The sequence below is a fragment of the Thalia democratica genome, chromosome 7, assembly GCF_965202585.1.
Source record: "Thalia democratica chromosome 7, ktThaDemo2.hap1.1, whole genome shotgun sequence".
NCBI classification, from domain to species: Eukaryota; Metazoa; Chordata; class Thaliacea; order Salpida; family Salpidae; genus Thalia; species Thalia democratica.
Window position 1 is genome coordinate 53,900,859 of NC_139171.1, and position 72,089 is coordinate 53,972,947.

The 72,089-nt window shown below is 26.4% G+C and overlaps 2 protein-coding genes across 2 annotated transcripts; both read right to left on the minus strand.

Annotated features, from left to right (window-relative positions):
• Nucleotides 1-1,970: 1,970 nt before the first annotated feature.
• On the minus strand, nt 1,971-35,762 carry LOC145841753 (collagen alpha-1(XII) chain-like). The gene is made up of 34 exons (XM_082949107.1): nt 35,472-35,762; nt 34,668-34,727; nt 33,516-33,646; nt 33,321-33,408; nt 31,445-31,683; nt 30,653-30,767; nt 30,322-30,498; nt 29,466-29,628; nt 29,149-29,337; nt 27,591-27,735; nt 26,413-26,602; nt 23,983-24,142; nt 21,408-21,514; nt 17,403-17,549; nt 16,632-16,754; nt 14,753-15,021; nt 14,230-14,420; nt 13,931-14,084; nt 13,362-13,522; nt 13,074-13,241; nt 12,909-13,013; nt 12,474-12,643; nt 11,998-12,126; nt 9,431-9,572; nt 7,748-7,935; nt 6,811-6,972; nt 6,097-6,270; nt 5,763-5,836; nt 5,653-5,706; nt 5,502-5,597; nt 4,442-4,489; nt 4,239-4,301; nt 3,859-3,955; nt 1,971-2,967 (listed from the first exon to the last, which is right to left on the minus strand). Exons 1-34 carry the CDS (start codon nt 35,680-35,682, stop codon nt 2,861-2,863), a joined length of 4,797 nt encoding a protein of 1,598 aa, XP_082805233.1. The 5' UTR covers nt 35,683-35,762; the 3' UTR covers nt 1,971-2,860.
• Nucleotides 35,763-54,842: 19,080 nt separating this feature from the next.
• On the minus strand, nt 54,843-58,811 carry LOC145841059 (uncharacterized). The gene is made up of 4 exons (XM_082948423.1): nt 58,525-58,811; nt 55,955-56,085; nt 55,761-55,857; nt 54,843-54,882 (listed from the first exon to the last, which is right to left on the minus strand). Exons 1-3 carry the CDS (start codon nt 58,697-58,699, stop codon nt 55,849-55,851), a joined length of 315 nt encoding a protein of 104 aa, XP_082804549.1. The 5' UTR covers nt 58,700-58,811; the 3' UTR covers nt 54,843-54,882; nt 55,761-55,848.
• Between the last annotated feature and the right edge of the window lie 13,278 nt (nt 58,812-72,089).

Consider the following 72,089-nt stretch of genomic DNA (forward strand, 5'->3'; position numbering starts at 1 on the left):
AAATATAGCGCTTTATGATATACTAGTATCATATAATAATATAACTATGAAATATTTTTTACTTACGTTTTAACAAAACATAACTTGCGTAGACTGTATTATTTTCAACCTGTTTCTATCTGAAACAAGTAAACACTGTAAAATTAGACCTTATAGCACTAAAAAAATATTGTTTAGAAAAATAACAATTAAATAGATAAAAAACTAAAACACTAGTCTATTACTAAGAAAAAGCTTTTAACGACACATACATTAAACTCACTTAATAAGCTACATGTTACATAAATCTAAATCCTTTAAACTAATTTAAAGTAAACAAAAACTCATCGAAGGGAGATTAAAACTAATTGAAAAAAACTTATATTAAGACTAAACTGAATAAAAAAACATTTAACAAAGTTCAAGCAGATTTAAACTAGTTAAAACAATTAAAAAATATATATGTAGTGTACTACTTAAATAAACTTCAACCACTCAAAACTAAAAAAGATTATAATTTTTGATTTATCAAATTTGACGCTGAGTTCCTTCTAGCTTGTCAGTAATTATCACCAATAACAGCATCTAAATATCCAGCAGCCTCTAAACTTATCAGTATCGGGTGCGCGATACTGCTAAAGAAATTGAAACAGGCACAAATAAAAAAGTAATTTTTTATTTTTGCAAAACGTTAAATATTTTTTGACATATGGCTTAAATAAAGTAAAAAACATAGTTATTTTTAGTAATTTTATAATACCTTGAAAAGTATTTTAGATTTTGAAAAAAGAAAAAAGTGGCTTGTAGATGTTAATAATACCTTCATACATATTTTTTTTTCAAATTTTTATTTGTTTTTGAGATATAGTCTTTTAAATATTCTTTTAAGAATTTGAATTGGCAGAATTTGAGTTGTCCGAATTTGAATTGTCATGTAACCATCATTATCGGCATGTAACTCTTCAGCAAAAAGTGTAACAAAACCATACAACTGTGAATTAATATTAGAAGCTTGACTTTATAATTGTTTGAACCTTTTTAATACACAAATACAGCATACAACAGAAAAAACAGTTTACTGTAAACGTCATATTATTTAGTATTTTATAATTTTTAAATGACATAAAGTCTGGGTCAAATAATTAGTCCTCACAAATATCACTACTATTTTATATTTTACCTAAAATAATTTTCTATTAAAAATATATTATTAGTTTTTTATACGTTAATCTTTAGCAAATATATTTATTGCTTAAGTTTGAAAGCTTAAAAATTGTTTCTTCGGTAAGAAATTGAATATGGCCTATTAATGTACGAATTTGCTTATCATAATAATTTTATTAGATTTTCAACTTTTGTGTAAACTAAACAAATAATCAGACTAAACTTAAAGTTAAAACTCTTTTGAAAAACTATCTTTTAAAGCTTACACAATATAATACTTCATTTTTTTCCCGAAAACCTAAAATAGGACACTACGAGTTTAAAAGTTAAAAAGCATGTAAAAATACAATAGATTTAATAAAACTTATTTTAGAACATCGTTATTTAATTTTTATACAAAAATAAAAATGATTGATTTAAGCAAACACTAACAAAATTTAAGGCAAACATAAAAAAGTCAATTGTAGCTTATACATAATTATGAGGCAAAAGCTGTAAAAACAAACAAAAATGTAGTATTGCTTAATTCTATGAGGCAAAATCGTTATTAGTTGAAAATCCATAACCAAGTTTCAAATCTTTAAAAGAATGATTGTTAACCATTTACTACATTCTTAAGTAAAACGACGAAAAAATAACTTTGTATTAAAAAAATCCATTAAATTCTTAACAGAACTTTAATTTTTTTTGTTTAGCAATTTTATAAATAAACAGTAATAAAAACAAAAATAAGTATATTCGCTCATTTTAAGGTTTTACATAATCAAAGATAGTTTTTTTTATAAGTTGTAAAAAAAGTGTTTTGATGCTTAAATATAGTAGTTTTTCTGAAAATTAAATAAAAAATAGTAACAAGTTTTATAGATTGTAAATGGTGTTTTACTCTGTTTTTATTGATGGACAAATGAAAATTTTAAGTTGTTCAAATATGTTTTATAACATATTAGTTAAAATAAAAACAAACAAATCAGAAGAAGTATTTTTTGATTTTTTTACACCCGAATAATAGTATTTTCTGAAGAATTCAATAGTCAAATTCAACTACCTTTGACATTTAAAAAAAGTGTTATTGATAAAATATTAAATGCACATTTAAGTTTGTATGGATTATCAAAAAGTTGTTGGATATAAATAAAAATTAACTCTGTTTGAAAATTTGTATTTTAAAAAAGTAGAATATTCGGATAAACATCTAATACCTCTTAAACAGGTTTTTTTACAGTTATAATTTTTTTGAGTTATGTAGAAAAATTAGTAAAAATATAATAAAACAACAGTTAATCGAAACATTAGTCTTAAGTTAAACTAGGAAGTTATTTTACTTAGGTTAATAGTTTTAACTTTTTTGGTATTGCTTTTTAACGAAACACAAGTTAAAATGTTGTCCATAAAAGTTAATGAACCGAACTTAACTGTTTGATTATTCAGTTTTGTTAGGTTTAATTTCAAGTGATAAAAATAACTTTAACATTTTAAGCATAAAATTTGTTGAACACATTAGTAATTGAATTGTATGCTAAAGAACATACTTTACTATAATTTTACATTTATGCACCATTTATTTATACATGCAGAAAGTTGCATATTAAATTGTGTTGACTTGTTCAACAATGTTTTTACTTGCAGTTTCAAATAGTATTGTTATTATTTTTCTTCTACCTTTCCACAATATCAATTATCTTTCCACAGCTTACCAACATGATAGTATTTTTTCTTTCTAATTATCAACTACTTGTGAGTTTGATTCGATGTCAAGCGATTCACCTTTTAAGTTGTGTTTTTTGACAACTTTGTTTCTTTCATATTTCAATAGCTTGCTGTATTCTAGAAAAATATTTTTATTTACTTCATATGAACTTAGTTTTTATAATCTTTGTAGGTATTGTAAAAGCCAGATAGAGATAATACTGATACTAAGTAAAATAGTTTTTTTGAAAACATTTGAGATTATTTTTAGCTTATAAAAAGTGCTTAAATTTTAAAAATGTTATATAATAGTCCAACATTTTTTGCTTTTACAATTTCTTTTGATTTTATATAATTTGAAAATCGTTGTGTAATAATTTTAGGAATTCAATTTAACACATCTTAAAACTATGATCGTAAAACTGTTTTTATATCAATCTTAACGTTATTCATAAGTAAACAACGCGTTTTCTCACATTCGTATTTCGAAACTAATACTCAATAAATTTCTGGCTTAAGATATCTATTTTATTTTATACTATAAAAATGTTTAAACTTAGTTACTAAAAGTAATTTAAACTACACGTTGTATTATAATAAGAAATGTTTCTTTAGCATACTGTAATACCAACACAAAGCTATGCACGAATTAAAAAAAAAGTATTTATACATGTTTTCAATTCAATAACATTATATTTGATTCACATAGAAACACAACGTTTATTTTAGAAACATCATTTTTTTTTTGATTTAACAATGCTTCTGTTACATAAAACTTAATAACAATTACATAAAATCATTACCTAAACTTTAATAAAAATTTGAACTGAAAAACGCAAAACTCGATAATGGCTTCTATAAATATTTTAATGATTTTGTTGTTTTTGACTATCAAGCAACGCATTATCCAAACTACATTGTATAATTTGACATTAAACTTAATCCCTTAAGATTATGTAAATACCAAGAAAAAGGTTTTAATGAAAGCAGTGTGTTGAACTTAATCGGCGCAGTAATAAAAAAGATTACCTTTAATCACTTTGTGGCAGACTTGTGTGGCAATTTGTACGACTTCGCTTCTGCTAATACCACTCTCACCTTTTGGACCCGGCATACCTTTGTCTCCCTGTAAAAACAATTCAGTTCTTTTGTTCAAACTATTTACTTTGAGACTTTTAAAAAGTTAGTTATTAAAAGAAGAGTACAAACTTTTTGATGGGGATTTAAACTGTGTTAGTTCAGCATTTGTACAGATTATTCACGTTTGTTTATATAAAATGTAGTTAACTAATATATAAAAGTAAATGACGTCAACAAAAAAAAAACATAAAATGCAAGATAAATTATGCTTGTATATTATTATCTAAAGGTAATATTTGAAAAATATAAAGTAATACTAGTAAACATACTTTTGGGCCCATTGGTCCTGTATAACCCCTTTTTCCACGTCTCGGTTTATGAATATTTGGTTTCTGTTTAAAAATTATACGTTCATTGAAGTTTTTCAGTTTTCGGCAAAATACATCGATAAAACTATTTAAAAAAAACTCTTTTGAAGACATTTTATTTTTACTTTCATGAAAAGAAAAATTAAAGAAGATAAAACTCTTACTATAGGTATTGGTATCTGGTTTGTTGGATGGTAAAAAACATCCAAGTCCTGTAAAACATGAATTATATTAAGTTGTAGATAAATGATTTATTATTGAAAATTACTTGAACAGACCACAACATCATTCAACGTTTTACGGGATTAAGTTATTTATAGCTTTCTAATACGCATTATTACAAATTTTAAAGAATGTTAAACCTTAATTCATTTAAAACCAACAGGGGCTTGTAAATTGCTTTTTAGATTTTATAAATCGAAATACACAACGAAAAATTAAAGTTAAAGTAATTGAAACAAATATTTGAATTTTTAGGAATATAACGAAAATTGAGTTTAAAACTTAAAAGTTTTGTGAGAGACTAAATGAATTTTCAAAGTTTAAAAATAACTAAAACTTAATTTGCTTGCTAAACCATGCTTAATGTATGTCTAGAATAGTTTATAATCAGTACAGCTGTAGCAATACGTGCGTTGCAAAACGCATTATCAAACTATCTTTAATCAATTTATACGTTTTTTGTTGCTTGACAATTTTTACTCGTAGATAAAATCAACAAAAGTAGAGAACAATACATAAACATTTTGAATTTAATTTTTGCGGTTAAGCAGCTGAAAAAAATTTCCCATAAAATAGAAAAATTTACATAAAAAAAATTGACACAGAAATAAATACTGTCGTTGCAATTTCAGTACACAGACTTTTGGTACCGCATTTATATATTTTAGAGTCAATTATTAGATCCATTTAGTTGTTTTTTGTTTTATCCAGTGTTGAGGCACAATTATACTTTTCATTTTAAATTACATCCTAACAATTAAAAATAAAAATATTTATTTTGTATTTTTTTGAGTATTTAGTTTATTGAACAAAAAACTATATAGAGGTTAGTTGGTATACTAAGCTTTAATTAATTGTCTATTTTGAATAAAAAAGTAAACTTAATTACAGTTGTATAACTAAATAAATGTATTTGTTTAAAATCTAAACTAAGAAAAAGTTTTTTTTTAAGTTCAAACTCATTACGATAAATAAAAAGTAATTTAAAATAACTGAACTAACTCTTTTCGATACAGTTCGGTCACATTGCATTGAGCACACCCCTGGTGGTCCTACAGGGCCTCTTTCTCCCTTGTCCCCTTGCAAGCCAACCGGCCCCTAAAATAGTTAAACGTTAAGTAATAATAAAAAAATTATAAATAACATAACTAACCAAGGCGCCCTTTTCGCCTTTTAGTTCAGTTTCGGTGAAAAGCTTCTGCAAAGTCTGTCAAATTTTGATCAATAAATAAACTAAATTTTTGAGTAAAAAGCAACACTTACTTTGGAATCTATTTTGCTGCTGCACACGTTACATTGTTCTGGTAACTCATGTTCTTTTTCAAACAGTGCTAACCCTTTTAAAACACAAGTAACTTTAAAACAGATATGTTTTTATTTCTATAAAAAGATTGATATTAAAATAAAAAATGCTTAATTCTTATAAACTGAAACATCATATCAAGTACCTTTTTCAAATTTCTGAATACAAAAAACTTCAAAAACAGTCTTTAGAACTTAAGGTTGTAATTGTACAAATAACAATTTGAATTAAATAAAAGTCTTCCAAATAATAGATTAAAACTAGTATTAAAAACTATTTCACATATGTTTCAACCTTTTTTGCTACGCTGGGAGGACCGGCATATATTCCTCCTTATTTTTGCTCTGAGGAGATTCAAACTCCTCATATCTTCAATATCGTAATGATACAGTTCGTTTGGTTGCGACGAAATTTCCCCGATGAAATCTTGCGCGCTGTTCTTCAGACCAATTGCGATCGTTTGAACTCCTGAAAGTAAAAAGTTAGTTATAAGTTATTAAAGTTTAAATTTTTATTTACAAATGAGTAATTGTGCAGAGGATAAACGTTTTAAGTAAAATTGTATAAAAAATATTAAAAGTTAAATCACGTAAGAAGGATTTTATATAAGCGTTTTTGGTTATAACTACTTAGATGTTTTTAGATTTATAAATAAAAAGATTAAGTTGTCTAACTCTTTTTAAAACCAGCAGTAAAAATCAAAACTTAAATTTAAAAGCTATTTCGAACTTTTTCAAAGTAAATTTAATTATTTTAAAAGTTTAATAAGTTTTATGCTTTTCTTTACACGACCATAGTTCAACACTTAATTAAACTTAGAAACAACTTCAAAATTAAAAAATACATACAGGTTTATAAAATTAGTTCTTTTTAAGTCTTGAAAAAATGCAATTCATAAAGTCATAAATAAGCTTTTATCTTTTTAAATAAACTTTATTTGTATCAGGTTTAAAAAACTTATGAACTAAATGTAATACATTTAAACAGAAATATATTTCAAATGTCAACCTTTTTCTTTTAAGAGCTTCAATGGTACAAGAATGTCATCTATGGAGGGACCAGTAGTAACAAACACAACAATGTCCCTGGTTGGTAACTTATCCGGTCCGTCAGAAACCAAAATATTGTTGTGGACGTACGAAATCGCACTACCAAGATATGACGCGTTATCTATAATATATTACTCTAATATGTGTATATAGATTTTTAGTATTTAAATAAGACTTTTTACTGTTTTGTTTATGTTTGGTTAAAAGTGATCTATATTTTATAAACAAAGTAGAGTCATAACTATTAATCATAAATCAAACAACGATCACTACAAGTTTTTATCAGTTTTTTTACACTTAATAGATAGCTAGCTTTTAAACAAAATATTATTATAATAATGTACCACAAAAAAAGTAAAATTTTAAAATCTGTAGTTCATAATCAAACTTGGTTATTACGTCACTTACTCAACATTTTTGTGTTCATAAATAAAGCATCAAATCCGAAACACATGTAAAATCAGTATTTGAAAGTTAGTTTCAAACAATATATAAACAGCAACTAATAATTTTAAAATCAGAATTGATACTGTCACATATAACAGCAATAATTATTTTAATAACTTATCATAAAACGAGTGTTAAGAAAAAAGTGTTTAATGCGATGTTCTAAATTGCTACTTTAAATATATTTTTGAGTTCTGCACAGAACATTTAGTAAGCAATATGAAAAATAGAAAAGGAAATATTTATAATGTTTGATGAATTCTTAAACATTTAATACAGTTTATTCTAACAAAGATAGCTTAATCGTAAAAGTCACATACCAACATATATTTTGTTATCTGAATACCAACTTTAAGATAAACAATCTAAAGATAAAATACTTTTTATTTTGCTTATTTTCTTTTTTCAAACTAAAAAAAAGTGGCACCAAACAGAACTTTCAAACGAACCGTATTGGTTCATGTTAGTCACGTGACGGTTTATCTGCTTTCTTGTCAGCCGATTGGTCAGGGGTAAAACCACATGGGGTCGCTGCGCGTACTGGATAATCGACAATCCGACCCCGTACACTGCTATGGAGGGAAGGCGGTCAGTTACCTTGCGCCTGACAGCTTGCCTGTACTTGTTAGCTGCCGCCCTGAAAAAAACGTCACTATATACCATATACATATATATACAAAATCATTAGCAGTTCTTAATTAAAAAAGAAAACTAATTTGCAAAGTTTTTGTAGCAGTTTAATTTATTATGCAATGCAATTAATTCGGAAATGAATACTATAACCAATACAAATTTTTTTACTGGCATTAAGTTTATTTAAAAGATTTTAAAAATGATTTTTATGACAACTAAAAGGTATTTGAAATATGCATAAGATGAAATAATATTATTATATTTAAGACTAATATGAATTTAATTTATTACTTTGACTTGGTAGTACTATCCTTAAAGTAGTATTTACATTTTACTTAGTGATGTTTTTACTATTAACACCAAAATAAAAATGGTTTGACATTTTAAACAATAAAATCTAAATTTAATTGTTGTTGTGACCAAAAACTACATAGGTAATAATTACTGACAAGCAAATTAGTCATAGTAATTAATTGTTGATTAAATTTATATTCTACCAGTCTGAGCATTATTAACTACCAGAACTATCTTTAAAAGCATTTTAAACATGCTTGCTTTCATTGTGAATTAACTAATTTCTTATCTGTTGAAATTTTTCTTTGATATCATATAAAATCACATTTCAAGTTCTATTTTAAATCTAGCATGTTAACAACGTACTTGTATGTATTTGAATTCAGCTTCGTGTATTCATGTTAAACACAATATAAGTACATTGCTACAAATGCGGTAGCATTAAAATACATGTGCGTTTTTGTATTCTATGCGTAATGCAAACAAGCCCAAGTAATTCCAAGAGCGAAAACTGTTGTGTGTATAAATTCTTCAGATACAGCGAACTTATGAGTGCCGTACAATGGTGTGCAGCTCAAATGTATCAGATAATCGCAAACCACAATGGATTAAGATATAACTGGCTGGGTGCACCTTTAAGCTTTCTTTCTAGACTTAGATTACAATTTCGACTACATACTTTTCATTTATTGAGAAATAATGAGAAAAACAACATTTCAAGTTTCAAACCGCAAACTCAAAACTCCAAACTACAACTTTGAAGTCGAAGTTGTTTTGTATTTCAACACTTAATAGTATGCATTTGCCTTTCATGTGGTTTCACACCTAAATTCTCACTGAATAAACAATATTTCTATATGAAAGTTTTTCATTTATTGCTTGAATTGCTTGAAGTTTCATTAAGCATCTTTTTGATCAGCTGTGATGTTGAAATTAAAAAAAAAAAAGTTTTTTAACGCAGTTAGAAATTGTTTTTTTATAACTTATGTAATTACTGAAATATACTTAAATAAAAAGTTTTATAATATATAATTAATTATTAAATTATTGCCTTACTGTTCTAAAAACATATGTTTTTGGTTACAGTTAACAATCTTTATAGTGTTATATGAAACAATAGTTATTTATTTGGAAATACACTATTTTCACTTTTGACAGCAAAAAATACTTAGATATTATCTTTAGATATAAATAACAAAGCTTACTTGTGAATAGCTTCGATTTTGAAGGAATTGATGAGCTTTTTCAGCCACGTTTTTATCAGATTAAACTCGTGAGGAGTTGTGTTGTTGGATGAATCCACCACAAAAACAATGTTGCAACCCGACATCAGGCACGATTTCGCTTCTAGAATATATTATTGTTTATTAGGAAATAATTTGTTTAGCTTTGTAATGTTGTTAAGTTCAAAATGTACCAGTATTGTTTTTTGTGTTTTACGCTCATATAAAAGTTTGTAAGTTTCATTGAGAGTAACTAACGACTGTGCCGCTTGCTAGAAAGAGCCCTTCTAGAGTTGTGAAAAGGAGAATAAAATTTATAAGTGGTCACTACAGAGCCAGTCCTGAACTTGGTAAAAGTCTGATCTGTGGCAGCGTTGCCGCCTTTGGTCAAACCAACATTTTCCTCGGCAAATTCCTCATCGGGCAGGTCGTCAAAAACGTCCTCGATAACCTCAGTAAGCACGTGGTCGTCAAACGAAAACGGGAAATTTTGGTCGTTTTTTGTTTGGGCTTTTACCGTGCCAGAGACGGCTATGATTAATAATAGAACTACGGTGATCATTTTTAATTACTATGTCTGACAAATAAAAGTTTGAGTAGGTCGTGGCTTGAAAATTTTGGTCGACCACAAAAGAACAAATTTTAAAGTTTTGGGTTTAAATTCCAGAAATAATATAACAACTTAATTTATTTTGTTTCTTCGTAAAGTTTCGATTATTGGACGCTGGCGAAGCGTGTCTAATTAATTATAATATCGGAACCTTCGATAGTAGCAGTATTGTGCCAGTTTAGTAAACAAAGTTATCATTGTGCAACAAGAAGTAACGGTAAGTGCAATTATGCAATAGGAAATTGTACTAATTTAATTTGGGTTCAATTCAATTGAAGCAGATAATATGCAGACATAAAGTTGTAGCTTAATTTTTTCTTTTTCTATTATTAGCGAATGCCGATGCGCGAAAACTTAAGCTAATTATGTGTATTTAAGATTTGTTAAGTACTTTAAAAGTGTTTTTAAATTGCTCAAAATTGTATTAGTTTTGTGCTAATACTTTTGTTTATAGCTAGCTTTCTTGCTTAATACATATAAAATATGGTATAAAAATACATAAAACTTAGTTTTATATGTTTTAGAAAAATAAGCATTTAAACGATTTTAAAATAAAATCAGTTTATGTCTGGATGATGAACTAAAATTTTAAAAGATAGAAAACATAAGTACATTAGTCTATACTATAACAACTATCCAAATATTAAAACTTTTCACAGTTGATTTTATTGATAAAAAAGTAAAATAGCTCAAACATGATAAGTAACTTAACTATTTTGCTGGTTTTGTACTTATGCCTTTCATAACTTTAAGTAACTGCCTTTATTAAATCCAAGACAAATTTAAATTGTAGTTTAGATATTTAACAAGTTTTTAGATTACATTTTCAAATCCCTACATACTTGTTTTTGATATTAGATGTCAAATCTTAAAATACATGCATATGTGTTAAAAAAAAACAAATATTTATATAAAGCAAAGCATTTTAAAATAGAAACCGACATAATTAAGAGAAATCTAAAAAAATTAACAAGTTTGACTTGATATTTGATTAATTAAGATTTTTTAGTATATAACCGCAAAACTGTTGACAAAAAAATAAAAATGACACGTTTTATATCAAAAAATTATGAATCGAAAAATTAGTATTTACTTTTTATAAACCGTTAATTTAGTCAAAATAGTTTAATGTTTTTCCTAACCTTAACAACTTTTTTATTTTTTATTTTGTAGTAAAGTATAAAATTTAAAGTTATTTTAAAAAAGTCATTTTTAAAGCTAATAATGAGTTATTTTACATCAATAAATAATTACAAACTTTGAAAATTCTGATTACTTTGACAACTATTTTAGTTTTTATACCATAAATGTTTAACTTATATCTTGAGTGCATAAATATGTAGTTGTAAATAACAAGTAAAAGTCTATCGTTTTATAATTTATACCTAATAGTACTAAACAAACTGAAACATACATGAAAAAACTATATATAAGTTAGCAACAAAGTTCTTTAAAAAAATATTCTTAATAAATAATAAACCTAATTTGTTAACGATATAACCTTCAATCAACAAACAACTTTTACACCACTTGAGCTATATAAATAAGTTGATTATCTTAACCTACCAGCTAAGTAAGCTGATTATTTTACACATTTCTACTGACTAAAGCAATTAGTACACGCATTTTGTAGTTTTTGAATATATTTTTTGTAAAAACTTTTTCTTTTGTTAGCAATAACTCTCTTTCTGAAAATGAAGCCGTCTTGCGGATTAAATTTGTTTTGATATTCAATAAGAAATAAACGCTTCTATACTAATTTTGATTTAGTTTGACAACTTCAAACTATTCATAAACTTTGGACTAACTTTTTTTTAAACACTGCTTTGATATTAGAAAATAAAGAAAGATTAGTAGTTAAACTAACATCAGTGAGCAAAAATTCAACTAAACACGTAATATTGATAACACAGACAGTATAGTAAAATTGTCAACTGACTTTCAGTGACTTCCTTAAGATGCTTGTTGTCTTGAACTCCATCTTTTCTTTCACCTCTTCTTTTGTTCCTTGAGTAGTTGTTCAGTTCTGTTTCTATCGGCAACAACAAGTTTGAATTTATCAGGTTTTCTGCATGTTAAAATACTTTTGTTATAATTCAGTTACTCAGTAGTATGTAGTTATAAGACAAGTTTTAGTATGTAAAAACGCTTTGTTTAAGGCAATTTTGACTGCTTTTTATGTTTAGACAACTGTTATCTATTATAAATAATGTTTAGTTGGGCATTACACGTTGTTAGCATGTTTTTAATCCTTTGACAAACTAGTGATTAAAACAAATAAAACTAATAATTTGTTATAACTTTGAACATTTTTATGCAAAAATATTTTCTGCGTAGAGTGCAACAACAAAATTTTAGTCAGCAACAAATAAATGAAATAAACCATCGTTAGTGTTTTGAACTTCTAATACAAACCTTCATAGCTAGCAGAATTGTTGAGCATAAGTATATTGCGATGGTCAGTTCTGAATGATTTCGCTTGTTGAGCCATCACATGTCCATTTGAATGAGCTTCCAATACAATTTTGTAATTTCCGTTAGGTGTCAGCCCCGAGGTGAACGGATATGCGTACTGCAAACGTCGGCTGAAATTATATTATATATAAAACTTATAACACTGTTACATAGGAAAATATTTTTATAACTTGGACAAGCGTTATAAAACATGTGTTATGTACTTAAAATTTTTTCAGCCAAAATATTATCAAGAAGTAATCAGTTAAACTATGATGACTGTTTTGAAAATTAAACTATTTTCAAAACAAAACAAAGTAAAGCAGATTTTTTAAGAACTTTGTAGTTATTTTATTCAAAGAATAACGATTGCTTTATTTTTACTTATCGACCAACGGGAATGTAACATTTTCTCTCCAAATTTCACCGTCTTCTCCTTCAAGTCTTATGACGTAATAAAGAGGCCATTCGTTGGGCGCCCACCATTCAAGCACTCCACCACTAAAAGCATCATTAGTTATCAACAAATTTAGGAAATTTAATATATTTAGCTGCTTTTACCCTGAAAGTTTTTTGGACAAGGCGAAGTTTCGTGGAATGAGGTCACGCTCGTGCAGAATTTGCTTCAAAGGAAACATCTCAGCCCTGACCGCGTCAGTGATGACGTAGTGAAGTACGTAATAAAGCTGGTTGAAGCTTCCTAGAATGTACCGGTGAACTTCCGGATGGCTTTAAAAAATGAATAAGTTTTATTTAGGTAAGCCTAATGTTTTTGAAAAGCACTTAAACTCAAGCATTAAATAAAGTTAATATATAAAAATGTGTAAAACTTTTTCTTTTTCAACTAACTTTGGTAGAACGGCGCTCTGGGCCATCTGCAATACAATAGGCACGTAACCTGCATTGGTGATGTTTTCAGTGGAACCTGGTAGAAAGGTGGCGTAGTTTGTGTTGGTCATGACGAATAGCAGTATTCTAGTGGTGCCACTTCGACATTCTGCCGCTGTTTCCTTCAAAAAATTTGTTTACTTTCTATTCGCTAAAAAAACAAAGCTTATTTTTAAACAAAACAAACTTAAAGGAAAATACAATAAGTGTTTTGGTATCTGTAATACTTATAAAACAAAAGAATACTATTTTCTGGTCTGCAGTTACAACTTTGTTATAACTTTTAAAACTGTTTAGTTGTAGACTATAATTTTAAACACTTTATAACGGTTGAAAATATATTTTTATAAAACGAAGATACATCAATTATGTTTTTAAGTTTAAAAACTAGTAAATTATTCTGTAGTAAGTTTTGTTTATTAAGTACAACCTAGTTGTTATTTATTAGAAACAATATATTATATAATTAATGATTGTTTGACAAACTGTAAATTTAAAACAAGAATTATAACTACACAAATAAGCAAAACCTTTATCATTTCTTGAAATTTTTCGGGAGTTATCAAAGATGCTCCGGGTAAAGGAGTTAAAGTTTCCAAGTTTTTTGAAACAATATTTTCAATGCTCGAATCTTTCAATGAGAATCTTTTTATTGGTCTATCGGACAGTTGTAGCAATGAAATCCTACAAAGTAATGTCGTTTAGATTTTTTTTTTTAAATTTAAAAAGTGACTAGTAGTAAAGATTTCAAAGAAGTTACTGTAAACATTTGTAATATAAAACTAGAGTTTGGACATAAATCTGTTATAAAATAATAAACAGCTCTGACCGTACTTTTTCGGGTTTTTCAAAATCGAATGAGTTGACAAAACTTTTGAGGAACTTTTTAGTTGAAGTAATGTCTTCTTGAGGTAGTGTAGGTGACAACTCAAGTACCACTGTTATGTCGATTGGTAGCCCAATTCGCTTCGTTTGAAAAGTTATCTCAGTTTTTTCACTGGATTTTCCTTGCATATATGCCTGTTTTTAATAAAAATCAAAAATGTGCTTATTATAATTATAAGGATAAAGCTTAGTTTAAAATTGTAAAAAATTTTAAAAACAAGTATATACTGTAGTTAAAACAGTTATCTGCAAAACTAATTAACCAAATTAAAAGAACTATTAGAAAAAAAAAGTATATACCATTTTTAATATGGTACTATCAAAAACAAAACATTCAGTATTAAATTAATTAGAAAACAAAACTACGTCTCTGAAATTATTCGCACCAAATATTGAAAACTGTTCAAGTGACATCAGTAAATTTTAACTGTTTACATCTTTCTATGCATTTCAAAACAAACAGCAACCTGCACTGAAGCGTTGTAGTGCCTTCCAGGTGTCAGGTTGTTGATCCACGTGTACAGGTAGCTGTCCAGGTTGTCCTCAGAGTAGGGGCTGCTGCTGTTGTGGTACAACAAATCGTTGGCAGCCAGGTTGCCCTGGTCATCGTACACGGTGACCTGGTAGGTGAGGAAGTGGTCGCTGTCGTGGCCCTCGAACTCAACCCGTTTCCATATCAACTGAACCCGGCTCTCGAATTTTTGCAAAACTCTCAAGTCTGAAGGTGCCGGCAGGTCTGAAGGATAAATAATCAGAAAACTTGTCTAACCGGTTTATTACATGTTTAGTATATTTTGTGTCATATATGTTGTATAATTATAAAACTTATATATGTTTTATTCTTACTTAGTGTTTAAACATAAAAAGTTTTTTTTATTAATACAGTTGCTACTTTTTTGTAAGAAAGTCAGTTAGAGAAATTGTTTACTTATATTTTAAAATGCTTAGTAGATTTTTTGTTAGTTATGATGTATACTATTAAAGTGTAACTTTATAAATGCTACTTTGATAAGTTAAGTAAAAAGACTTAATTATAAAGCAAACAACTTTTTAAATAATCTTTTTTATTAGGAATACAGTATCCACTTTATTTTTTAATTCGTTAAAAGTAGTTTACAAGTCAAAGTAAAATCTTAAAACAAATATAATTTTGTGCACAAGCTTTTGTACTTTTTTATTGATTTTCAATTATATTCAGTAAAAACTGATGATTATATTTTTTTCCTTTTTAATATTTATCTAGCCGTAATTATTTAAACTTTCTAGATGTTATAACTATATAGTCTTAATTTTAAAGTTGATCTTTTTTTCTTCAATCAACACAGCACTTTAATTAAAACTGATGCAAACGCGAAAATTAAAAAAACCTATTAAAACTTCACTACCGATTTAAAATTGCTAAAACACCATGTATGAGAAAATTTGAGAGTAATTAGTTAATTTTAATAGTGAAACAATTTGAGTGATGAAAGAAGCGTATTAGCGCGAAATTCTAAGTGGGAGGTATAATACCCGTCAGTTTGTTATCACCCTCGATTTCAATACATTCTTAATTGATATTTTTCCCACGTGTTTAAACTTATTTTCTGTTACAATGACAGTTAAATCTAAACAGCAAAAAACAATTAAAAATAATCTTTATTAAAAGCCTGTCAACAAACTTAGTATGACGATTGGTTTTTTAGTAACAAAGTTTAAAATGATTTACATTTTTAAACTGTAATTGTTTATTGAAACACAAACATATATATGATTTTTTGTACTTAAGAATTGTAATTTAACATTCTAAAGTGTTAAAAATGTCAATGACTTTTATTGTTCTTTCATATTTTTTTAACGCTATTGCTTTCATTGATGTAAAGTATTTGTTAATAACACCAATTGTTTGTAGTGAAATATAGGTATTTAATTAGAAAGAAAATTATTTGTGCATTTTTTACTATACTATAAAATATTTAACAGACTAAATTCAGTTTAAATAAAAACTTTCTTTTTTTATTACATAAGTTTATACAGCGAACAAAACTATTTTTTTAATAAAACAATTGTCATAAAAGACACAGATAAGCTTTCAATTTTCATGAACAAACAATGTATAACAGCATTAAAGAAAAAGTTACAATAGTTTATAGCATACTTAACATAAATTGAATTTTATTAATTTTGACATAAAGAAAAACTTAAGACCTTTGTATCTATTATTGACGAATTGAATGAAGAAAATGTAAAACTCAGTTTTGTTAAATGTAAAGAAAAATCATTTATAGTTGCTGTTGTTCAAAAATAAATTTAATTTGACCCTAAAACTTGTACAAAAAAGATAACTATGGTTCATAGTATTCATACCTGTAATGAAATAAGTGGAAGTTGGTGAACTTTCAACATTTCCCGCGTAAACAGATCTCACTTGTATCTCATACTCACTTCCAATCATTATTAATGAAGAATTAAATACATGACTTGTCTCTTCTGTTATTGTTTTTATGTTTTATTTGTAAAATTTTGCTGATGCATGTTTTTACTACCTGAAAACCCTTAGATGTATACTCCTAAGAGACTATACAAAATTTTTGTAAACTCATAGGAAAATAAGCAAAAACAAATATTTTTAAGTACTTTTTTTGAAAAGAAAAATAAACACAAACTTTTAGTATTGATTAAAGTATATGAACAATAAATCAAACTAAAAACAAATCCATAAATGTTAATAATACAAGTCTTTTTTCAGTAGTATAAACTTATTACAGTGAATATGGTAATAATATAATTATCAAATTTACTACAACTTACATTTAAAATCCCTGTTCATTTAAAAGTTAAAACTCTTTTTTTTATACTGTTTATTGTGCAATGTTACGACAGTTAAAAAAAGGTTCAAAAAAATTGAAAGTCTAGTTGTAAATTATAACATACACTAAAAATATATAAATTTTATTATAGTTTCTTCAAATTAGTAGACTGAAAGTTTTCATAAAGTTTCTATTAAAATTTAGCAACTAAAAGGGAAATATTGAAAACAATACATCAGTTTTTAAATGGTTTCAAAAGTTTTGCTGTTTAATTAAAAGATGGTGCAAAAATAAAACTACAGTAAAACTTGTTAACAAATAAACTAACGTGTGTAGGCAGTGCTTATTATTTGACGATTTTTTCTGAACAGCATTGTGACTTTGTAGTTGACAACTTTTACTGAAGTCTTCCAATCAACTTTCACTGCATTCATGTCCAACTGCTCAACAACGACATCCAGTGGTTTTGCCACAGCTGTAATAATATTTCCTTTAACTCACGTAAAGTGTTACTTAGTTTTATAAAAAGTTTTTATTATAATTGAAAGCTCCAATATTTAAACCATACAAGTTAAATCCTCATTCTTTAAATAAAAGACTAAACTAAGAAATAAACAGGTAAATCCTTTCAGAAAAAGTATGGGAAGTTTTTCAATATTTACTCAACAACAATGTATGGAGACAGTTTTGTCTTGCCAACTGTTTAGCACAATGCTACAAACTGTATAAAATATTAAATCAAGTTTAACTTATAATGGATAAAACAAACATTCATATCCGTTGTATGTGCAATTTATCTGTAATAAGTAAGGAAATCTTATTAAGCTCCTGTTGCAACCGGTGTTTAAACACAATTTTAGATGGAATACTGGTTTCTTTCATTCGTAAAATAATTATTAAATTTAAAGCAACTCAAATTTTACGTTTGTTGAATAACTCGTTGATAGAATTTTTAGTTTTTTTTTTAACTTGGCCGAAAAACAACACATACAACGCAAGTTTAAAGTTGAAGTTTAAAAATACTTAATAAAAAGTTAGTTTAGTTACGCTCTAATTCTGTATATTTATTAATTGTTTGTTGTTTTGTTTAAAGTTGGTTTATAGTGGCATATATTTTGTAGATAAGTAGAGCAATTTATATTGATGTATATATACAAAAAGTAACATATAACATATGTTTGTGGCTTAAAGCTTTATACTTTAAGTCTTCATCAAACTTTTACGATAATAATTTAGAGTCGACACTTATTTAGATAAACTAACTTGATTAAATGACATAACAATTTAGTTATATATTAGCCAAATTTAAAAATTACTTAAGAATTGGAAATTTAGTCGTTGTTTTGAGATAATGTTAAAAATGAATTAATTTAAAAAATGTTTGTTTAGATAAGACTATTAATGGTGAATTATAAAAAAAGGTTTATAATATCTTCTCAAAAAAGCAACAAAGTTTTGAACTTTGCAGTTTCTTTAAGTACGGCTATTAAATTAATTAACGAACATAAGTAACCTGTTTTTATTAATAACATAAATAAATGAGTTAAGTGCGCAAAAAAAAAAATGTTTTCTTCCTTATTCAGCTGTTGTAGCGGGTTATATGCTTTCAATAAAAAGCAAACTACATACATGAGTAAAAGCTACATAAAAGAAAATGCCAATAAGTTTATAGAGATGCAATAAACTATTTAGTACAATTGTTTTAAAATAAAATAGCTGCATGTGTAACTTACTAAGCTTAAATTCCTAAATACTATCGTATACATTTCTAAAAAAATAATACACCCACATGGTGGTACAAATAAGAATATGTTTTTACATAAACTCATTAGTTTACGAATATAATAATTTTTTATAAAAAAAAAGTTCATTGATTTAAAATCAGTCTTTTTTTTTGTTTTGTTATAACATACAGAACAAAATAATTGTTTAAAAACATCGCTTATAAAAAAGCTAAAACTTCAAAAACCACATTAGATAATGTTTGAACTTTTAAATCAAAAACAATCTAACTGTAGTTTAGAAAATTTAGTTGAACACAAGTAAGTAGTAATAATTTCTTTGACAAAAGGACACAAAATGTTTTATAACAGCTATAAAAGAAAACTTAAAACTAAATTGAGTTAATACAGTAAAATATTAGAACAGTTACTTTAAAAAATATTTTAACTAATCACCAAGTTTTCAAATATAGCATATGTAGAGCAAAAAATTATTACTATTTATATAAAAACTTGTAAAACCTAAGCTTTGTTCAACTTATACTCGTATAAAAGACAGTAGAAAAAAAAAAAAAAATTTTTGAACTTATTTCAAACTTGGTTAATTTACTATAAAAAGCTCATGTGATATTTTACCTTTGTCAAATTTACTATATAATTATATTAGCGGTTAAAACTCATATAAAACTTCAGCTAAAAATAATCAGAAAGGAAGTAATCTAATGAAACATTTAAGAAAATTGAGAACGTATGTCACGTTTAAAAGAATTAGAAATGAAAATTATTTGAAGTTTTTGTTCTAATAATTGATGCATTGAGAGAAAATATAGTTAAAGTGCTTTTTTATACTTTTAAATTACTACTATTAAATCAACATTGGTAGCTATAAATTAAAGGAAAGAGCTATTGTATTTCAAATAAGATAGTTTACTACCTCGATTACGGTTTCGATCTTATCTCATGAGAGTTGCCTGGTATTTTCTGTATTCAATTAATAAAACAATACTCAAATATCATGCCTCATTATATTAGATTAAATGGATTATATTAGGCTTAAATGATCAGAAAATAATATATTACAGAATATGCTTTTGTCTACGTTCAACTAACAGCTAAAAGTGATAAACAAATGCTAATCTTGTAAAGGAATAGCTTTAGTGAGCTTTTGTAGACTAACAATAAAAACATTCATAAAACTATAAAGTACAAGCTAATTTAATTATTTACATTTCATTTAAAATCAAAATAAAAGTTATTTACTGTTAATTTATATGCTGGTGTGTTTAAACTTTGAAGTTAACAATATTAAAAGTTATTAATTAAAACCATCTACTTTAAATGAAAAAAAGAAACAAAACGTTATAAAATATTTTTATTTCTTACTTTTTTATGCTATTTAATACTAGAAGCTACTAAAGATTTTATTGTATAATAAGTTTTTGTTTGTGCAAACAAAAAGTAACGACTTTTACGTAGTACATTATCTGATTATCAGATTTTTTTTGTGTTTTGAGTTTCTTATAAGTAAAAGTAGATAAAAAATAAAGTTATATATTAAGTATTCATTTAAAAAAAAATAGCAATTTTTTATCAATAACTAAATTAAACTTTTGATAAAAATTATATAGTTTATCAAACTTAACGAAACTAAAAGTTAAAACTGAAGCTAAACAAAACTTAAACTTAACAATATAGTAGAAAATTGTTCGGAATGTAATATAAGGAAACAGTTCAAAAGTATCTCCAGCATAACTTTTATTTTCTAATTTACTTCTTGCAAGAGTTTTGTGGCTAAGTAAAATAAGTACAAGCTTAGAAGTAATTCCACAAAAAAATTTAACATGATAAGACTAATCTATCATACCTAAAACACTAAAAATAATTTTTGCTGCCAATGTTGAAGCAATGTTGTTTAAGTTATTTAATACTTCCGAAAATTACAAAACAATGTTTCGGATATTTGCGCAAGTATCAACAAACCGTATTTTGACCCGGATTCAGGCCTCAAATGCTAATTGCGTTTTATACAAATTATCTAGTTTTGTAAGCCAAATAGTAATGCCTTAGTGTTTTAATTTTTTCAGTTAAGGGCTACCGTTGTCGAAATCTAATTAAATTTTTTTAATATTTTTTAGCACGGTACAACTTTTGTGGTTTGAAATACTTAACTAACTCTTAATTTAAAAAGAACAAAATAAAGTTGTACTTTATTAGGAATAGTATAAATTGCTTTTGTTTAAAGCTTAAACTAATTACTTATTTGAAATAAACTATATAAATTAGTTTAAAAGTTAACCAAAAAACGAAAAATAATAATTTATTGTATAATTAAACATTTTCCTTATTTCCAAACTGTAATATTTTTGAAAATTAAACCTTTGAGATCCGGTTAAGAAATATAACTCTCTACAAAATTAAAACTAATAATGATCAAACATTTAAATAAGAAAAAAAAATCAAAACTATTGAAGCAAGTTTACTGAAGCAAGTTTACATCATAGTGTATTACAAGAACTTTTTAATACTAAAATTTCTTTTTACTTTAAAATACTAAACTTTGTTTAGTTTATTGTCTTAAATTACAATAAAACGAACACTCAATAAAAATTAACCTGTTTTAGTGCAAATGTACACAGGTTTACTTGGCATTCTGTAACCTTTAACTTGTATTGATATGTTGTAGTATCTTCCAGGTAACGTTGTTGCTATTTCAAAATTCCTGTAAATATTTCTTAAATATTACACTTTCGTAAAACTTTTCAAATATTAGATTTCTTATCACTAAGATTAGTTTTGAAAATCAGCTTTTTTTTCAGTTTATCAATAAATGCGGTTCAGGGTTCGGGTCAAAACATCAAAAAGTTCCCACATTAAAAATTTCTTACACACAAATGCACGGTGTAATTTGTACGAATAAGTACACAGAAATCATCTCACAGCCACAAATAAATTTCCCCTATTTGAAACAATAATGAGGCGTTGCGAACAAGTAGCTAACAGCAAGTAAAATATTACACGCATGTCAAGTTGTCGCAGATTAGCAAGCAGCTAAGTGGCCAGCAAACATCAAAGAATTTTTCAGCAGCATGTTTACATTTTTATGGAAAGTCGTGCCTTCAGCTTTGATTGAAATTGTTGTGTATTTTATTTTACTTAGCGCTACAATTTCGTAGCTTGTTTTGTATACAAACTCTAGGATTGTTAACAAAATTCAGTTTATCAACAAGTGATAAAGTACGAATGTTTTAAAAAGAATTTTTTACCAGTTTTAAATGTAAACTATGTATAGAAATAAACAGCCCGATTATAATCATAACTTTGATAATTTTTCTAACCTTATTCATCTACCTTTGCAAAACGTTTTAAAGGTGAACTTAATTGAATTTAAGTAAAATGTGAAAACTAAGCTCTTTAAGTGATTAATCTAACTTAGCAGAATAATAGTATTTTTTAATAATGCCGTGAATTTTCTGCTCAGCAAATTTGAGTGATTTGTGTTAAACAAAAGAACAATTTATTATCAATTTATCACATTATGTACCGATGAAATGTTTTAATTTTTGCATCATATGTCAAATAGAAAATGGACAATTTAAACATATTTTCTAATTTACAGTAAGTGTCAAAAAACTAACTATTAATTGATTGAGGTTAAAATAAGATTGATTACAATATAAAGCAATAAAATGGCAAAGAAAAATTTAAAACTTTTTAATTAGAGATTTAACCAGATAGCTTTGAGAGAACTTTTGGTATCTACTTTAAAAAAGGGAGTAATTACTGAAAGTATTAAATCGCTAAGTATTACACATCTTGGCACTGACTGTACCTAACAAAATTTTTATCTGAAAAAACATTTTGATATGTATGAGCTATTTTAACGACTTTAAAAAATGTTGATAAAGAACAGCTTTTAAAAAGATTTCATATCTATGGAGAGAATAAAAATTCATATAAGTGTTTTTGCTACATTAAAAACAAAGTATAATAATTTCAAATTGAAATAACATGCTTAAGAAGATTTGTTTGTGATAAGAAACAAATAGATTTTAAATTACATGTGTCTGAGTCTGTACTACCTTTTCATGCAAGCTAATTGTTTTGTAGCTTGGCTGAGAACTTTAATGTTGTATATGTAATTTCGTAATAATGATTTTAGTTTAAAGTTTTGATATATTACATAATCATTAAAAATACATAATAGTGCCTAATAGTTTCAAAAACCTAAAATTGTCAAGGTAAATGTATATTGTAACAGCTAATAACGTGTTCAAGTCGAATTTTTATCTATAAGCAAATTTCTCAGTACTTATATAATTAAGATAAAATTGTTACGCTACATTTGATGAAATAATAAACTTTAAATTATTCACCTGTAGCTAAACGTAAGGTAGTATATATATTTTATTACTAAAAAAATAACTCAAAAGTTTTATAAAAACAAGAGTAAACAAAACAAGAAGTTTCACAAACTAAGGCGTAATTATTTATAGCTCTTAGTAAGCTCTCTTGAGCTCTTAGTAAGCTCAAGAATGTAAATTAAAAAAAACAAACACTATTAGAAATCACCCTTTGGTGATTAACAAAATAAGAACAAGTAGTATTTAGTAATTTTCGTACAAATATCTTTTGTTTACACATTAAAACTACAATTATTCAAAATATTCGTGATAGCGTAAATGTTTAGAAGCTTTAAATAAATTAACAATGCTTTCTTAATAAATTACAAAAACAGAAGAGTTCACGCATACTAATGAGGTGTTATGTAAACAAACAATAAAACTTTTTTGGCAATAATACTTGAAATAGATAAAAGTAACTAATTTTTTTTAACAAAAATAATTTAGTTTTTGTACAGTTTACACACAAAGAAGCTTTTTTGATAATATCTCGCTTGATTATAACGTTTAATTATGTTTTAAATACAATATCTGAAAATTTAAAAACAGAGTTCATTTACGAAGTACATAAAGACAGTTAATGTATTAGTGTTTTAAGTAAGATGATATAAACATGCATCATAACTAATTTGTCAGGCACAACTTCTAAGTTAAGCTTTACTAGTGTGTTTGATGTTTTGAAATTATTGTTAAAAATTGTTTTAACTTATGCTGCTACTTATAATTTAAAGTTAAAATAAATTTAAACTTTTATTTAGTAAAACAAATCTGATATCAAATTTAGAACCTCCTTCTTTTTCCGACCAGGTATTTTTGGTTGGTGACGTTGTTGGTGATTTGAAAGCTTGTCACTAGGTGGGAGTCGTCTGCAACCCAACTAACTTTAAGGGTGTTGTTCGCAGAACTGTCTATTTTGAAGTTTCTGGCCGGGGGTAGGGGAGGACTGACTGTGAAAAATTGTAACAAAAGTTTACAACAATATCTAATTATTATTATTATTATTATTATTTAGTTACAAAAGAAGACTTCGGCCATACTTGTCAAGAATAAAACTATATAAACTTTTAAATATTCGATTGAACTAATTCTTTTTGTAAAGATCTCCGCAGCAACTAAATCATTTGATATTGTTTGAAAAACTATTTGGGCCGGAATATTTAAAAAAGTAATTTTTCAGATAGAAAAATTATAAAAGATTACATGAAAAAAACACACTTATCATTATTTTTATAATGTTATTGTTATTTTAATTATTATTCAGTAATAAAACAAGGGTTTAGTTATACTTGACAAGAATAAAATTGCACTAATTGTAGATATTCAATCAAGCTTTTTATTTTTTATGTGTATTTGTATAACTTAAAACCTAAAGCTCAGGTTTACAGAAATGCATCAAAAACAGTTCTTTCAGCAGCAAGTAAAGTATCCGAATTTATACAGATAAATTAAAAGATGACATAATAAATAGGAATTTGTAAATATATACTTTTTAAAAATTCAAAGTGGCCCCTTTCATAAACATTGAATAGAATAAATATGTATGTAACAAAAAAATAAACTAAAAAAGTAATGAATAAAAAACTAGTAAGAACAACCTGTAACTAGTACTTTTATTGTTAATAAGGAAAACATATTTGTCCTTTTATAATAATTACAAAAGTTTTAAATTGCTCTTGATTTATTATAGTAATAACATCTTTTATTGAAACATGATTTTTTAAAGTTTTTACTCATCATTAAGAAATTACTTTAAATAGTTTTTAGATTACGTATAATATAAAATAATTTTTAAGTTTAAGCTTTGATCTCTTGTGAAATGATTTAAAAAAACTTTAATATCGCTTTTATGAACATCTGCATTAAATCGCAAACTTATACAAAACTTACATCATAAGTATTCAATAGACGTCAGAATACTTAAGAAACCAGATAGTGTCATTTACTTACGAATCAACCTGACCAAAATTGGTTTATATTCTCGCTAATTATTAATTATCCTTATTTTAATTGTTGTTAAAAGCCAAAAATCAAGGGTGTTACTCGTAATGTGACCTTTATTTAGTGCCTTTTATTGATCCGCACTGTCCAAAGTAACTGACTTTGAAGCCCGCCAAAACCGATTAAAAACCGTAGTTTTCGGCAGTGTGACGTCATAATTGTGTCGAAAACGCACAACGCCACTTTTGTTCGGTTTTCAGACGCTAAGGTTGTTTGAAGTGCATTAGAAGTACTCACACAAGCTGATAAAATCCTTATTCAATTACAAGACATGTCACTTAACATATTTACGCACAAAAATAAATGATCAAAAAAAAAAAATACAGACAGAACGTCAGTAATTTTGTAATAATTCATCTTCAAAATATTTAAGACATATTTATTTCTAAAATTATACTTGATAAAATGCTTACAGATTTTTTAAATTTACAATTGAGAGAATGCTTTCATAAACCACTTGAGATTAGGTTCATATTGTAACTTGACGGGAGTTCTATAACCAGAAGGCCACCGCAGCAAAGTTCAAATTTAAGTGAAAATGGAATTAACGGTAATTTTTTATTTGAAATTTTATTTAGACTAGATTTTAGTTTAAAATAAAGCTTTAATTAAACTATTCTATTTGGTTTTTGTCGATAGCTTGTTTTATTAATAATTTTACAAAATACAATTCCTTAAGACTAACTAAATTTCATTACAGAATACAAAACGTGTTTTTTAGATGTTTAGTTTAGATTGTTGTTCACTTTGTAAAAAAAATCTACTAAAACTACTTCTTTTTACTGAAATTTCTAAACGTTGTAGCTTAGCTTCAATAGAATAGGCTTTTTACATTTCTACCAACAATCAACTTCAGTTTCTATAGATAACTTATAAAAATTAACTTGATAAACTTATGGTTTCATTAACTTGTGTTTCAGAAAGTTTGAATTAAACTTAATCAAGATAATTTCAATCTAACAACTAAGAAGAAAAAAAGTTTAGTAAATAATTTTTTTTTAAAAAGTCGATATTAAAAATTCTTTATTTCAACCTCATTACTTGTTTATTGTGATTATTTTATCAATATGACTGTTTGAAAAAAGTAATTATATATAACTATACGTAATATTATTTTGAAACTTTTTAACAATAAATTTTTAATCACGTTAACTCTTTCAAAAATTTTTAAATCTCTGCATAGAGTGAACCAGACTAAGTAAGTTAGTTGTGTAGTGACCTATTTCGTAATGGTTGAATGCTTGTGAGCACAGAGTCTCTGCCACGTTCATCTGCACGTGTTCCAGTTCGTTGTACGAGCTCACCGGAAAGTACAGGTCGTCAACTGATGCGTATATCTGCCGCTCCATTTCGCTCGTGTCCATATCAACTCCCACGTGCACCACTACCACTCCCTCCTTCTTCAGTTTCTGTGAGGGGGATTTTTTATTGAAGTGGTCAAAACTAGAGTTGATTGTTTATTTTGTAGTAGTGTTTATGCTTTGAATGTTTTAGGCTTAAAGTAGACTCTTGCTAGTTTGTGAGTTTAATGAACAAATTTTTCGATGTATTTTTAAAGCATGTTGAAAGAGTAATTAGTTTGAGTTAACTTACTTTCTGTAAACTTATATTCAAATACTTTTCACAGGTAAATTCATGTATTTGATTGAAATACGTACACTGTTTATCTCAAGTCGCTCGCGTTGACAGATTGATTGAAAGCTTTTACCAAGCTTTCAACTTAAGCGATTTATTTTTTAAAACATCTAAAAAATTGTATTTTAATTTGGGATTATTTCACAATTTTAAATAACTATTTCACTCATTAAAAACATACTGTTTTAAGTTAAACATTATTTATATTAAACAAAATTTATTTAGTTATACATTAACCAATTACGACCTGCATATTGTAATAGATTATAATTATTACGAAAATTAGCTGTAATATAGATTGCTAAAATTTCGCTAAACTAGAAATCGTTTAAACGGCGTGGGTTAAACATTTATTGAGAAAATATTAATTACAAGCATACTAACAATAAATTTATTGTTTTATACTTGTATATAACTTTAAAATATTTTTGATTAAGTATTCTGTATTAAACATAACAAATTAAAATGTTATCAATCCAAATCAATTGACTTTTGAATTTTTAAAACTGCTGTAATCGTCTTGAAATCGTTTTTTTTTAGGCTTAATAGTCAAGCGGTTGATATGAAACTTTTCAAGCTCCAAGTAAACACTGCAATTGAGTGCACATTAGGCACGCATTAAATATATTAAAATATCTTTATGAGTAATAAATCACGTTTGAGAAATTTTTCTGCTGATTGCTGATCAACAAGCGCCCTTGTGTCAACAAACACAAGCAGCTGATAAGTTCAACAAAAAAGTTAAAGTTTTCATGAAATCACCTCAATGTGCTTTTGGTATTGGTCGTCGGACTTCCCCGAAGTCACAACCACTATCATCTTGAGGACTTTTCTCCTCCCCAGCTCGAACGCCCTCGAGTGGGCGAACCGCAGAGCCTCCCCAGTGTTCCTTTTACCCGTGTCATGGCTGTGAAAATAATTATTGTTTATAGGAAAGACTTATGACATATTACAAAATATTTTTTTTACCTACCGCATATCTAGAAACTATAAGCTAGTCTTTAATAAATGTCAATTTTTTTAAGAATTATCAGTAAAAGATATATACAATAGAATATTGTTTTACTACTTAACTATATAGAATTTTGCTTTATAGGTTAAAGTTTTTGTATGATGATAATGTTTTTTAATTGTTTTTGTAGTCTTATACATTAATTAAAACAAAAAATCTTGAAAAAAATGTATTTGGAATTTAACAAAATTTTAAAAGATTTTTTTAGGTCTTATTATAGTCTTTAGCCCACAACTGTGTAGCTAACTCTATAATGAATGGTTCTGTTGTAAAAACAATTTCAATTGTAGGCTTCCTGGAACTTACCGTGTAATCAAATTTTCAACGCATGTTTATTTGAAACGCGTCAAAGTTGTCTGAAAGTACTTTTTGAACAAGCTTTTCTTATGTTTTTATTACAGCTATAAGTGTAAAATGGCAAAACATTCTTTATTAGTATCCATTAATTGTAGTTTTATGAATAAAAGAATAATTTTAATTTTGGTGAGTCATAAATGTAAACAAAATTATGACAAAAAAGTTTTAACATAAGACACTTTAATCAATCCACTGACAGTTCAAACTAAAATAAACAACTAGTAGTTTCATATCATTGTAAACTTATAAAGATTCTAGGTTTTTGATATAAAAAACATTTGTATTATTCTTATGGATTAATGTCTTTTGTATATTATATAGTAGCTAATTTAGCTCATAATTTTTCAGAGCTTAACATTTTAAGGGTATTTTATATGGGAACGTGTAAAAATTGAACTAGGGCATAAAATTGCACGAATATATTTCTGCACGAAGACAAATTTGCACGAGGGAACGAAATTGCACGAAGAAAATTTTGCACCAAGAGTTAACTTTGCACGAGTTACATTTTTGCAAAATAAAAACAGAAAAAATAAAGTAAAAACAAAAAACAGAAAAAATAAAAGATAAATTAAAATTAAAAACAAAAAGAAAGAAAAAAGTTACTGACCGGGGGTAAGGATTTGTGTAACCGTGATAGTAAAAAAAGAAAGATAAATAACAAAAATTATTTAAAAAATAGTTAATAAAAAGAATAAACTAAAAAAAAGCTACCGACCGAGGGTAAGGGTTAGGGGTAACAGCGATAGTAAAAAAAAAATACAAAAAACTTCAATCCGTGAAAAAATGTCTCCGTACAAAACTGTCTACTCGAGCAAAAGTGAACCTTAGTGCAATTTTGTGCACTCATTCAATTTTGTCCCCTCGTGCAATTTTGTACGCTCGTGCAAATTTGATAGCTACCCATTTGATATAGTTTGTTTTTTATTAAATTCTACATGAATGACAAACTCAAGTTCGTTGATTCTCCACTGGAGGTCGCTCTTGTCAGTGAAGGCGGCCAACGGAGCGACGTATCTCGGTTCGTCGGCGTACAGAACGATTCCGACCCTGCTCAGTTTGCCCGCATCTATCAGAAATCCGTTGACGAATGGAAGAAGAAAAGTTTCTTTTACATCCTTGAATTTGTTTGCAGTTAACCTGTTTAATATGTAATATGTTCGTTGTTTAAAATATAAACGAGCAGAAATTTGCATTGTTATATTGAAATTTTATTTGTATAGAATTAAAATTTTTTTCTATTTAATTAATCAGTTTGATATTCTAACGCTGAAGTATCAAATAGTAGAAGGACGTCTGCTCGGAGTCCGGCACAGATCATGTTGAAGTTGAAGGATTGCATTGAAGAAATTTGTTTCACTCCGTAAGCTCTCACCTGCACCTGATACTCCGTCTTCTCCAAGTTGATCAGCTCCACTCTATCCTCTCGACCTTATTGTGTTTGAAAACTTTAATTTGTGGAAAAAGTAAACAACTTTTAGTTTGCAGACAGACAGCTCAAAGTTTAAACACTTTTGGTTTTGTATATAAAATTTAATTTAAGAATTTTAAGTATTTAAGTTGTTAACTTTTTGTAACATATCTTAAACATTATTATTCAAGAGGCTGCATAATTCACGGTTTAACATAAACATTCTTTTTATTCTTTAATCTTCGTGAAATTTTCTTGGAAATAATGTAGTTGATTGTACTTCAAAATTTGCAACTTGTCAAGTACGTTGTAAACATATATTTAATTATTTATGAATTTTTTCAAAAACCCTACACTTTTTTCAAAAATATTTCGCTATTTAGTTACTCGGAAATAATACTTCTACGTTACAGAATATATTTTACACAAAAATGAGTTTACCTAAAGTATTCTTCAATAGTTATACTTAAAAATTTAATGCCTTTTCATTAAAGAAAGATATTCAAATAAACCACATAATTTGTACAGTTTAGAAAACATTAAACTAATCACATTAGATATCCGAAAATAAAGATTCATATTTCGAATAATTTACAAATATGATGAATAATATAAGTTTTAATATGTTCAAAAAAAAAAGATTGTTTAAAGAGTTTTGTTTAAAGGAAAAACTTTACTAAACACGCGTAATTAAAAGCTAGCATCTAACTGACCGACTGGTACAGTGATGTTCTCGTAATGGTCTATGCGACCCATCTTGGACGGTTTGTACCTGACAACGTAGTAACTGACGAGGTCTTTGGGTCGTTTCCATGACAACTCGACCATGTCATCACGAGCTATGCCCAGTTTGAACCCACGCAAAGGCTGAAGCGGACGCTCGTATAAACCTTTAAATATTTTTGACTAAACTAGTTTTAACTAGATTTGTATTTTTAATGAGCAGTGATTTTAGATAATTATGTTGAAAGATTATATTTTGATTTTTTATATTATTACCGAAATGGCTTTAAAATTCTTTGTATTAAACATACAAAACGTTACCTTTAAGTCTGTTTACTATCATCCAATGGACTTTCTTCCAAACCTTTCCAAGATTATTTGCTGAATCAGCAAAAACGATGCCAGTTTGTGACCCACCGATTATTTGCACGTCTCTCTGAAATAAACGTCACAGTTTTATGCTAACAGCGTGTCGAACGTGCGCAAATTTTGTTCAGAAAACTGATAATAAACTTAACAAGATTAAAATCGCAGAGGTTTTACATGAGAGACAAACAGCAGCGGTAATTAAAAAATTCCAACAAAATTCACCAGTCTGCTGTGTTTCATCAAATGCGATTTTATGCTCAAGCAACGTGGAAAGAGCTTACAATGAAAGAATTATCGATCAATATTATTAATAAATACGAATTAACAAATAAATAATTTTATAATAAATACGAATTTAAATACCTACTACAAGTTACTCACTTCCACATCAAATGAATGTGAGTTAAAATTTAAAGTTGATAATTATTTTATACCTTCAAAGTAACCTTTTTTGACACTTTCTTGTGCTAAGGGGCTGATGTTTAAAAACTGTAAACATTTTAATCTTGTTAACTTTCTTCCCTGAACTGAACTTTTACCTCGCTACGGAAGTTTAAATCACTTAAAATGCTTCAGCACAACTTTTGTTGCTGTTTTTGTGAGCTAAAATACGAAGATTAAAATTTGAAAGTAAACTTTGGAACAATAACGCCTACTTAATTATATGAATAAAATTTTAACAAAAACTTTGAATTTTTGTTAAAATTATTAGATATGGTTTTGAGTAATAATTTAAGTTGGTACCTGATTGACGTGTCCGTAACCAACAGCAACGGTAACCAGGTAAGGGTGCGACACGAGCCTCTTAGCGGCTTCCCCGACGGCGTCCAATGATGCGGAACCCAGCACGACAACGACCACTTTCGGCACGTTGGACCTGGCAGAGTGGCCACCTAGCGGATCGAGTACAACGTCGTATGCGTACTGAAGTGACCTGCCAACCCTGTTGTTCAAATCCTTTCTCCATTGCAACGAGCTCAAAGCTATTAAACGTTTCGGCTGCATTAAACTTTTAAGTATAAAAGTATTTCAGGAAATATAAATTTAACACTTGTTTTTTAAAAACTATTTTGTGATTCTTTGAATTAAATCTTTTAAGCAAGATGTTAGTATTCTTTAAATTTAGTAAGTTTTAATATTTAAAATAAATTAGTATGAACCATTAACAGTCAATTATTTGGATGTACCTTTGTTAATAAGTCAAAAAAAAAACTTTTTAAAAGTTTAATTACTTTTTTTCAAACATCTTTAAAGAATACTAATGACTTATAAAAATGCTTGCTTTAATTACTTCAAATGCTTCAAGTAAAAGTACGATGATTTTAAATAAAATAGTCAGTATTTTAAGAGTAAAAAGTTTTAATTTTAGATATTAAAGTATGTATATACACAAGTAATAGAAAGTTTCAATACTGTACAGTATTCAGATTTTATTTCATAGGATAGACAATTTGCAAGACAAAAATTAAAAAAAATTATTTTTAAGTTATTTTCATCGATGGCTTTGAAACACTATAAATTTACTTAATTATGTTACGGTGATTAATTTTTACGAACTTACTAATTACATACCAATGACTAAATATAACCACTTGTACTTAAAAAAAAAATCATCGTTAATAGATTATATTTGATAAAGATCTATAATATTTCAAAATCTTTTAATTAGTTAGCTTCATAGTATAAATTTTCTATTTATGTCTTAAAAATGGTATATTTCAGGTGGGTAGGAGTCTAATATGCACGAAAGGACACTTATGCACGAGAAGTCAAATATGCACCAAGACGCTTTTGCACGAAGATCATTTTTACATGCCGTCAATTGTGCACAAAGGGTCACTTTTGCACAAAGATAGTTTTGCACGGGTTGAATATTTTTTTTACTTTAATTTTTTATCAATTTTTCTTCACTATCACTATTACCCCTAACCCTTGTCCTCGATCGGTAACTTTTTTTTATTAATTTTTTTCTATAATTTTTTTATTTGCTTGTTTTTTTAATTAATGAATTTTATTTTTTTTATTTTTCTAACACTGTTACCCCTAACCCTTACCCTCAGTCAATAACTTTTTTTTTCAATTTATCTTTTTTGGGTATTTTTGATATTTATTTTTACTATCTTTGTCTCCCTTAACCCTTACCCTCTTTTGGTAACTTATTTTATGTATATATATATATATATATATATATATTTTACTCCGGTGCAAAAGTGTCTTTGTGCAAAAATGACCCTTCGTGCAAAAGTGTCTTCGTGCAAAATTGTTCACTCGTGCAAAAATGTCCCTTTAAGCAAAAAATTCTTCGTGCAAAAAAGTTTCTTCGAGCATATTTGAACCATTCCCATTTCAGGTATAGTATAAATAAGTTAAAACTAACTATTTAGGAGTATATGTTCATTGTTTTACAAAGATAGTTTTAAAACTGGTTTAATATAAAAAACACTGTTTTAAAAATGTTTATCTTACTATTTTATGCGTATAGATTTTATAAAACGTTTTTATTTTAATATAACAAAACGCAAAATTTTTTGGAAACCTAAAAACTTTTTACGAGATGTGTTTTCATTTTTTAATTGTTAGCAAATTTTGTTTAATACGTCCTTTAATAAGCTAACCAAACCTTTTTCGTAACCGTATTGGTCTTGATATCTTCTAAAACTGAACTCTAATTTCCTATCCGCATCTAATGTCATCAACGCAACTCTAACCTGTATAAATATATTTAACAGTGAAATATCGAGCTTACTTATATAATACATTTTATTTAATACGAAATAAATAAAAACAGCAATTTTAACTAGTAAGTGGAAATAACTTTTTTGTAGTAAGCGACATCAAAGTAGTTAGTTAAGTTGAGGAGAAGTTGTTTTGTGTTTATGAGGTCAACATCTGATGATGCGCTTCGATCTATCATGTACAAAACGTCCACTGAATTGCTTATCATTTCTGTTATTTAATTAAAATATAAGTTAAGTGTAACACAACAAAGTTAATGATATGAAATTAAAATTTCAGTTGATGTGTTACAATGTCTAACAGCTTCATCATTAAAAAAGTGTATCTATTTAAACAAAATAAAAGTATTAAAGTACTTCAAATTTCTAAAACGTTAATTAAGTAAAAGAATAAACGCATCTTAAAAATATTTACAGCTTTTTTTTAGTTTAATAACTTATATATATAATTTAGTTTGAGATTTTATTTCCATATGTTTTAGTTAAAAAAGTAATTATAATTAAACACTAAGAAAATACTAGGATAAGACACTTTTAATTAATTAATATCAAATTAAAACAACAGTACAATCTAAAAGGATATAGTATTAAGATTAAGGAAACTGAAGCAGCTGTAAACGACATATAGTTGAATTATTTTGATGATTTTATAAATAAATATTATTTCAAAGCCATGTAAAAGTTCGTGCAAATAAAAACTTATTTTATAAGTATTTATGGTTTCTGTAAATTCTTTAAATCAAAAATAAGTTCACTTGAATCCTATTTTTAAAACAAAAGCCAAAACTAATTAAGAGCTATTAACTATAAAGTCTTTGAAATATCGTTTATAAAGTATAACTAAGTACTAAAATGAACCGATGAAATTTAAGATAAAATTGTTGTTAATTATATCATAAAGCCTTTATTTTAAGTTGAGAACAACAACATAAATTTATAATGTAGTACTTTTAAAGCAACACTTTTTAGTTTTTAGAATTCAAACAAGTATTAAAGACACTTAAATACTGTGTTTCAAAGTTTTTTGCTTAATTCAAAATATTTCGAAATAAAAAAAGGTTTTTTGTGGATACTTTTGTAACTGGGTTCACTGTACTTAAAATAGTAATTGTGATGTAGTAGTGAAAGACACGCAGCTGTAAATGTGTTTAGACAGCCCTCAGAAGTAAGCATAAATATAGATACTAAAAAAGTTGTAATTTAGTTTATTTTTTAATATCGTGAAAGCTTACCTGGGCTGTAAAAACTTTCCACTTGCAAATCCTCGAGAGAACTTTTAATCGGTTGATTTTCTGCAAAAACAAATTTAATCGGTCTTAATAAGTTGTAAGTACAGATAATCGATTGTTCACTTTATAATTGCCAACATTAATATAATTATACCATGAGAACTTAATATCTATTAATCATATTAATGGTCAATCCCAAACGTTGGTGAAAACTTAATAGTAAAAAACAAAACGAATAGGGTTGACAAAACAAGACTAATTACGTTCGCACAACAACATTTTTAGTAGTTAATTAAATGATTTGTAAAATTGTAGTTTACCTTAGAAACTTTATTTCAGGAATTTGGACAATACAGTCTATCTTAATGTTTAGTGTCTAGCTTTTCACAATCAATCAAGATTAAAGCATATTTAAGGACTGCAAAAAAAACACACACGTATGTGTATATATAAATTTTACCATAAATAAAGGTTTGAGGGGGTCACATGTTTCTGTTTTTTTTTGTTTACACAATTCACGCCTCTAATTGAAGTGGGCAACTTCGACAGAAGCGACTTTAAACCTCAGCAACAATTCAGCGATAAAATTAGCAACAATTTTGAGCGGCAAACTAAACAATGTTGGTTGTTGGCGGGTTTGCGGGAGTTCATCTGCATCTCACGTTGTTTTTATTTCGCAGTGCCTTTTAACTCCGCAATTAGCAACTTTAATCTTTTAATGATGTCAGCTATATCGGCAACAATAACTTCTTTTTACTGGCGATGGTAAAATTAAAAGTTATTTTTATTATTTCAAAAGCAACATACCTTGGTGTCTGTTCTTGTGCTTCCTTCTTGTTTTGCGACCTTTTCCGTGCTTTGAAGTGTGTGCGGTCAACAGCAAACTGTTTGTGTGAGAACTCTCTTCACTCGAACTATTTTGAACTTCATTAAATATTGGGTCGGGAACTTCTGATATAACGGTGGTCAGTCCAGAAAAAAATACCAGGAATATATTTAAAATTTGTTTAATGTTCATGATTTCGTTAACCAAGTTTCTTGCAGTTATGCAGCATAATAAAGCTGCTATGTTCAGTACTTGTTAGTTTTTAGTTAAATCTGAAATTGTTTTTATTTATATAAACACTGTATAAAAATAAGTCATTATATACATAAAACTATTATTTTAATTTTTACTAACTTCTGTCCAAATAAAGTATACATTTCATAAATTTTTATAATTTTTTAAGACTTTTTAAGTTTTGACTTTTTCAGTATACAGATACGTTTAAAAAAAAGTTTTTAAAGTATATCTGCTTACTAAATGTTGTTAAACAAAAAATGCTCATTTAAAAAGTCGGAAAAAAAAGGGAAACAATTGTATTTTTAGTTATAAACTTAAAAAATTGTTAATATACCCAGCGGTAGATACTGTGGCTAACTTGTTACTAATTGATTTTAAAATTTGGCTGCAACATAACTTTTTCACAATTATCACAATACATAATTAATGTATGATCGTAGAAAGCAAGTTCAAGTGCTGAAGCAATTAATCACTCGCGTCGAAAAAAAGAAGTAAAATTTATCCAGCTATGCTCCAAGCATCAGACACCAGTCTCTCACTGTAGCACAAGAAATACTTTTTGTCTTGATTATGCGCTCCAAGTGCTTCATTGTTTCGTCATTAGCGCGCGTGACGTCAGTTAGCGCCAAAAGTGACACGTGATCGCAATTTCAAGTGTTTTCTGAAACTGCAGTAGGAAAGTTTTTTTTTTTTTACTTGATTGCTGCAAGTGCTAACAACAATCAATCATCGCTGTAGAACAAGTTCTATGTTTCTGAGTAGCCTTGTAAAATTTGCTTTAAATCACAAAACCTTTGAATGCAAAAAACTAAACAAAATACGCATTTCTTAATATATGATTAAAACAGTGTTAAATACTAAATAATTAAAATAATAACTGTAAGCAATTAAAACAGTTAGAATATCCTGCCTAAACTAGAAACATCAATCAGTATTATTAAAACTTAATTAAGTAACTTCATTAAAGTTTGAGAGAAAATCAAATATTGTATTTATATTCTAATACATAAATTTTAGTGCTTTACAGCGAAGCACTTTATAACAAGCTTAAATTTTTAAAGTTTATCATAAAAGCTGCACTTCGACAAGCTGCACAGATATTGGGTTAAGTTTTGACGTTTTTGTTTTAGAAGAGATGAATTCTGACATGTTTTGTACACATTCAAATACAAATTGAAACAAAATACTCCTGGCACACAATGCTTGATGAGGTTTTTAATCGTTTTTACACAAATTTTTGTAATTACTTTCAGTGTTATCCATGTACGCACTGTGTTATAAAATACTTTGCTTGACACATTTGATACTAACACAGTAGCTTAAGTCTTCATAAGTACAATAAATATTCTAAACTTAAGCTAAACGTGAGTAAATGATTAAAAAAAAAACAAAGTTTATAATAAAGTTTAAGCGTTTTACATAGAATAGAGTCAGCTTGAGGTATTTTCTATCATGTCTGTTTTAGATGTTAGTTGGAGAATAAATTAGAATCCATCACCCAATATTTTACCTACACTTCAATCTTAACTAAAGATAAAGCGCTCACGCTGGTTTGACGCCTATTAAACCATGTTTTATTTAACGTAATGGCATATCAAACCAAAACCTAACTTACTATTTTTTGACCATTCTTTTATGCGAAGGTCAAGCGTAAAGCACATCTAAAAGCGACTTTAAAGGGGAATAGGAATAAATTTTAAACCGACTAGTAGATTTTTTAATGAGCTTTCTATTCAAACGTCAAAGTCAAATCCTCATAAACACAGCGGATTACTTCTTTCACAATGCAAAGGCGACGGTTGAATATCAGCAATAAAATAAAAATTAATAAACAAAAACGTTCGACTGTCTTTTCTCTACAAAGCACATTGTTGTGGATTAGCTGTTTGTTTACCTAAAAACATGCGCTCGGAAGCTAATTAAACTTGTATTAATTTCCCTAAACTTGCTGTTTGTTGGGGAATTATACACTTGATACACTTGAACAAGTTTTCATTATCGAATAAGTTTTTTCCTTTTTTTATATATAATAAAACATTTTGTTAGGTTATATTACTTAGAACAAAGAATAAACTAAAAATAAATTAATTATCAAATGCCAATCGAGTAAGCACCTACAAAGTTACATTAGCTGGCTGCTCTAAATACTTAAACTATCTGTTTTAAACTAATAAACTGCTAGTCATGAAGTTTTAAAACATTTATTCTTTTTTTTTTTTGGTTTTAAGTTAACTAGCAACCAATTCATACTAAATTTACACTAAATATTTTATACAACAACTAAACTAGTTTCTAGTCATGTATAAAGATTTCAGAACTTTAAGTAAGCAACTTATAAGCGTATTAACATGAACAAAATATATCTAGTGTAAAAAGGTTTTTAAACTTTTATCCTTCTATAACGAATAAAAAAAGTACTTATTTAGGTACATATGCTTAAATTTACAACATTAACAATGTATAGTGTCACTGTAAATTATTTCCTGTAAAAAAACTATCTTTTTAAACGTAAATTTAATAGTTTTACAAAATATTTTACTTTAATTAGTATACTTGCACTAGATACAATTAACATAGTGCAAGTTAAAGAAGAATTATTCATAAAACTTAAGATTTTATTACTCTTTTGGTTATAAAATAAAGTTTAAAATCTGATAAATTTATCTAAAAAACATTACTGAATAATGGCATACAATTTGTTTTCAGTCTTTTGATTAATAACGTAAAGTGCAAAACATAAAATATCACATACAAAAATTTAAAAAAAGTGTTTATCACTAAACTTTTTTTTTTTTGCATACTATAAATAATAACCGTGCTAAGCATTACTATTTTTATAAAAAGTTATTGCGTATTTAAAATTTCTTAAATTGTGTAAACTTTTTAAATATTTGTATATAGCTGATAAAATAAATACATTTATATTAATTTTTATTACTAATATTTGTTCAAACTAACAAAATCAAAATATTTAACATCAATTAAAACAAGTATAGTACAAATATGCTTAAACGTTGATAACTAAAAAACAAGAACAATTCACAAATAGACAATCTATTTAACAAAAAACATTTTATAAATAAAAAAAATTACACTAACTTGTCATTTAAAACAACAAACTTTTAGATATAGAACTTTGTCAAACTACGACAAAAACAAGCCTAAGAAAAATTTCAAATGCTTTATAAGTAAAAAACAAAATTAAAATTTTACGTTTAGAATATAAAAATATTTAGTTTTACGTTTTTTTTATACAGAGCGTTGATATACAAACTAAAGCTTAGGTGTTTAACCTAAATTTTTGAAACTACATGTACATAATGGCAAAACTTTAATTAAGATTCGTTAAGGTTTATATACTCTTTAAAGAAAAGTCTTTCCTGAACGATTTGAAAAGTTTTTTTCAAGTACTAAGATCACTTATACTAAATTGTTTTAGTAAGAACAACCGAATTTCAAACAATCCAAATATAGAATCAATTATAATATATAAATATTAAAGCACAAGACTAATTTGATAGTAGACATAAGTACTTTAGGTTGTTATAGGCTTATATCATATTCTATATCGTGATTAAACAAAAACTATTTATTTCTATATCATACAATAGTTATATTTGAAAAAATAACCTTGCTAAAATTAATATAATATTATAAGATTTAATGTTAAAAAAAAAAACTTTTGGAAGCTGAATATCGTATACAGCAGATAACTTTTAATATTTTTTACTCTTTAAATTTTATTTTTCTTAAACGAGCTGGTGCTAAATTCAAAATTTATTTAGTATTACAACATCCTTTCTGATACAATTTTTTTTTTGATTACCCACATTTAAGCATTATGCTATTTTATTCGCTTATGATAATAAGCATTTAATAAAATACCAATTAGAATTATTTTGAATTTTCATTTGGTAAAACTCACTTGAAAGCAATCTACTTTCTGTAACAAATTTAAGTTTGTAATTGTTTTGACCAAGTTTGCATCCAGTCAACACTAAACTTAATTAGTTCAATTGTCTCGAACACTTGCGACATAGCACCCTCATAAACATCAAGTATAAAAAAAATGTTTTGAAGTTTTAAAAATTGCCCTTTTAGACGTTCTATGAAACTTTCAGGAAATTTCCAAGTGATGAAAATGCCTCTTATAGCTAATGAGAAGCTGTTAAAATATTATGGTACTTGTTCGAGAGAACACAAAAAAAAACTATAAAATGAGAGAACGTCAGCAATAAAAAAAAATTGAAAATTGTAGTAGCAGTAGCTAGATCTGACAAATATTTTTTTGTTTATTTAAAAACATAAAGTAAACTAATAAACTTCTAACAATATTTTTCTCTTCAATCCTTTTAATGTTGACTAATTGGTGATGTTTTGTATATAATGTGTTGTTTTAGATAACAGCAAATGACAGATTAGTAACTTCAATTAGTAACTTCATAATTATCTTCAAACACTAATTTAATCTTTTGACTAAAACTGTGACCAACTAAATTACTGATATTAATTAAACATGTGAGCGATATAATAATATAGCTAGATGTAATGTAGATATCTTGGTCATTAAGAACAGTAATGATAACTAAATTAATCAAAACGTTCATAGATAATTTTATTAAGGTTATAAAAATTTATCTGAAGTCAACAAAAAGATAAAAGCGGTGTTTATTTTTATATTTAACTGTTAATAAAACCTTTGAGGTCTAGAGAACATCTTTTTAAAACTAATAGCAAAAGATTAACTACTAGTCTTATTCTTATCGTTTGAAGTTTTTATAAAATTTAATACTACTAAATGTTTAACTTGTTCGTAAATTTAATCAATAAGAAAAAGTTAGTATTTCCATCAGAGATGGAATTTATAAATATCTGTTAGAAACAAGGTTTTTTGTTTACTAGTATACAATTTCAAATTTATTACAAAATGTTTTCATCTAGTTTTTTATCTTAGTAAATAATTTAAACATAAAATAATTAACAATATAAGTTTAAAATAAAATGGATAAAACCTAGACATTACTTGATTCAAAAGCAAAGCAAACAATTTTAATAACACAGAATTTTTATGATTATTAGCAACAATAAATTTAACAAAACTCTTTTTTGATTTTCAGTGATAAAACTGACATTAACCCGGTTATGAGCCTTTCAACTTCGCCAAACCGTTTAGATTTGTGTCAAATCGTCTTTTGATCAAATCTGTGAAAATTTTTCGATTTTCTGCAACCATCGGAAATACATTAAAGCTGATAACGATTCTTAATCTCTTATTAAATTTGTAATTCCGGATACTTATGTGATTTAATTAAATTAGGTGATTATTTTAAGAATTTCTTAGTTAAAAAAATATGCATTAATTTTAAATGCAGTATAATTTTAATTCTTAAATAACTAAAAAAACTTAAAATAAACTAAATTCATTAAGCATAAAAAAGTTTTTTTTAACTGTACACAATTAAAGTAAACCTTTGAAATTTATAGCAAAAAAGGTTTTTGTAATAAATTTCAAAATGCTTGTTAGATTTAAATAGCTAAAGCTTAATCAGTTAAAAGTAGGTAAAAATTAATCAAGTATGAACTAGTTAAGTTTACAATAAATTTAAGAAAAATTTTCTTAAAACACTATAATAATACACAGATCTTTTAAAATTTTTTTTGATAATATAAAAAATCGAAAAAAAGGCTAAAAATTTGACAATAAAAACTATTCTTAAAAAACTTTATAAAATCAAAAAAAGAATGAATTTTAATATTTCTCGAACAAAAAAGTTAATGTAAAAATATTTAGTTATTGACAAAACAAGTTATGCTGAAACACTTGATAGCAGCAATGTATCAAAATTAGCACCATGTTTGCTATCACAACAGACAAAATATTAAAATTCTTCAAGTTTTCTTAATATAATACAATTAATCAAATTCCAACGTGCAACAACAATTAAAATGGATTTTTCATATATTATAAGTATATATTCTTATTAATTTATAAAACAATATATAATAAGTTATATTTAGATTTTTTGGTTATACATAAAAGCAACGAATTTGAATGTCATTCTAATTCTCTTTAAATTAGTTTCATTTATGTACAGGTCAAACCATTTTGCTAGAGAAAGCTCGATACAAAACCGCGTTTGAGTGAATATGTCACATTTTTAAACAAAATGTAACAATACTGGTACAAGTGAAATTAGATTAAATAAAAAGAACTCAATGTTTTAATTTTTGCAAACTTTTTGCAGGTGTTAAGCGGAAAAACACAATAATTTTGCGGCGACCTGAAACTTTGTTTACGAGTTTTTTATTTGAAATTATAATATTACAGCGCTTATCTTGATTGCTTTGTTTAAATACTTTTTTCGACAAATAATTTTTTAATCAAAATAACATTAAAACCGTTAAAATACAATGTACTTTTTAAGAACTCAATAGTATATTAAGTACTATTTAAACATGATTTATGTTTTTTACCCTTTAAGTGATTTTTTTAATTTACCATAAATTGCATTTAAATAGCCTCATTCAGTATTTTTACAATGTTAAAAAATAAAATGTGTATTTAATTAGCTATTTTCATTTAATTAGTGGCATGTAACTCTGTTTTAGACCCTTTAAAAACCGTTTATTTCAAATCAACAGCTTCTTTAAAACACATAAATCTTTGTAAATACGTTTAAGTTTTTGGTTTAACCAAGCTCTGCATGAAGAAAAATGTTAGTATTTTTTTATACCTGAATTTATTTTCTTGTAGGTATATGTTTTATAAATCATTTAGTAATTAGTTTGTTACAAAAAAATAAATAAAACGAACTAACGTTTTATTGACTTTAGTTAGCTATTTTTTAAAAGAACTGGTATTTAAGATTTTTATGTATTTTTTTTTAAACGTTTCACATGTTTCAATCATCAATGTGTAGAAAAACTAGATCAAGTAAAAAAGGCGACCCCATATATATTTCAGTAAAAAATGACCTCACATGTCCCACTTTTGGAAGGTGTCAAATATGCACGAAAGTAAATTTTTACACGAGGGGTCACTTTTGCAAGGATAGAAAATATTTTAATCCTTTTTTTTATTATTAATTTTTTTGTTACTATAACTGTTACCCTTAACATTTACCCTTGGTCGGTAACTTTTTTTCTTTTTGGTATTTTGTTTAAACTATTTTTTTTTTCTTTGTTTTTTTTGTTATCACTGTTAGTCCTAACCCTTAACCTTGGTCATAATAAACAGTCTTTATAAACGATTAGCATAAACACCGTATGCAGTTATTTTATACTTCCTAAAAGCACGATTGACAACAAGTTTTGTTTCAAATATTTACGCAATAAACATAAACATAGCGGTGAACTGTGTTTTGGCCCGGGTTCAGCCTGATTTATTAGAAACAAGTGCAAATTGTGTTTTATATTAATCTTTTAGTCTTGCGTGCCAAAAATTTTAGCTTTAGTGCTTTAATTTTTTAATTAAGGGCTTCCGCTATCGAAATCAAATCCAATTTTCCAGTGTTTTTCAGCACGTTACAACTTTTTTGGTTTGGTATAATATTATAAAGTCAAAGTAAGAAATAAAAATAAGTAAAGTTGTGATTTTATTTGAGTATACTTAAAATAATAATTTAGTTAAGACAAAATGTAAAAACTGATCTAAAAACTTAAACAAAATAACGAAAGTAATAATTTTATTGTTACTAAACTAAATTTTGTTTTTCCAGTTTGTAATTTCTGTTAAACTTCAGACATTGAGATCTAATTAAAATGGAAGAGCTTTATAACTTGTATAAAGTTTAAAATAGCAAAATGTAACTTGACAAAACAAATTTCTTAATTAAGACTTATTAAAACAAGTTTACTTAAGCAATTTTACATCATAGTGTTTCATGAGAGTTTTTAAAACAGATTTTTTGTTTTGCTTAAAAAAACAAAACTTAGTTTGTTAATGTTATAAATAAAATGACTATATAACGAACAATAAATACTAACCAGTTTTAGAGCAAACGTACACAGGTTTACTTGGCATTCTGTAACCTTTTACTTGTATTGATATGTTGTAGTATCTTCCAGGCAACATTGTTGTCATTACAAAATTCCTGTTAAAAAAATAAAACGTGAAATTTTTCAAATGTTATACTTTTTATCACTGTAATTATTTGGAAAACCAGTTTTTTCTAAAAATATCAAATGTTCCACAATAAAAGTTTCTTACACACAAGTGCACGGCTAATTTTTATAAATAAATACGCAGGACTCATCTCGCAGCCACAAATAAATTCCCCCCATTTGAAACAATAACGAGATGTAGCGAACAAGTAGCTAACAGCAAGTAAAATATTACACGCATGTCAAGTAGTCGCAGATTAGCAAGCAGCTAAGTGGCCAGTAAACATCAAAGCATTTTTCAGCAGCATGGTTATGATTTTTATGGAAAGTCGTGCTGTTGATAGGCAGATTGATTAAAAATAGTTTGCAGTAATTTTTTTGCTAGCGATACTATTTCGTATACAAAACTTGGTTCGTATACTAACTTTATAAATATTTACCCTATTTTTTTTATTACCTAATGATGATTTATAATAGATTAATATAAGTTTTGCATTTTTTGAAGTTTTTAAACAGATTTTAGTGTTATTTAGTTACAGAAAACTATGTTATTGAAATACGAAATATAAAACACACCTCGATATAGTCATTAATTTGATATTTTTTTCTTAATTCATTCATCTACCTTTCCAACTATTTTAAAAACTTTAATGAACTTGATTGAGTTAAATTTAAATGTTAAAACAAGGTGCTAAATGTGATTACAAATGCCTTTAAATTTGCTCATAACAATTTTTTTGCGAATTGTGTTGAACAAACGAACAATTAAATTAAGCTCTGTTATAAATTCCAATAAAATGCTTAAAATTTTACAGTATATACCAAGTAGAATAAAGATGAAATGAACAAATTTAAGTTTGAATTTATGGCAGGTGTCAAGAAACTGAATATTGATTGATCGAAAGTTAATAGAGATTGATTACAATATAAAGCAATAAGCTGGCATAAAAGCGCATTTTCATTAAAACAATTTCTAGTTAGAGATATAACTATATAGCTTTGAGAAGGTTTTTGATGTCTATTTTAGAAACTGGAAGTAACCACTGAAAGTATTTATTTGCTAATTGTTATAAATCTTGATGCTGACTGCACTATACAACTTTTTTATTCTATAAAAATATTTTGTTATTTATGAGATATTTGAAGACGTTTCAATAGGTTGATACAAAACAGTTTTCAACAAGATATCATATCTAATGAGATAATAAAAATCTACTTGAGTGCCTTAGCTCCATTAAAACTAAAGATTAGGGCATAATCGTTTTAAACTGAAAATACATACTTAAGAGTATTTCTCTGCGATAAGTAACAAAAAGATATTAAACTACATGTGTCTGAGTCTGTACTATCTTCTCATACAAGCTAGTTGTTTGGTAGCTTAGCTGAAAAATTTAATGTTGTACATGTATTTTGTAATAATTTTTTTGAGTTTAAAGTTTTGATACAATTTTTAACCATTAAAAATATATGAAAATGCCTAATTTTCACAACAAGTCTTAAACTGTCTATTTAAATGTATATTCCAGCAGCTTATAATATTTTTAAGTTATTTTTCTATTTTAAAACCAATTTCTCGGCACATTAGTAATTAAGATAAACATTTTTTTATCTTACTTAATTTAGATGTAGCTAAACTTTTAAGGAATATAAAATAGTTGTGTTGTTTACAATGTTTATAAGTTAAAGTTAATATAAAGTAATCAATAAATTTTACTGCTTTAAAGTAATACCGAATTACAATATTTAAGTTTTCTTAATTTTTGATATTAGTTATTATACCAGAATAGAAAACTTCAAATTTCAGAAATAAAGTGCTCAATTAAACTAGTTTTTCGTTTGTATAAATTATACTACGATTTTAGGTATCTTAATTAAGTAAATAGTTTTACTTTTAACTCATAAAGAACACCTAAATTTATATAAACTAAGGCGTAGTTATTAATGCGCAAGGTAAGGTCAAGTCTGTAAATTAAAAGAAGCAAAGACTACTGAAAAATAACTTTGCCATAGATAAAAAACAGTCTTTACTATTTTTTGTACAACTATCTTTTGTTTACAAATAAAAATTACAAGTATTCAAAACATTTATAGCAGCATACAAATGAGGTGTTATGTGAACAAACAATAAAACTTTTTTGGCATAAATGCTTTAATAACATAAAAGTAACAAAGTTGTTTTTAACACAAATACTCTCAGAGCTCTAATTCAGTTTTAGTACAGCTCACACAAAAAGGTGATATTTAAAAAACATCTTGCGTTCTTTTAACATTTAGTTGTCTTTCAAACACAATATAAAAATACTTAAACACAAAGTTTGTTTACGATATACATAAAAATCGTTATGCAACCTTATTATAAGAAAGTTAATACTAAACATGCATCATAACTAATCTGTCAGACACAACTTTTAAACTTAGTTAAGCTCTCCTATTGTGTTAGATGTTTTAAAATAATTATTAGAAATTGCTCTGACTTATGCAGAGGTTTAGAGTTTTTGTTGAAACTAAATATAATTTTTGTTTAATAAAAAACATCTAGTTTCAAAAACCTCCTTCTTTTTCCTACCAGGTATTTTTGATTGGTGACGTTGTTGGAGATTTGGAAGCTTGTAACTAGGTGGGAGTCGTCAGCAACCCAACTAATTTTAAGGGTGTCTATTTTGAAATTTCTGGCCGGGGGTAGGGGAGGACTGACTGTGAAAAATTGTATCAAAAATGTAAATGAGTATTTAGTTGTTGTTATTATTTAGGTACAAAACAAGGGTTCTGAATTATATCAAGAATAAAATTGCACTAACTTTAGACATTCAATCAAACATTGTTTTTGTTTTTTTAATTAGTTTAAAATATTGAAGATCAAGATTGCTTTATATGTAGTTCTGTTTTAAAACTCTTGGTTCAGCAATTACTTAAGTACAGTAACCTGCCAACTAGGTACGCACTTACTAGGTACGAAATGCAGGTATGGTACGCACTTTTAAGCCGAAAAACACTGTGTTCAAAATTTTTTTTTTTTTTTGCTTTGAAAATTGAAAACCTTAAAGTATTATAAAAAACAAATAATGTTGTATTAAAATAAAATTTATTAAAATTAAAAAAACCCGAAAATAAGTAATAAATTTACTAATACTTTATTAAATTAAATATTTATAACAAACATTTTACAGCTTGTTCATTTGATGAAAAAAACGAACATCACAATTCAAATTTGCATACCCCATGATTAAAGCATAGAAATAAAAAATACATAAAAAGTCATAAAAAACTAAGATAGACCAAAAATAATGAACAGTATAATTTAAAAAATTTACATACCTAATCATTGCAACCTAAATATAAAAAGCGTATAAAAAGCGCTATTAATAAAAATTTTGAACACTACAGTTGAGATTTGTTCAAAATTAGATGCTTTTGAGAACATGTCTGCTAGTGTAGCTTGTCGTTTGAGTTTCGAATAGCTTTTTTTCTTTTTTTTTTTGTTTTTAAAACCCTAAACTAGCTTTTTTGAATAAACATAGTTTAATAAAAGCATTATTAATATTTTCATAAATACTTATTTATTCAAAATTAGTTACTACATAATTATATTTCTATGTAAATTTAAAAGGTACAAGGAAACTTAATGTAGATTGAAAAAATCTGAGTTGAGTATGAACTATATTATTTAAAAACACTTGCATATGAAAAAATTATATAAAATAAACGTTCAAAACTTCTTATACACTTTTAATAAATTCGTTTTGTTTTTATGATAAAAGTTTTAGTTTTGGGGGATTTCGATTTAATAGTCATTTGTAAACTTTAGTGGCTTTTTACATGTTTGTACTAGTCTTAATGTGTGTACTTAAAGACCAAAATTTTCTAGGTATGTACTGCAAGTTGGGTACCCATTTTTGCGCTATGTTCTAAGTGCGTACCTAGTTGGCATGTTACTGTATATTGCTTTTAAAACAATATTTTGTGCCGGCTTTTGTTTTAGTAGGTCTCTTACGGGATAGAATATTTTGAATAATTCTACAGAAAAAAAAGCAAATTTGTTATGATTTACTTAAAAAATAATTGAATCATATGCATATAAAAAACAATATATTTTAAATAAAGTTACAATAAAAAAGACTTCTTTACTACTTCTTGTACAGTTATAAAACTATAAATACTTTGTTGTTATAATAAAAATTAGTATTGGCTTTTTATAGTAAATACACTTTAAAAAAAGTTTTTCTAAAAAAATATTTTAAAACTACTCATTGTCATTATAAAACTACTATAATTACATTCAAACGTTTAAACTCTCCTTTTTAATTAAAAAATATGATAGGAAATAATTTTTTTAAGTTTGCGCATAGTTTAGTATAAATTTCAATTTAGCTTTGATCTCTCGTGAAACGTTTTCAAAAGCCTTGAAATAACTTTTAGGAATGTTGCATTAAATCGTAAACTTATTCAAAACTTGCATCATAAGTATTCAATAGACGTCAGAATGATTACGAAACCACATAGTGTCATTTACTTACGAATCAACCTGACCAAAATTGATTTATATCCTCGCTAACTCTTAATTACCTTTACTTTTATTGTTGTTAAAAACCAAAAACCAAAGGTGTTACCCGTAATGTGACCTTTATTTAGTGCCTTTTATTAATCCGCATCGGCCAAAATCATTGACTTCGAAGCCCGCCAAACCCGATTAACAACTTTAGTTTTTTTTTCGGCAGTGTGACGTCATAATTGTTATGAAAACGCACAACGCCACTTTTGTTCGGTTTTCAGACGATCAGGTTGTTTGAAGTGTGTTAGAATTACTCACACAAGCTGCTAAAAAAATTTATTCAGTTACCAGACATGTCACTTATTTCATAACTGCTTTGATGCGTTCAAAGTAGTTTTTGTTCGGTTTTAACAGTTTGAAAACTCTTTTTTAACTTTATAAGCTTCTGGTTTTGATGTAGAAGTAAAACAATAACACTAACTAAGTAAAGTCAGTAAGCATGTTGAAGCACAAATAATGTATCGAAAAAAATTTTACTGACAGACAATAAGTATTTTTGTCAAAAAAAACTTTTTAAATTTTCGTAGATAAATCTAATTTTAAACTACAGTTGAGCTAAAACTTACATATACTACTTCAGTTAAAGTTTATACAGTAACTTGACATTTTGTATAACCAAAATACCACTGCATCGAAGTTCAACTTTAAATTAAAATGGAATTAAATATAATTATTCTTTTCAAAATATTATTAAGATAAAGTGCTTGGGTTTTTCAGTATTAGTTTAAGAAAAAATTACATGAAACACTTTCAGTTTTTTGATGATAATTTGTTTTATTGCTAAACTTAAGACTACCACTTTTAAATGCTTATAAGTTTTAATAAAGAAGACCAAACGTTTTTTTTTAGATTTATAGACTTTGCTGTTTACTATGTCTTAAATTAGTATAGTTTTGTATTAGTTTTCACTTAAAACTATTAATGTCGTAGTTGTGTAAGTATAAAATAAGTTCTTCTTTTTTAAAATTTCTACAAAAATTTAACTACTTTTTCTATTGCTGACTTATTAGAATTAACTTGTGATTGACTTTTGGTGTCTTTAACTTGTATTTCAAAGGTTTAACAATAAAACTAATTTAGCTAGTTTTGAATTTATTAGTTGTATTATAATAAAAGGTTAAAGAAAGTAATAAACACTTAATATAAAAATAATGTCTTTTTTTATTTCAATAACCTATTTGTTTACAAATTAAAATGATTTTACTTGAGTCTATTTCCTAGAAACATAATATCTTAGACATATATGTTACTTTTGTTTCTGCATATTAAGAAATAGTTTCTAAGTTAATTACAAAGAAAAGATTAGTTAATGTTGATGACTAAAATTAAATATTTGCAAATTTGATCAAATTGCTAAGATAATTATCATTAGGTAAAATTCATAGAGTAAACCAGACTACGTGAGTTATACATTGTAGTGACCTGTTTCGTAATGGTTGAATGCTTGTGAGCACAGAGTCTCTGCCACGTTCATCTGCACGTGTTCCAGTTCGTTGTACGAGCTCACCGGAAAGTACAGGTCGTCAACTGATGCGTATCGCTCCATTTCGCTCGTGTCCATGTCAACTCCAACGTGCACCACAACCACTCCCTCCTTCTTCAGTTTCTGTGTGGGGGATTTTTCATTTAAGTGGTTTAAACTGTAGTGAAATATCTTTTTAGTTGTCGTTTTGTAGATGCTTTCTTAATTTAATGATTTTTTATTAATTCTAAATGTATTTTAAAACCATGTTTAAAAACAGCATTAAATAGTTTGAATAATATTATTTTCTGTAAACTTATATTCAAATATTTTTCACAGGTAAACTCATGTGTATAATTGAAATATGTACACTGTTTATCTCAAGTCGCTCGCGTTGACAGATTGATTGAAAGCTTTTACCATGCTTTCAGCTTAAGCGATTATTTAAAGAATTTAATTTAAATTTGATACAATTCTAAATATAAAATAACTATTACACTCATTTAAAACATCCTGTTTTTAATTAAAAATGATTTATATAAAGTAGAATTTAAACTTTTTTTTAATTAATTTATACACGTATACTATGATGGATTTTATTTCTTATGAATTCTTGCAGAAAAATAGATTGTTAAAGTCTTGCAAAATTAAAAGTAATTTCAAAGGCACGGGTTAAACATTCATTTAGTAAACACAATAACGTTGTTGTTTTATACTTGTTTATAATCTTAAAGTATTTTTGATTAAGTATTCTATAGTAAAGAAGAATAATTAAAACGTTATCTACAAATTAATTGTTTTCAAATGTTTAAAGTTGCTCTAAGAAATCGGTTAGCTTAGTAGCCGGTTAGTTGAAGTACAACTTTTCAAGTTTCATGTAAATACTGCAATTGAGTGCACATTAGGCACGCATTAAATATATTAAAACATTTTCATGAGTAATGAGTCACGTTTGAGAATTTTTTCCTGCTGGTTTCTGATCAACAAACGCCCTTGTGTCAGCAAACACAAGCAGCTGATAAGTTCAACAAAAAAGTTAAAGTTTTGATGTAATCAACTCAATGTGTTTTTGGTATTGGTCTTCGGACTTCCCCGAAGTCACAACCACTATCATCTTGAGCACTTTTCTCCTCCCCAGCTCGAACGCCCTCGAGTGGGCAAACCGCAGAGCCTCACCAGTGTTTCTTTTGCCCGTGTCGTGGCTGTGAAAATAATTATTGTTTATAGGAAGGTCTTTTAGTAAATAACATAATTTTTAATTTACCATGTACATAGTAGTTGTAAGCTAACCTTTAACAAATGTTTCATCGAAGTTTATTTATGTATTAAAAGTAATAATATATGAATATCGCAAAAGTACTTAGTTTTTAGCTTTTAGGTTATTAAGTATATCTTACAAATTTCAAACCAAACATTTTATTGAAACAAACAGTTTTAAATTTTTGTATTTGGCATTTAAAGAAACTTTAAAATAAGTTTTTTAGATCTTTACCATAGCCTAATGTTTATCTTTTGAGCCCAAAACTGTTATGCTAACTCTATAACAAATGGTTCTATTGTAAAAGCTATTTCAATTGTAGGCTTCTTGAAATTTACCTTGTAACCAAATTTTCAATGCATGTTTATTTGAAACACTTCAAAACTGTCTGAAAGTTTTTTCAACAAGGTATTTTCATGTTTTCATAATAGCTAAATGTGCAATTTAACAAGTGAAATTCCTTATTTTTATCCAAAAACTATAACTTTATGTTAATATTATAGTCTTAATTTCGGTTTAAAGGTAACAAGGTCTTGTTAATTCAAATAAAATGTTGTAAAATTTTAACAGTCAAATAAACATTATTACTAATGCAATGACAGTTTAAGCTTAATTAAAGTGTTTATTCGGAAGAAGTACAACTTTTTCGCTGGTTTTTTAATAAGTGTTGATATAGTTCTTATGAAATAATACTGCTTTTTATATATAGTTTATAACTTGACATTTTTTAAACCACATTTCACAAAACGTTTTTTTTTTTCGTTTTTAACAATTTTTAATTTTGTTAAATTCTACATGAATGAAAAACTCAAGTTCGTTGATTCTCCACTGGAGGTCGCTCTTGTCAGTGAAGGCGGCAAACGGAGCGACGTATCTCGGTTCGTCGGCGTACAGAACGATGCCTACCCTGCCCAGTTTGCCCGCATCTATCAGAAATCCGTAGACGAAGGGAAGAAGAAAAGTTTCCTTTACATCCTTGAATTTGTTCGCAGTTGACCTGTTTAATATATTTCATTTTTGTTGGTGAAAAGCATAAACCAGCATAGAACATGCATTGTTATATCAAGATTTTAATGTTTATAGCCAAAACTGGATTATTTAAATATAGTTTATTAAAATAAAAATATAAAACAACTACAAGCAGTTGTCTTTATATGAAAAAAGTTGTAACGCTACTTGATTAGCAAACATACTTTTTACTAATATAAATATGTAAAAATAATCTGGTTCCAATCACTAATCATAGAAATATATTTATACGTTATAGCATAAGTATCATATTGTAAAATTATTTTATTATATAATTAATCAGTTTAATATACTAACGCTGAAGTATCAAATAGTAGGAGGACGTCTGCTCGGAGTCCGGCACAGATCATGTTGAAGTTGAAGGATTGCATTGGAGAAATTTGTTTCACTCCGTAAGCTCTCACCTGCACCTGATACTCCGTCTTCTCCAAGTTGATCAACTCCACTCTTTCCTCTCGACCTTATTGTGTTTGGAAATAAATTTAGGAATCAAGTTTTAACGTGTAAATTAGTTTTTTCTTGACCATATTTCATGTAGTAAGCGTGAAAATTATATGTAAAATTATGATCAAATAAAATGATATAACTAACTAACACACAAAATAAAAAAGTTCTTTACAAAAATTTTAATAAAGTTATTAAATGCAAAAATTATTATATCACGAAGTACTGGCAAAAGTTAGTAGACAGGTAATTTAAAAACTAAATACTATTGTTTTGTAGATTAAACTTAATTTAAGAATTCAAAGTGTTTTAGTTGTTAATTTTTTGTAACGTATGTTATATATGTTATTCGTGAGGCTGCAGATTTCACGGATTAACATAAAATTTTTGTTTTTGATCTTCGTGAAATTTTCCTGGAGATAATGTAGTCGATTGTATTTCAAGTTGTACAACTTATCAAATATGTTGTAAACTTGTATTAATCATTTCAAATTTGTTTAAAAACCCTAATTTTTCTTCGATAGTATTTTGACATGTGCTGACTTGAAAATAATAGTTCCACGTGCCATTGTATCTTTTTTACAAAAGTTTTTTACATAAATTGTTTGTTCATTAATTTCAATAGTAAAATATTGTTATATTAAAAAAAAAATCAATATAAACTAAAAAAATGTTTAAGACATTGTTTAACTAAGAAAATAACAGCAACATTTTTTTTGCAGTTTATTTTACCACAATAGATGTTCTAAATAATAATTTCAAATTTCATTTTTAATAATAAAGAATAACATCATTATTGTTAATGAACATTTATATTGCAGTTAAGCATATCTAACAAGAAATTACTGTAAAAACAACTTCTTGAAAAAAAAAGGAAACATATTAACGCGTAATTAAAAGCATCTAACCGAACGATTGGTACATTGATATTCTCCTAATGGTATATTTGACCCATTTTAGACGGTTTGTACCTGACAACGTAGTAACTGACCATGTCTTTGGGTAGTTTCCATGACAATTCGGCCATGTCATCACGAGCCATGCCCAGTTTGAATCCACGCAAAGGCTAAAGCCGCTCGTATAAACCTTCATAAAAAATTTTACAAATCTAACTTTTCAACTAGATTGGTATTTTTTTTTGATATTTGTGGATAACTACTGTTAGCAGAGATTGTGGTTAATTATGGTTAAATATATAAAGTAAGTATATAAAGTTTTCTTATGAGTAAATCTTTAAAACAAAAATAATTTTAAACTTGTTTTCAACTTAAAAAACCGGATAAAATAAATAATTTGTCTAGCATACGATATAACATAAAAATCCTATTATTAAACATACAAAAATTACCTTTAAGTCTGTTGACCATCATCCAATGAACTTTCTTCCAAACCTGTCCCAGATTATTTGCTGAATCAGCAAAAACGATGCCAGTTTGTGACACACCGACTATTTGCACGTCTCTCTGAAACAAACGTCACAACTTGATGCTAACTGCGTGTCGAACGTGCGCAAATGTTGTTCAGAAAACTGATAATACACTTAACAAGATTAAAATCGCAGAGGTTTTACATGAGAGACAAACAGCAGTGGTAATTAAAAAATTCCAACAAAGTTCACCAGTCTGCTGTGTTTCTCCAAATGCGATTTTATGCTCAAGCAACGAGGAGAGAGCTTATAATGGAAATTTTTTTCAATCAATGTCGATAATAAATACGAATTATCAAATTAAAGTAATTCACTCCTATATCAAATGATTGATAGTTTTAATTAAAAGCTACTGGTTTGTATTCTGTAAATAACTTTTTTTTTGTGTTAAGGGGCTGCAGTTTCAAAATTTTTGCATTTTAATCTTGTTAAATTTCTTGCTTGAAATGAACTTTTACCTCGCTACGGAAGTTTAAATCACTTTGAGTGATTCAGCACAACTTTTATTGTTTTTATTGTGATCTTAAAATACCAAGACTGAAAGTTAAACTTCACTTTGATGCAATAAAGCCTACTTAATTAGATGAACAGAATTTTCAAAGATAATTTAACTTTTATTATTTTTTTTTAACTTCAAGTTGGTACCTGATTGACGTGACCGTAACCAACAGCAACGGTAACCAGGTAAGGGTGCGACAAGAGCCTCCTAGCGGCTTCCCCGACGGCGTCCAATGATGCGGAACCCAGCACGACAACGACCACTTTCGGCACGTTGGACCTGGCAGAGTGGCCACCTAGCGGATCGAGTACAACGTCGTATGCGAACTGAAGCGACCTGCCGACCCTGTTGTTCAAATCCTTTCTCCATTGCAACGGGCTCAAAGCTATTAAGTTTTTTTGCTACATTAAACTTTTTAAATACAAAACTGATTTGCATGAAACTCAGAGCAAATGAGTTAAAAAAAAAGTTTTGTTAATTCTTCGAAACAAAGTTTTTTAAGGTAATTTGGAATAAATGTGTGATTAGTAAGTTGGTAAAGTTATTCAAAGTAACATAATAAGCTTCGATTTATAACAAAATATTAAACAAACAAAAGTGTTTTTATTAAACATTAAATAACATTGTTGTAAGTTTATTATTACTAATTTAATTTTTATTTTTTTAAGTTTACAATTAACTCCTTTAAAAATTATTTAGTTGTTACATACACAGTTTAAAAACAAGTACAGTTAACATTCTTTCTTTTCAATAACCCATTAAAAATATTATTAAAAATTTTTTTATTTATGTTAACAAACTTATTTTACAAAGTTACTAAATGGAAATAAATAACTAACTATACACGTTTCAAATATACAAAATTTTCGCTGTTAACAAGACTATAAAACAAGTTTAATAAGAAACAAGTATGTTCGTAAAACTTTGCATAAATAAACTTAAAAACATTAACTGTATACTTTTGTATTTTAAGTAGTATATTTCATGTATGTAATAAGTATGACAAAACTTACTGCTTTATAAATCAATACTTAATGTTTTAGAAAAACTGTTTTCAAGCTAGATTAATGTTAAATCATAATTTGAAAACGCGAAAAGTTCATATTTTACTTGTATGTACTGTCTTTTAAAATGCTTTTTTTTAAACTACTATTAATCGCAAAATGTATTTTAAAACCATAAACTTTTTATAAGATGTGTTTTCTCGTTTTAGTTGTTGATCAGTTGTTTACTTTTAATACTCAAGAATGAAGCTAATTAAACCTTTTTTATAACCGTATTGGTCTTGATACCTTCTAAAGCTGAACTCTAATTTTCTATCCGCATCTAATGTCATCAACGCAACTCTAACCTATGAAATCTATTTAACAGTAAAACATTGAGGTTGCTTATTGAACACATTTTATTAAATAAAAAATAAAGAAAAACAGCAATTTTAAGGAGCAAGTGGAAATAACTTGTTTGTAGTAAGCGACATCAAAGTAGTTAGTTAAGTTGAGGAGAAGTTGTTTTGTGTTTATGAGGTCGACATCTGATGATGCGCTTCGATCTATCATGTACAACATGTCCACTGAATTACTTATCATTTCTGTTATTTATTTAAAATATGAATCAATTATCATGTGAAATTTAAAACTTAATGATAGAAATATAATTTAAAATTTGTTATGTTATAATACCTAACAGCTAAGTCATTTATCAAAAGTGTATATATTTAAATGCAACAAAAGACAAGTTTTTTTCAAATTTATAAAATTTAAACAAAATACAGTAAAAGGTTCAACGCAACTTAAACTATATTTACAACTTTTGTTTTAGTTTAAATACTGCTTTGATAAATTTAGTTTGAGGCTGTAATCGCTTATGTTTTAGTTTAAAGTAACTAAGCTTAAACAATTAAAAAAATATTGAAAAAGTTAGTATCACATTAAAAAAAGAACACATTTTCTAAATACTGCAGTAGCTATAAACACTTTAAAAATTAAAATAATGTAACTAAATCATCTGTAAACGACAAGTTATTACAATTAATATTTTGAATTCAATCAAGTATATGTTAAAATCTGGGTAAAAGTAAGTGCTCAAAAAAAACCTGTTTTATAAGTACTTATGGTATTTTACTTCTTCAAACCGAAAAGTAGTTCACTTTTAAAATACGAAGCCTACTTTTAAACCAAAATCGAAAACTAATTTAAAGCTACTAACTATTAAGTGTTTTAAAATTGTTTATAAAGTTTTTCTAAATACTAAACTGAACTGGTTTTATTTAATATAAAATTATAGTAAAATATGTTATAAAATATTTGTTTTAAATAGAGCACAACATCATAACTTTATAATGTTAAACAAAACATTTAAGTTTTATAATGTAAAACAAGTATTAGAGAAACTTAAAAGGTTTGTTTCAGAAAGTTTTGTTTAATTCAGATCTTCAACATTGCAAAAAATTTTTGAAAGAGCAAAAGGCTTATAAAGTGTATTCTTTTCAACTGGGTTCACTGTACTTAGAATAGTAATTGTGATGTAATAGTGAAAAACACGCAGCTGTAAATGTGCTTAGACAGCCCTCAGAAGTAAGCATTAACAAAAATACTGATAAAGTTGTAATTAAGTTTATCTTTTAATATCGTAAAACTTTGCCCGGACTGTAAGAACTTTCAACTTGCAAATCCTCGGGAAAACTTTTAATCGGTTGATTTTCTGCAAAAACAAAATTAATCGGTCTACATAAGTTAAAAGCACAGTTAATCGATTGTTCGCTTTATAATTGCCAACATTAATCTAAGTTTATTATGAGAACTTAATATCTAGTAATCATATTAATGGTTAGTAAATTTTGGTGAAAACTTAGTCGTTGGAAAACAAATCGGAGAAGGTTGACGAAACAAGACTAATTACATTTGCACAACCATATTTTTATAAGTTAATTGAATAATTTGTAAAACTTTAGTCTAATTTTATTTCAGGAATTTGGACAATACAGTCTATCTTAACTTTTAATGTCTAGCTTTTTACAATTAATCAGGATTAAAGCAAGTTTAAGGACTGGAAACATACACATATATATATATATAAATTTTGAGAACGGGCAAAATTGCACAAAGACAATTTTGCACTAGTTATAATTTTTCAAGGAAGGTCATTTTTGCACGAGAATAAAAAAAAACGAAAAAAATTATATTTGAATAAAAACTAAAAAAAAAAATTAAAAGATAAATTAATAAAAAAACAAAAAGAAAAAAAATACTGACCAAGGGTAAGGATTATGGGTCACATGAATTTAAAATTAAAATAAAATAAATAACTAAGAAAAATTATTATACAATTAAAATAAAAAATTAATAAATAAAAAAATATTTATTAAAAAGAAAAAAAAGCTACCGACCGAGGTCTAAGGGTTAGGGGTGCCAGTAACAGTAGATAAAATAACAATAACAATAATAAAATTATAAAAAAAAACAATAATAAGTTACCGACCGAGGGTAAGGGTTAGGGGTAACAGTGATAGTATAAAATAAAAATTAATTATAAAAATGAAAGTTTAAATGAACAAAAAGATTATATAAAATAAATTCAACCTGTGAAAAATTTTCCTCTCGTGCTTAAGTGTCTTCGTGCAATTTTGTCACCTCGTGCAATTTTGTATGCTCGTGCAAATTTAACAGCTATCCATAAACTATACCGTATGTGAAGGTTTGAGGGGGTCACATGTTTTAATTTTACTTGTTTAGAAATCTACGCCTCTAATTGAAGTGGGCAACTTCGATAAAAGCGCATTTAAACCTCAGCAACAATTCAGCGATAAAATTAGCAACAACTTTGAGCGGCAAACTAAACAATGTGGGATGTTGGCGGGTTGGCGGGAGTTCATCTGCATCTCACGTTGTTTTTGTTTCGCGGTGCCTTTTAACTCCGCAATTAGTAACTTTAATCTTTTAATGATGTCAACAATATCAGCAGCAATAACTACTTTTTGCTGGTGATTTCAAAATTAAAAGTTATTTTTATTATTTCAAAAGCAACATACCTTGGTGTCTGTTGTCGTGCTTCCTTCTTGTTTTGCGACCTTTTCCGTGCTTTGAAGTTTGTGCTGTCAATAGTAAACCGTTTGTATGAAAACTCTCTTCACTTAAACCATTCTGAACTTCATCACTTATATAATTGGGCACTTCTGATATAACGGTAGCCAGCTCAATAAACATCACCAGGAGTACATTTTAAATTAGTTTGATATTCATGTTTTTGTTAACCAAGTTCATTGAAGCTAGGTAAAGTAGTAAAACTGCTTGGTTGAGATCTTGTTAAATTTTAATTAAATCTAAAAATATTATTATTTTCTAATATTTCAATTGTATAAAATAAATGTTTCTTTTTTCTTTTTTTGCTATCAAAATTAACTATATACTTAATACAACTTCTAAACTCATTTTTTTCAAGTAAACAACTTTTTAGTATACAAAAATATCTAAAAAAAGGTAATGTAATAGTCTTTTAGGGTTAAATAAAAATTATTAATTCAGAAACTCTAAAAACATAAAACTGATGCAACTGTATCTTTAGTAGTAAACTTTAAAAATATTAACATATTTCTGCGGGATATTTGCTGTGGCTGACTTGTTATTAAGTGCTATTAAAACTCAGCTGCAACATAAACGTCTACAACGCAGAAGCTTTTTCACAACTAGCACAATATATAATTGATGTTGGACAGTGGAAAGCAAGTTCAGATACTGAAGCAATTTATCACTTGCGTCGAAAAAAAGAAGTAAAGTTTCTCCAGTTTCTCACTCAAGCATAATAAATACTTTTTGTCTCAATTATGCGCTCACACGTGCTTCATTGTTTCGTGGGTCGGTCTTTTTATAGGTATCCTTTTATGGGTATCCTAGTTGCAACAAAAGGATACTTATAAAAATAACTACCCCTCGGGTCGGTTTTTTTATGGGTATCCTTTTGAAAAATTGTACAATTTTATGTCGATGTGACGTATTTTTTAAACTTTTTTGTACAATTTTTTTTAAAGTCTTTTTACGTACATTTTTTCATAAAGTTGTTAGTTTTCTTAAAACTTAAATTTTATTAAAATAACTAAAATTTTTGTTTAAACTGTTTTAAATGCAAAATTTCAAAAGGATACCAATAAAAAGACTAAACCTAACTTTAAAACTTTTTATGGCTGTCCTGGACATGGATTGTCATGCACATGACTTTAAACTGTATCCTGGTGATAAGCGAAAAGTTTTTTCGTACACAAGGTCCTAGGACCAAATATTTGAGCGCTTTTTTTTATTATGGGTATCCTTTTGAGTTTGTTCAAAATATCTTGTTTTTAAGCTAATATTTTACTTGTGTAACTTAAAAACCTTGTTTAAACTATTTTAATGTTAAAATTCAAAAGGATACCCATAAAAAGACTAAACATAGCATTAAAACTTTAAATTTTTAAGCTTATTTTAAAAGCTGCACTTCGACAAGTTATACAGATAATGGAATAACTTTTGACGTCTTCTGAAGGGATAAATTCTGACATGTTTTGTACACATTCCAATAAAAATTGAAACAAAATACTCCTGGCACACAGTGCTTGATGAGGTTTTTAATCGTATTTACTCAATTTGCTGTAATTACTGTAAGTACTATTCATATGATATACGAACTGTGTTATTAAATATTTTGTCTGACATGTTTTAATCTAATTCCATAGTTTGAGTCTTCATAAGTAAAAATTATCCTAAATTTAAACTAAACATGAATGAACGCTTTTTAAGCAAAGTTTTAAATAAAGTTTAATCATTTTAAACCGAGTTAAGTCATCTTGAGGTAATTTTCTATTATAATCTGTTTCAGATGGTAGTTGGAGAATATATTAAAGTCCATCAAGCAATATTTTATAGACAGTTCTAACTTAAGCTAAATAGCTTATGCTGGTTTTATATGTAACATAATAGCATATCAAACTAAAACGAACTTACTAACTATTAACCATTCTTTTATGCGAAGGTCAAGCGTAAAGCATGTCTAAAAATGACTTGAAATGGGAATAGCAGTAAATTTCAAACCAATTAGTACATTTTTTTAATCAGCTTACTCTTCAAAGGTCAAAATCAAATCACCATAAACACAGCGGATTACCTCTTTCACAATGCAAAGGCGACGATTGAATATCAGCAATAAAATAAAATAATCAATAAATAAAAACGTTCGACTGCTTTTCTCTACAAAGCACTTTGTTGTGGATTAGCTGTTTGTTTACTTAGATATCTGCGCTCGGAAGCTAATTGAACTTGTATTAATTCCCCTCAGTTTGCTGTTTGTTGGCGAAGAACACACTTGTTACACATGGACCAATTTCACAGTTGTATAAGTTTCTTCGTTGTTTATGTAAATTAAAACATAAAGTAAACTATCAAATAAACAGTGAATGATAGTTGAGTAAGCACCTATTTAATTAGTTTTGGAATCTAATTGATTTTAATTAGTTAAAGGCGCATCAACTAGCTTCTCTAACTACTTTAACTATCTATTTTTAAGTTTGTGATAAACTCATGAAGCTTTCAAAAAATCAATACAAAAAGAATATATGAATACTCAAAAAAAAGTAGCTAGTCATATTAGATATTTTATTTTTTTACAATAAGCTTAACAAATTCTAAGTATATTCAAGCACAACTTCAAATTAAAAGATTTTTTTAAACTAAACTTTTAAACATGAGCAAATATCTCATGCAGGAAAATTTTAAACAATTATTTTTTCTTTAAAAACAAAAGGTAGTACATACTAAGTTACGTAATTAAACTTACAATATTTAAAATATATAAAATCACTACAAATTTTGTAATTTTTAATAGAAAAAAGTTGTAAAAAATTTAAAAAATAAATAATTGTACCAAACATTTTACCTAAAAAAGTCAACATGAATTACATTGTCACAATGTAACTTAAAGAAGTTTTATTCCATATACCTTTAGTTTTTATTACTTCTTTGGTTATAAAGAAGTTTTATTCCATATACCTTTAGTTTTTATTACTTCTTTGGTTATAAAATAAATATGAAAAATAACATTTTCCAAACCTTTCTAAAAAAAATACTTAAAAATCGTAGACAAACTGTGTTTTTTTTTATTTAAATAAGTATACAGAGCTGCAAAACTGTATATACTATAAATAAAACATATAAACTATTTTCTTACAACAATTTTACTTTTTGTTCAAAAAAATAACTATAGTACAAAGCATTAGTCTTTTTATAGAAAATTTACTAAGTATAAAACTTCAAAAATAATTTTGTAAATTCTTAAATTGTTTAAATAAAGCTGGTGAAATAACTATATTAACATTAAAATAACATTTGTTCAAAATGATAACAATTTTTTTAAAGATTATAACAAGTATAATAATTTTAAAGAATTAGTTTTGCAGTTGGTAATTAAATTTAAAATAAAGAAAAACTAATTTGTTAAAAAAAAATCATTCACTTAAATTTTTGCATTTTAACTTTACCAACTTATAAATTTAAAAGTTTCTCAAACAATGAAAAACAAAACCAATGAAATGAATTTTTAAAGCTTTATAGGCTTAATCACAATTTAAACTTTACATTAAAAATTTAAAGTTTGTTTATTTTATGTTCTTAATAAATCCATGATTTTCAAACTAAGCCTAGGTATTAAAACTAAGCCGTTAAAATATACAGATATATATATAATTGCCGAACTTTTATATTAAATAAAAAAATTTAAGGTTTATATATTGTTTAAACTAAAGTATTTGCTAGATAACTAGAAGAGTTGTTTTAAAGAACAATGTTACAAACAATAAAATTTCTAAGTAGGAACAGTCGGGTTTTCAAAAATTAATATATAGAATTAATTATTTTTTATTAACTGTTAACTCAAAGTACTCATGTTTTAAATGCTTAAGTAACTTTTACCAAATGTATACTACAGTCTAATGTAAACAGTTTAAACAATGTTTGCATTGCAATTCTATTAAAAAAAATTGAAAAAACAACTCAAATTGGTAGTGAAAGTAAGTATTTTAAATTGTTAAAGACTTATGCCATATTTTATAAAGTGATTACACAAAAATTTTTTTTTATATTGTTAGAAAGTTTTACTTGAACAAATAACCTTGCTTAATTTATTTAAAAACTTTGAAACTAAATATATCAAAAACAAACAAACTCTTAAACTTAAATTTTGTAAATTTTGTATAGTTTGAAAAGAAAACTTTTTCAAAGTTAGTTTTAGTTCTAGAGTGGTTATTACAATTATTTATCATATTATAATACAAGTATATTATTATTCATAAAATATCCTTTCTTATCATGATTGTATGATAAATTCAAGAATAATGCTATTATAATACAAAATAAATCACACTTTAATGAAAAATCCTACTAATTTTATATTAAAACTTTTCGTTCCTTAAAACTCACTTGAAAAAAATTTACTTTCTATAACAAATTTAAGTTTGGAACTGTTTTGACCAAGTAAGCACGTACTAATTAGCTCCGGTAGTTACAAATACTTAACATCCGGCCAACAATCAAGTAAATTAGTTCAATTTTCTGAAACATTTGCAAAACAGCAGCCTCAAATATATTAAGTTTAAATATCTTGATGTTTCAAAAACTACACTTTCATACGTTTTGTGAAACTTTCAGGAAATTTCCAGGCGATGAAAATGCTTTTTATAGCTAATGAGAAGCTGTTAAAATACTATGGACCTTTTTTGAGTGAACAAAGGAAAAAAAGTAGTAAAACAAGAGAACTTCAGCAACACAGAAAAATTTTTAAAAAGCATTCAGCAGAAGCTACATTTGACATAAATTTTTTTATTGACTTTATTAACAAGAAATAAACAAGTAATTTCTATTTATAATTTTTTTCTTTAATCCTTTTAATTTTGACTGATGGTTGATGGTTTGTATACAATGTTTGTTTTTTGCTGATAGCAAATAACGAATTAGTAATTTCACACTGTAAGCATTTTAGAAGCCGTCATTATTCTGACGTCTGTTGTTTTTGTGTTTGCGTAATTATTTCCAAACACTTATTTAATTTTTTGTTTAAAACTGTGACCAAATAAATTACTGATACTATTTGAACATGTGGTTCAAAATCCTGATCTAAGAGCGATAAAATAATATAGATAGTTGAAGCATAGATATTTTGGGCATTAAGAACAGTAATGATAGCTAAATTAATCAAAACGTTCATAGCTAATTTGATTAAGGTTATAAAAATTTCTCTGAAGTTACAAAAAGGATTAAAGCGGCATTTTATTTTATATTTAACTGTTAATAAAACCTTTGAGGTCTAGAGAACATCTTTTTGAAACTAATAGCATAAGATTAAATGCTAGACTTACCCCTTACGTTTGAAGTTTTTGATCAAGTTTTATAAAACCAAATATTTACTTATTTGTAAATTTTATCAACAAGAAAAAGTTTTTTTTTTTATACAGATGGTGTTTATAAATAATCTAATAGAAATAAGTTTTTAGCTTAAGATATATACTCTATTAATTTATTTTATAAAGGTTACATAAATGTCTTCCTCAAAGTAAATAAATCAAATACAGTTTTTTAGTTAAGAAATAACAATACTTTATTTAATATCAGAGGTGTAGATAAACCAAAACTATTTTAACTATTACTGGATTTAAGAATACAGCATATAACTGTAATAAATCATGCATTTTATGGTTATTAGCTATAAGACGTTGGGTTCAAAACTTTGTTTTATAACTTCAGTATTACCATCGTCATTAACCCAGTTAAAAGCCTTTCAACTTTGCAAAACCTATTAAACGCCGTTAAGATTTGTTTCAAATCGTCTTTTGATCAAATCTGCACAAAATTTCCGATTTTCAACAACTATCGGAAACAAATTCAAGCTGATAACAGTTCTTAATCTCATATTAAATTTGTAATTCCGGATACTTATTTGAATTTTATAAAATAAATACTTCTTTTAGTAAGTTTTATATCAGAAAAACTTCAGGAATAAAAATTTTAGAGAACCTACTTTTTAATCTATACTAGTTTCAAAAGCAGTATTGTTTTATTTCTTTGAAATCAAAAAAAAAATAACTCAGTTTTAAATCCGACATTATTAAAAAAACATTTGAAGTTTACAAAAAAAGAACTTTTTATAACTATTTAAAATATATTTGTTAGATTTTAAAAGTTGAAGCTTTACTAAAATTAAATTAGTTAAAAATAAGTTCAAGTAATGTACAACTATTAAGTTATCGAAGTTACAACTATTATAAGATAAATGTCACTAATAATAATATATATGAGTATATATAGATACTTAAAGCTTTTTAACTTACCTTATTTCATTAAACTTGACATTGAAAGCATTTTTAAACCAATTAAAAAATTACCAAACATTTTTTAAAAACTCTAATGCAAGAGCATTTCAAAAAATATTTATTTATTGAAAAAGAAATTTGTGCTGAATAACTTGTTAGCAGCAAAGTATCGAAATTAGCATCATATTTGCTGCTACAAAAAAGAAAACAATAAAAAACATCAATTTTTCTTGAAATAATACAATTACTCAACTTCCAACGTACAATTAATTTAGACTTTTGGTATATATATAAATATTTTGACCAGTATGATTTATAAATGACTATGTAATACGTTTTTCTTGAGAGTTTTAGGTTTTACATGAAAGCAAAAACATTAAATGTCATTCTAATTCTCTTTAAATTAGTTTCATATATGTACAGGTCAAACCATTATGCTAGAGAAAGCTCAATACAAAACCGCGTTTGAGTGAATATGTCACATTTTTGAAAAAAATAAACACAATACTGGTACAAGTGAAATTGGATTAAATAAATAAAATTCAGTGCTTTAATTAGTGCAAACTGCTTGCAGGTGTTAAGCGGAAAAACACACAGATTTTGCGGCGACCTGAAACAAAGTTTACAATTTTTTTATTTGAAACTAAGATATTAAAGCGCCAATCTTGATTGATTTGTTTAAATACGTATTTTGAGAAACAAACCTGTATTTAAATTAACATTAAAAGCGTTAAAACACAACGTAATGGTTTTAAGAACTCAATAACTTGTTATGTGTTATTTAAATATGATTAATGTTTTATTAATTTAAAATTTCATTTCATTTTTTCTATTTGAACTAATTACATTTAAATAGCGTCATCCTGTTGTTTTAGATGTTTGAAAAATCAAATGTGTTTTTATCAGCTTTTTTAATCAATTTCCGGCATTAACTTTTGGTTTAGTTGCTTTGAAAGGCATTATAAAACAGTTTGTTGTAAACATGTAGAACTTTTTGGTTACATGACAATTCAAATTCGAAAAACTCAAATTCCAACTACTCAAGTTCTTAAAAAATACTTAAAAGACTATATCTCAATAAGTAACACAAATTTGAAAAAATTAAAAGATACATAGGTAGATTTTATTAATATCTACAAGATATTTTTTTTTCAAAATCTAAAATACTTTTCACCATATTTCAAAACTATTAAAAACAACTATGTTTTTTACTTTATTTAAGCCATTTAAAAAATATCTAATATCTTGAAAAAAGAAAAAAAATGGCTTGTAGATACTAATATGACCTACATATATATCTTTTATTTTTTAAAATTATACATTACGTTTTTATTTGTGGCTGTTTCAATTTGTTTTAAAGAATTTGAATTGTCGAAATTTGAATAGTCGTGCACCCGAACTTTTTAGATACGGTTTAAGTTTTTGGTTTAACTAAAAACTGTGCGAAGATGAACTTCAATATATTTTATTCTCTTGTAAGGAATTTTATAATTTTCAGGTAATAATTAGCTCGCTTTCAAAAAAGAAAGTTTAAATAAATTCTAAACTATGTACTTTGATGTACAGTTTCAAAAGTTAAAACAAAATATATTCTAAGCTAAGTGCTTACTTTATACAAATAATACTTTTATAATAGGTTTACTATTTTAATATTCTAATTTAACTTTTTCAATTAGTTTTTTAACCATTTCAAACTCTTCAAGCATCGGTGTGCAGAACGGTTACGCCCAACACTTACATGATTTCAATTTGGAAAAATATACATCTATAAATCATAAAATGTTTAAGTTTTCCTATCGTTATTGTCATAGAATTATAATAAAAAGACTTTGATATCAATAACTGGTTACTGCGAACTAATTTCCAAAGCTTCTTATTTACTTTTGCAATGGCACTTTTTAAACTTCCTATAGATGTATTCTTATTTTTTGTGGTCAAACCTATCACAAAAAACACATCGATAGCTCTTTAAAACTTAATAGCTGAATTACTTTCACTACATTTTACAATACAGATTAAACGTGGTGAACTTTTAAATAAAAAACTAACAGTTAGATTGGTCAAACATATTTGCTCATAATTAAAATATTAACTACCTTGAAAACATTAGAAAAAAAGTTTTGTCAGCTAACCAGTACTTAAATAGATTAATCAACTATATTTAAGTAAAACTTGTCATGAAAAACTTATTTTTTTATCAATACCATGTTTTTTGTTATAAATACCAAGCGAAAAACAAAAATGTACTGACCTCTTTTTATATTTGTATTTTAATACCAAGCTTAAATAATTTTAAAAGTAAAACGGCGTTTTCACGTAAAAAATTGTATTGAGTTAGTTTTTAACTTTAAGTTATTAAATTTCAATTAGTTTTCACTTAAAAAACTAATACAGAAGCTACCTGCTTTTTGTTTAGAGCTGGCTGTAACTTACAAACATATTTTTTGTATGTTAATTATGCACCTAAGTTAAAAATTTTGCTTTTATTAGAACCGTAGGTAGAAGTACATACTTTACGATGTTTTATGCACACAGGTTAGTTTTTAACTTATTTTTAAAAATTATCCTTGAGTTTTGTTTCTTAGTAAAGTTTAATTATATGATACTTATAAGTACTTATATTAACAGGAAGCTTTTATAATAAACTTATAGATAGTTTTATCAATTTACTTAAACGTTATAAAATGTTAAGAAAGGTTTATTTTTAGACAACTTAAAACAAATACGCTGCTTGAATAGCTTTGACTTTTGTACAAATAGTGCAAAATATTTTAAAAATTGTACACTAGCCTTACATAATTTTTGCCCAAAAGTAAACACAAAAGTTAATTATTGAAACAAATAGTCTTAGTAACAAATTTAAAGTATAATTTTTAGGCACAAACTTATTATTGAAAAGAGTAAATATTAATTAAGCATATTTTGCTTTCTATTATGACGTAATTATTAAACTTGGCTAATTTTGTTTGAATGATAACTTTTCTAGTTGTGTTGTATTTTAACATAAAAAGTTCTTAAATGTTTAAACTCTAAAGTAATTGAAACTTCATGTGTAACAAAACAAGTATATCTTATTATCCTAAAGTAGTTCAACAGACTAGTGGATCTTCTTGTCTTTTCAATGCTAAAGCTTTTCAATCTATCCTATTTTTTGATAAAATTTAGTGTAAGACAGTAGCTTTTTGAGTTTCACAGCAAAAAAAAACTTTCTTTAAATATGCTGCTTACAAATTTTTAAACATGTTTTCAATTTATGAGTTTTTTTTTGCAAAACTTTGCTCAGCTGTTTTTATGTTCTTCATTTGTCTATAATCAGACAAAGTTTTTATATAAAAAACTCGATCACCAATGTTTACTTTTCACTTAAAAGTTTTTGTTATAAGGTAACAGCTTAATAGGCTGTACTTTTTTATTCCGAGGTTTTTTAACAGGTTTTGTATAAATTGGGCTATCTACAGAAGTATAATTAACTTTAAGGTTTTAACCTTATAAATGTTCACCAATGTTTACTTAGAAAGTTTATATTTAAATCTTTATCTTTAGTTGTCTTTTTATAAAACAAATCTTCAAACTTTCTGTAAACTATTGTCTTTATCAAAAATAAAAAAAAATATTGCCTCAACCATCTAATTATTCACTTTTTGATTTAGTGGACTTCCCTGTGTTCGTATTTTTCTGTAAGAACTTTGATGTGCTCTTTGACCGGGGATCCATTATCTCCTTCAACCTTTCTGATTTTTGTCTTTTTCCTGATTTGTCCTTCTAGACACATAATTCTTTCAAATAAAACATTTCTTTCATTTTGAAGAAGATTGTGACTTCTAAACTATCATTATGATAAAAAATCATTATTCTACACCGAGAAGACATGTATTTCAAAAACTTAAACTTAAACGTACTTTACTATCATTTTCTAAACCATCACTTTCTCGTGTGTTCATTATTATTGTAGAGATAATCTTTTTACAACTGAACTGTTTATACTTTTGAAATTAATACTATCAGTTGCATTTTTCTTAATCAGTATTTTTACGTGCTGTTTGACAAAGGAGCTTTAATTTCATTCAAATTTTTGATCATACTACTCTTTTATTTAACTAAAAGTTCCAAAATCTTGTTTTTTGTTAATATTTCGCTTCTAAGAAGATTGACTGCATAAAGTTTAAGAAGACTGAATGTTACCGATGCATATATGCTAAAAAACTTTCTTTTAGTTATTTTTTCATGATAACTTTTTTTTCTTATGACAAAAGTTATCATTTTTTGTTCATCTTTATATTTAAGCAAAATTGTGCTTGCAATTTTCCTAACTAACTTTTTACTTATTTATCGGTTTAAAGTTAGTTTAAATTTAATTATTTTCGAAATGTATTACCTTATTTTAATTTCTGCAATCTAGTTTCATTTAAGTTGTTCTTTAAAACTATGAGGTTAACAGACTTAAGATTTTATTTTCCAAACTAAAAAAAAGATTAATCACTTGCTTTTTTTGTTTTTGTTTTGAAACTATTTATACGTTTAAAAGTATTAATCATATATCAGTTTGTTATTTCAAAAATTAGACTCATATGCTACTTTGTCTACACGATCAGTTTTTTTGATACTTCAGTAATTATATCTTTATTATTGAGTTTTATGTAGAGAGAAATTTAATCTAATCAATCTTACAAAAATTAAAAAAAAAAAACCTTTGCTTAAACAATATAAATGATCAATGAGTGTTTCCTACAAATTATTTACTTTAGTTGGAACATCGATTTATTTTGTAGAAGAATCTCTATTTACAGACAAAATCTTTCAGACTACAGTTTCAATAAAAGAAACTTATTCACCGTCATTTTCTTTGAAATTTATTAACTTTTTATTCTAACTGCGCTATACTTTCGTTATTTTTCAAATTTCCTTAAATTACTGTCCCCACAAAAATACAACATGTTGCCTCAACAAGGTTTCCAAAAGATTTATTTGCGTTATCTTTCTTTGCTTAAAAGTTCTTATCAAACAATTACTATTAACTTCATTTTCTCGATTAGTACTTTAAGATACTCTTTGAACAGGGAACCATAATCTCCATCAACTTTAGCAAAACTGTCGTCCTTTTTTTTTAAGTTTTCTAATGCTTATAGGTTGCAATCGTATCTTCCTTTTTTGCCAACTTCTTTCTATTCTATAACAGTTTGTTATCTTAGTCAATATTTTCTACAAAATCTTTGATGTGTACTTTGATCAGGTAGCCAGAATTCACAAAAAGACAAAGTTGAAAAAGCTTCCTTTAAGAATTCATCCAAGCAAACATGTAGAGATATAAAAAAAATCTAGTAATTTTTTATTAAATCGGAAAAAAAGTTCGACTTAAGTAGGTTAATATAAATAAAAACGTAAAAATAAGAAAAAAAGTTCAAGTTGGAATAATTTAAAATAAAATAATTTAAAAAAAATTTTCGTAATTAAATTTAATCAACATTAGTTTTGTATAAGATAAAGCAAACTAAACTCTTCAAAAAATACAACAACTAAAATAAATTTAAAAAACAATGATTTTTTACTGATTGGGTTAGAAATGATTGGTATGGTATGATCAGGTAAGAAGTGATCGGGTTAGAAATGATCAGGTTAGAAGTAATCGGGTTCACAAAACTTCTTAGCGTCAGTTTAAATTTAATTTTGTTTTTATTTTTTTAAACTTTTGTTATTTCGTTACGAAAACTTGTATAAGAAACTTTTTCTTTACGCATATATTTGTTTTTTTAAATACGAGATATTAAACGGTTCGAAGTATTTAATATATAAGTATATATAGTTACCATGAATTACTTAGTTAAAAAACAAATTTAAAGCATTTAGTAAACAAATGAAATTAAATTAAATGAACAATGTAAACATATAGTATTAATTAAAATATTTATATTTTTCTAATAGTAAAAGTTTAAATTTGACTTCTTAAATAGAAATTTTCAAGATTTAAAATTTTTAAAGAACAAAGAACCGTTTTTTATTATCTAACTAATCTTATTAATTACAGAGGTAGAGTTAATTGCATTATTATCCTAGTTTGTTCACCTATATAAGTTTTTTACTAAATATAAAAAATTCTACAGTTATAATTTTGCGATTGTATTTTTTGTTTCACTAATTCAGGTGTAAATAGTAACTTATTTTGATTTTGCAGACCTGATATCCAATGTTTTCATATAAAAAATTTAAATTCTGACACTAATTGTAATTTCGTTTTGTTCTAGTAAGTTACCAAAGCAACAATAACTTGTAACAACTGTTACAACTTGCTAGAACTTATGATAAAGATAAGCTTTCAAGAGAGTATCACTAACATGCTTTAATAAGTAAGTTTTTATTGACTTATTCCTATTTGTTTTTTTTGTGTTACATAAATGTAGTTTACCAATAATCAGTAATTTGCTAAAAATTTTATACTTAGTTAATTTTAAATAATAACTAATTAGTTCAAATTGTTTTATAGTATTAAATGCCTACTAATATATAAAACTTTATTCTGTTAAAATTAGTAAAGACAAATTAAAAGTTAAATTAAATAAAAATTTTAATTCAAATATATTAGTCCAGCTTTGCAAATTGATTTGAATAAATTAATCAAGTTTATTAAAACTGTATAATTTAATGTTGTGTATTTAAAGTTGTGTTAACATTCAAAGTATGATATTCAAACAAGTAAAAGTGTTTGAGTTTTTATCATGTTAACAATAGGGTGACCATTAAACATTAAACCTAGAGTTTAGAAGTTTAAAAAAAAAACCTCAAGTAAGAAATGTTTATCAAATACAATAAAATTATTTAGTTATTTAAGTTTTTTGTTAGATAACACATTTAAAGTGACATTGAAGTATATTATTTACATAAATAATTTTCTAAATTTTAATTATTTTTCTGTTAAAAAGTATTAAAATACTGTGTATTTTTAAAATCTAATAGAAAATCTTGAAGAAATTTCTAAAAAACTAGCCACCCTGTAATTAAGAGCATAGGAGGGTCCCAATTTATTTTTACAGTTAATCTTATTTTGTAGAGTTTTATCTGAGCTATCAGACATTTTTAACCTGATAAAAAATCAAATAAACTTAAGAGATATAAGCAATCAATGTCAGTGACCTCAATAGGTTCCATATGGGGATGGAGCAAATTAAAAATGCAAAAAGAAAGACTATTTCATTAAAAATCTATCTTCTCTTTCATTTTCAAATTCTTCAAGTTTTCACAGAAAGTCCATTACTTAATTTAAAAAAGATTTGCTG

Coding starts and splice junctions, on each gene's coding strand:
- LOC145841059 (XM_082948423.1), bottom strand. CDS start 58,699: ATGTTTATTGAGCTGGCTACCGTTATATCAGAAGTGCCCAATTATATA. Junction 56,086..58,524: donor GCACGACAACAGACACCAAG/GTATGTTGCTTT, acceptor AATAAATAACAG/AAATGATAAGTAATTCAGTG.
- LOC145841753 (XM_082949107.1), bottom strand. CDS start 35,682: ATGAACATTAAACAAATTTTAAATATATTCCTGGTATTTTTTTCTGGA. Junction 5,837..6,096: donor CTCCCAGCGTAGCAAAAAAG/GTTGAAACATAT, acceptor GTGTTTTAAAAG/GGTTAGCACTGTTTGAAAAA. Junction 5,598..5,652: donor AAGGCGAAAAGGGCGCCTTG/GTTAGTTATGTT, acceptor TAACTATTTTAG/GGGCCGGTTGGCTTGCAAGG.